The 72,089-nt window shown below is 35.8% G+C and overlaps 6 protein-coding genes across 9 annotated transcripts in view; 3 read left to right on the forward strand and 3 right to left on the reverse strand.

The window, feature by feature from the left end:
* The window catches only part of LOC106881544 (metaxin-1), a 10,161-nt gene extending 5,672 nt beyond the window's left edge, over positions 1 to 4,489 (reverse strand). Inside the window, exons 1-4 of the mRNA XM_014931970.3 lie at positions 4,359 to 4,489; positions 2,009 to 2,078; positions 1,209 to 1,285; positions 493 to 585 (exon numbers count right to left, since the gene is read on the reverse strand). Coding sequence (XP_014787456.1) covers positions 493 to 585; positions 1,209 to 1,285; positions 2,009 to 2,078; positions 4,359 to 4,439 — 321 coding nt within the window. The 5' untranslated portion in view covers positions 4,440 to 4,489. The remainder of the gene's footprint in view (positions 1 to 492; positions 586 to 1,208; positions 1,286 to 2,008; positions 2,079 to 4,358) is intronic.
* Positions 4,490 to 7,430: 2,941 nt separating this feature from the next.
* Positions 7,431 to 21,284, forward strand: LOC106881539 (uncharacterized). The gene is made up of 10 exons (XM_014931963.3): positions 7,431 to 7,591; positions 9,281 to 9,422; positions 11,485 to 11,598; positions 12,840 to 12,894; positions 14,752 to 14,872; positions 15,613 to 15,701; positions 15,931 to 16,122; positions 16,862 to 16,954; positions 18,632 to 18,704; positions 20,324 to 21,284. Exons 1-10 carry the CDS (start codon positions 7,526 to 7,528, stop codon positions 20,924 to 20,926), a joined length of 1,548 nt encoding a protein of 515 aa, XP_014787449.1. The 5' UTR covers positions 7,431 to 7,525; the 3' UTR covers positions 20,927 to 21,284.
* Positions 21,285 to 23,929: 2,645 nt separating this feature from the next.
* LOC149131101 (UPF0729 protein C18orf32 homolog) lies at positions 23,930 to 27,501 on the reverse strand. Its single transcript, XM_089341715.1, has 2 exons — positions 27,213 to 27,501; positions 23,930 to 24,168 (listed from the first exon to the last, which is right to left on the reverse strand). The coding sequence occupies exons 1-2, from the start codon at positions 27,369 to 27,371 to the stop codon at positions 24,106 to 24,108; spliced, it is 222 nt and encodes a 73-aa protein (XP_089197841.1). The 5' UTR covers positions 27,372 to 27,501; the 3' UTR covers positions 23,930 to 24,105.
* A 1,458-nt stretch (positions 27,502 to 28,959) lies between these two features.
* LOC106881543 (dnaJ homolog subfamily C member 16) lies at positions 28,960 to 34,565 on the forward strand. Its single transcript, XM_014931968.3, has one exon. The coding sequence runs from the start codon at positions 29,270 to 29,272 to the stop codon at positions 31,559 to 31,561; it is 2,292 nt and encodes a 763-aa protein (XP_014787454.1). The 5' UTR covers positions 28,960 to 29,269; the 3' UTR covers positions 31,562 to 34,565.
* Positions 34,566 to 42,757: 8,192 nt separating this feature from the next.
* On the reverse strand, positions 42,758 to 59,244 carry LOC106881542 (26S proteasome non-ATPase regulatory subunit 13). Its single transcript, XM_089341713.1, has 13 exons — positions 59,088 to 59,244; positions 56,949 to 57,027; positions 54,926 to 54,960; positions 54,153 to 54,208; positions 53,002 to 53,045; positions 51,244 to 51,330; positions 50,453 to 50,624; positions 49,719 to 49,798; positions 48,081 to 48,206; positions 47,052 to 47,114; positions 46,057 to 46,137; positions 44,364 to 44,480; positions 42,758 to 42,927 (listed from the first exon to the last, which is right to left on the reverse strand). The coding sequence occupies exons 1-13, from the start codon at positions 59,186 to 59,188 to the stop codon at positions 42,832 to 42,834; spliced, it is 1,137 nt and encodes a 378-aa protein (XP_089197839.1). The 5' UTR covers positions 59,189 to 59,244; the 3' UTR covers positions 42,758 to 42,831.
* A 2,471-nt stretch (positions 59,245 to 61,715) lies between these two features.
* LOC106881540 (transcription elongation factor SPT5) overlaps positions 61,716 to 72,089 on the forward strand; it is a 47,080-nt gene continuing 36,706 nt past the window's right edge. For 2 of the 4 annotated variants that reach the window (XM_014931964.2, XM_014931966.3), the window contains exons 1-3: positions 61,716 to 61,764; positions 70,774 to 70,858; positions 71,010 to 71,201. In XM_014931964.2, coding sequence (XP_014787450.1) covers positions 70,793 to 70,858; positions 71,010 to 71,201 — 258 coding nt within the window. In that variant the 5' untranslated portion in view covers positions 61,716 to 61,764; positions 70,774 to 70,792. The remainder of the gene's footprint in view (positions 61,765 to 70,773; positions 70,859 to 71,009; positions 71,202 to 72,089) is intronic. The other 2 variants (XM_014931965.3, XM_089341712.1) reach the window with 1 other exon arrangement.

Below are 72,089 nucleotides of genomic sequence, written 5' to 3' on the forward strand. Positions count from 1 at the left end.
ATCATCACACAACAAAAATTGATGCTGATGCATTGGAAACTATAATGAATTCAATAATCACATATACTCTCACACACACCTAGCCTATTTGGTAGTGCCACTCCTTCAGGTCATTAATCTCCTAACTCATTGTATACAACACCAAAGAAAGAAAGAAAGAAAGACGGGAGGGCGGAAGGAAGGAAGAAAGGAAAGAAAGAAAGAGAGAGGGTACATGAAATACAACTAAATAACAATTTAACTGCCCAACTATGAGTACCCAGCCAGAATGATTGATCTTTTACTGTGGAGAAAAAATTGTCTCTTATAGTAAAAAGAAGTAAAAACACCCTATCTGTCCAGTGTTGCCTTCTGTCAGATTCCCACATGTGTTTCTAGCTCTTTAGCTTTTATCAATGGGAAATACTTGAAGGGAGGGTTCACCATAGAAAATCTAACAGACAATAAAAACAAAGCTGGCTCCTTGAAATAATGAGAAAGAAATTAACTTACAACAGCAGGTAAAAGTTTTTCTTCAAGTAGTGAGCAGAATGCTATAGTATCTGCGCACTGGGTATTGGACAGTCGGTTATCACAGCCCCAATGCTACAAATAAAGCAAATACATGAATATGTTTAATGTTTCTTTGACACTGGGATAAGGTGCTCTTCCACATTTAATAAGATACAGAATGAGAAGGTGGGGGGAACATTTATACAGGTGAAATATTTCCAAGAAAGTAAAATGAGAACACGTCCAATTGAATGCCATCATTAAAGTTAAATGGAATGAGGTAGGGTGGAGATTGGTTTGGTAGATGTATATATAGTAGCTAACAGGTGTATATAGTAGGTTGCAGTTAATGGTTGGTCAGGGTTACAGTATAAAGCATTCCAGCCATGGCCTTCCTTTTTTTTTTCTTAGATATGAAAGACTGCATTATCCAGTGTAGCTTTTCTCTTTAAGGACAATGAGGTGTAATTTGAAGGAGATTTGACTGATATTTCTTGGAAGTAGGCTGACCATATAGGGGCTCCCTTATTACCTAAGGATGGTGAAGATGGCATCATAAGAAAGCAACAAAGACACAAGCAAACTAAATTAAGACAAACATTTCAAATAAAAGTAAAAACCAAGACGCTTTAGATTTGTTCAACTAATGGCAGCATAACATCAAAATTTATCCTAATTACAATTAAATCTATTAAATAAATTAAGAAAGTACTTACCTTTTCTCGAAGATAATTAATTATATTTTCTGTTGAACTTTGAATTTCTGTTCCGTGTCGAAGTAAGGGAAGCTCTCCTACATAAAGAAGAAAGTTTATAAGATACTGCAGCTAATGTTGTGTTTTGTGCTAATTTGGTGGACACTGGCAAAATGTTTAGCATTCTTGCCATTTTTTTTTTAGTTAATCTGGAGGAAAGAGCACAGCCCTTGGCCTCCACAAGGTCTTCTGAGATAAATGACATGAATGCTGTTGATGTTTCACTGAACCTTTTGCAAGTCCATGACACCAGACAAACTTATGGAAGTAGGCAATTCCAAAGCTTCATACCAACACTTGGCATGAAACTATTGGCCTTTGAGTCATATATATATATTTACTTTGTATTATATTATACTTATTTATTGTGCTTTTAATTATTAATTTTTCTATATGTGACAGTGGATTTTCATCAATGAGTTCATGAACTTTGGTTCTTTTCCCTAAAACTATATATTTATATATATATATGTGTTTGTGTGTGTATGGGTCAGTCCATAAATAATGCAGTTTTTTCAATGGCATGAACTAAAAGCTGGAGGGGAATGGGGTAAACTACCTGCATCAACTTGCTATAAAAGCAGGTAGTAGTTTTACCTTGTCCTTATTCTTAGTGCAAGTTTTGAAGAGCGTAGTTCGATTTAAACAGTTATTTTTTCAAAGCTATAATGGAAGTGACAAAGCTATAATGGAAGTGTTGAAAAGTATTACATGTATTTGCTTGTGGCATACATATTTTATTTGTGCTATCACATCCTTACCTGATGGAGATCGGAATGGATTCCCAGTTTTCTGTATACATACTGGAACCTCAGAAAATTTACAATATGTCTGTAAGTAAAAATAAATGTGTACATAGAGCAAAACATGAAAATATAGATCTTCAATGAGTAAACATTTTAGTAGATTTTTATTTACTGGGGGTGCCAAATTGTATGATACAAAGATCTGTGATCAAAATCCTTAACCTATTTCCAATCAGAATTATTTCCTGCTTTATTTCATTGTATTACATAGAATGGTGGAATGCTAGACATAATAGCTTGTAATATGGTTACAAGCTAATGGACGGTAAGCTGATAGAGTCATTAACATGGTGGGCAAAATGCTTAGTGGCATTTCATCTGTCTTTACATTCTGAGTTCAAATTCCACTGTGGCTGATTTTGCCTTTCATCCTTTTGGGGGTCAATAAAATAAGTACCATTTTTATTCTTTAACTTTTACTCATTTCAGTCATTTGACTGTGGCCATGCTGGGGCATTACCTTGAAGAAGTTTAGTCAAATGAATCGATCCCAGTACTGTTTTATTTTAAAGCCTGGTACTTATTCTATCGGTTCCTATTGTCAAACCACTACATTACGGGGGTATAAATACACCACACACACACACATATATATACACACACACACACACACACACACACACACACAGGATAGGCTTCTTTCAGTTTCCATCAACAAAGTTTTGGTCAGCTATAGTAGAAGACACTTGCCCAAAGTGTCATGTAGTGAAACTGAACCTGGATCCATATGGTTGGGAAACAAACTTTTTACCACACAACCATGCCTACACCTATTTAACTTTGCTCTGGAATTTTCTAGAGACATTTCAAAGTTGTCTTTAAACTCGCATCACATATAGTGTGAATCTTCATATAGACTAACATCATGGGGTGGATTCTTGCCACCTGATATGTCAATGAGGAAATCTGCAATTGGTTTTTGGAAGAGCTCAGATGCTGTGTTAACTCCCCAAAGAGCAGCCTTTTGTACTGGGTCAACCCTGTGCTTGTGTGATAAGTGTTGAATTGACATGATTCTTCCAACTCAAGCTGAGGATATGCTTTCCAAAGATCCAACTTACTAAAAGTGTAGATGAGTTGGGGGTCTTGGTATTTGGCACAAGATGTTTCTCCTTCTGGATGATTCCTTCCACAAATCAATGCAAACTCTTCTTTGGTTTTCCTTGGAGACTACCCCCACCCCCACAGAATTCATAACCTTTTTTAAAAAGCATTTAACTATTCTAAGCAAGAAATATGTTTCAACAACATTACGTACATGGAACAGTATGTACTGATAAGGAAAGGGGTTAGTCGATCCAAAGGGATGAAAGGCAAAGTTGACCTAGGCGGTACTTGAACTCAGAACATAAAGAGCCGAAAGAAATACTGCAATGCATATTTTCCAACGTTCTAATGATTCTGCCAGCTCGCCACCTTCAGTCTACTTATAATAATATAAGCAGGTGAAACGACGCAGGAACCGTTTCCGGTACACTTGTTTACAAAAATAATACCGACGCTGTACTACACATGTACGGTTAAGTGGTATTTATGTCATGCGTAGGTGCAAAACAGATGTTCTCGGATACCCAAATACCGAGGCCCGGATTTAATTTCTTCACTTATTACAATCAGTTATTAATGAAGATTAGCAAAATCCAAGTTTCCCATAATTTTAGCAACTGAAACAAAAATTTTCGAAATAGAAAATAATACACTAAACTGTGGGATACGCCAAAATCCTTAGCGAACGAGGCACGACAAAGGGTACTTTTATTGTAATCAAAGGTGATGCGATGGAATCCACCTTCAGTGTTATATTTTATCGACCTTAGAGGGAAGTCAGATCGGTTCCCTATTCGTAAAGCAACAAAACAGAAAAAGTTTTCTGGACTTCTTTAGTAAAATCTTTTACTATATACGTTATATCGATCCGAAAATTGTCCTGTGGTGCAGAGAAATAAGAATTAACCAAACGAAATGATCAGTTAATGTCAGTCGATACGGTAAGCTCCCGGCAAACCGAGTGCGTCAGGTAACCTTCGAGCTACATTTACTTGAGTCATTTCAATTTGCTTGTGACCTTAAGACAAGTATGAACGTCACAAAATCTCCTTCATCATTCCCTTATAAACCTTCTGTCTTGTGCATCTCTAGGAAATTCCGCCGTTCCATCGATTCTCAGATACTCCGAGCACTGTTCTTTGACTGACATACATATAACGTTATGCCCTTGCCCTTTCATAAATTAATACAACGAAGTCACAACGTTAGAATTAGTACAAATGACGAAAGAGAAATTAGCAGACAATAAGTGTATTACCAGTACAGCGAGACATTTCGGTTCAACAGTTGGTAATCCCCAATCTCCGTGCCAAATATCTAATTCTATACACTCTGCCATATTTAGGTTGTTTCATTTAAATCCCCGTTGTTCGGCCACGTGACACCAACAAGCTCTTTCTATTTCTCTCTCTCTTTGTCTCACTCTCTCACTTAATCAATCTCTCTCTTCCTCTCTCACAGGACATTCAGAACAAAAAGCGCTCTGAGAACGGGCGGACTTTCCATCAGAATTTTTTTAATATTGATTTATAGATATATTTTATGCATTCATAAAAAATAAATCTGTTGTAAAATATTATTGGTTGCAGCGTATAAAATCTATTTTATCGTTTTCGGGAAAATAATTACAACTGTGCTAGCGATGGCACCCCCGGCCTTACTATAATACATGTATACCTACCCACCTACGTAACTTCCTTTATTTTTTACTTGTTTCAGGCGTTAGACTGTGGCCATGCTGGAGCACTGTCTTTAAAGATTTTAGTCGAACAAATCTACCCCAGTACTTATTTTTTTTAAAAGACCGGTACTTATTCTATCGGATCCTTAGATAATATTTACCCCACGGCCAGAAATGTTTTCACAGAATATTGGAAATGAATGGTACTGCTTATATGACTGGCACTCATTTTATCACATGATGTCATGACAAAGAAGCACAAACATATACACACATGTATAAATTTCTCTAGAATCTCTGTTTTGCTAGATTACAACTATGAAGGGATCATAACAGTAATAGGCACAGCCACTTTTTTAAGACCAAATCATTACAAAAAAGAAGAAATAGTTGGATGCAAAGCAATCAAAAATAAATACATAAATTGTCCTGAACATGAATCAACAGTGACCATTAAAATCATTACAACCATAGACACAGGCATGGCTGCATGGTAAGAAGCTTGCTTCTCAACCACATGGTTCTGGGTTCAGTCCTACTGCATGGTACCTTGGGAAAGTGTCTTCCACTATAACCTTGGGCCAACCAAGGACTTGTGAGTGGATTTGGTAGATGGAAAGGGAAAAGAAATCCATCGTGTGTGTGACTGTATGTCTGCCTGTCTGTCCCCCACCACTGCTTGGTATGTTTATGTCCTAGTAACTTAGTGGTTTTGCAAAAGACACTGATAGAATAAGTACTAGGCTTTAAAAAAATAATGAAAAAGTACTGGGGCTGATTTATTCAACAAAAAATTCTTCAAGGCAGTGCCCCAGCATGGCCACAGTCTAATGACTGAAACAAGTAAAAGAAGAAGATAGAAGGTCACTTACAGACAAATATGGTTTGGTACCAGTATATACCATGCTTCTGCCAATGGTCTTAGGTATCTAAGTAATCACAAACACAGATCATGCTTTCAACTCTCCCACTTTTGAGTCACCAAAGCTTTCAAGCTGTAAGAGCAGGAAGAAGAGAGACTGCATAAGTACTGGGCTGGTATGGTATTTATTGACCTCAAAGGATATGTAGCAAATGAGTGTGTTGCTCCTTGGTCTGGCTGACACAAAGAGAGAGAGAGAGATAGGAAATGCTCTCTGTTATATAGGCTATGGTCAGTAATGTAAATCAAACCCTAAACAAAGGACTGACCTTTCTTGATCAGCACAGGTCCTTGGGGATCAAGTGTTTCCTTCTCAATCATCTGGTGTGGAGAGGATTTCCCACTCATTTTGACAAGCAACAAGCGGATGGATTTGGTTTCAAATCTTGGCCCTGCCTGAGATTTGAAACTAAATCTACCTGCTCGATCCCCAAGGACCTGTGCTGGTCAAGGAAAGGGTTTGACCTACAGATGAAAGACAAACATGGTAGAATTTGAATTCAGAATGCAGACAGGTAGCACAAATATTCCTTTCTACTATAGGCACAAAACCTGAAATTTTCAGCGAGTGAGTGCATAAGTCAGTTACATCAACCCCAGTACTTATTTTATTGATCCTGAATGGATGAAAAAGCAAAGTCAACCTCAGCAAAATTTGAACACAGAACATAAAGATGGACAAAATGCTGCTAAGTATTTTACCCAACATGCTAACAATTCAGCCAGCTCACCACATTGCATTAGCACAAATATTAATTTAAAATTTTGGCACAAGGCCAACCCCAGTGTTTTAACTGGTACTTATTTTATTGACCCCCAACCCCAAAAAGATGAAAGGCAAGGTCAACCATGGCAGAATTTGAACTTGGAAGGCAAAGACGGACCAAATGCCACCTAGCATTTTGCCTGGCATGCTAATGATTCTGCCAGCTTGCTGCCTTGACTAGCACAAATAGTGCAACACAGTTCAACACTCTATGACCCTGCCAAGTACGTATGAAAGATAAAATAAAAAAAGTTACTTATAAGAGGAAATAGTTGTTTCATTGATATAAGCTGGTAATTTTGCTGAAAAAACGAAAGTAATCCTTTTGTTGAGTAGTCCACTCTGTTGGGTGGTTAGTGTTAGGAAAGGCATCCATTTGTAAAAAACATGCCAAAACAGACACTGAAATCTGGTGCAGACTTCTGCCTAGCCAGCTCCTGTCAAACCGTCCAACCCATGCCAGCATGGAACGCGGACGTTAAATTATGATGCTGATGAATGATACTTATGATATACTAAATATCTGATACAACTTATGAAGTAAATTGCAATAACCAACAGGGTTTAGGAGTTTCTGAAACATCTCTTAGAGAACCTTGATGTTGTTGTTTAGTCTAAGAACGACCCTTATTGAGCATACCTATAATCTATAACATATCAGCAGTGACAGATCCGTCTTTTTAGGATTATATATCCTAATGTATCCTATTTTTAAGTTGGTAGGTTATTTCAAGGATATTTGGCTATTATTTTTAGCAGTTTGAGCGGCCACTAGAGGCTCCCTATATGTCACAGGTATCACTCAGTATCTTTGTAATAGCTAAAGACACCATGATTGATTCGAGAATTATTATTCAATGTGTACAGTGTTTAAGGATTCTAGTTAGTAAAATTGGGAATTAAACTTTAAAAGTAACTTAAAAAGCAGCTGAGATCATTTACGTAGGAGGGACGTTTTTTTAGTGAGCACCGGCAACAACCTGAACTTCACTATTTCATAACGTTCCTCATGAAAATTTTCCAATTACTTGGTATATTTAATAGACTCCACTAAAAATGGGTAAACTGAATGCAACATTACTTCGTTATTTAACTCAGGAAGATTTCCGGGTTATCACTTCTGTGAGTATATGGTTATTTTTAGTGATCAACTATTTTTGTAACGATCGAGACTTCAGCTCACACGTGTGTGTATCTAATAATAATATTTTTATACTTTGATAGTGTATACTTTCTTTCACATTAAACAGTGTATTTTATTCTATTTTATTTTGACAGTATCTTCCTTGCTTTGTGTTGAAAACTAATTCTACGTTTTAGAGGTTTTAAAAGTGAAATCTTCATTTCTTATATTTATTTCCTCAATAAAAATAACTGTCGTATTGACCCAGTAATGATCTTAACACCAACAACGTATTTTAAATTTTCTATTTATGAAAATATATTTTGAAGGAACTAAGAAAAACTGTTGAAATTTGTCTGTTAAATGTGAAAGTAGATTTTGAGAACTATGTTAGATGGGTGTGTATAATTGTAAAGTTATATGAATCTACATCCATATGTTAATATATAGGGAAGTAAGAGAACAGTTCGTCTTTTTCCAAAGATATTGGTTCGGATGGTTTTTGTGGATGGGGAGAGGAGAGTACTGCAAATGTAAACAAATACTGGTCGAGTTTATTTATTCTTTCATTTCCTAACACATCACTCTGCTGATAGTGTTTAGGTGCCACAGGCATGGAGGTCTTGAGATATGTGCACACTTGACAGTTTCCATCCCTTACCCTAAAGCTATGGTTATGTATATAGAAACCCGAGTGCATTGATCGGGAGAGGCTTATGGCTTATGTTGCTGTTAAGTCGGCCCTAGACACGAGGAAGCTTCCTAGTGATTGGTCAACCTGCTAGAAATAGCAGTATATTTTTCCCTAAATCACGATTTATGAAGGAAATACATAATGGACAATGTAGACCAAAAAGCAGAGTTTGGAATAACTGTCTTTCGATGCTCCATACCCCAAGAGAAAAAAAAAAGAGATACAGAAAGTATATGTGTGTGTGTAGGCGGGGAAGGGGTGTAAAAATAATTGAAATTTTGGGATTTTTTTTTTTTTTGTCACAGTCGTTATTTGTGTTGTATGAAACGCAGGAATACTACGTGAGTAACTTAGCCAGAAGGCCAACAACCAAAAATCGTGCTGGTGTTTTGTATAAGTTTGGTCTGAGGAATAAATTGTCTTAAAGTCCTCCATTATAACCTGGAGGACTATGATAAATAGGAGGGGACTGATAATCAAACCCTAATGACCTCCTACTTGCACGTTAAATTCATTGCCATACACATTGTTAATTCTCACTTTGCTGATAGCATTCCTGTATTTGGCTTGAATGACTCTCACTAGCCATTCATCTAGCTTCTGCAGCAACCATCAGATGAAGAATTGAGGTACCCTGTCAAAGGCTTTCTCCAGGTTGAGGAACGCTAAGTACAGTGGTGAGTCTGTTTACTGAAGACAATATGACAAAAAGGGTGACTTAACAGATAGACTGATGAGAGAAAAAAAGCCCAGGGTGGATAGGTGTGAAGAAGAAGAATATGTTGCTAGATTAGGGTGAAAGAGATGGATAGAAATAAAAGTGGACAGTGGTAAGAAGAATTGGTGAATGTCAATGGTAAATTGTCTGGTGACTGGCAGTACTGAAAGGGCAATGGTAGAATTTGCAGAATGTAAATAGATCCAATGAAATTCTTTATATAGACAATTTAATGACCATACCCACATAATCTTTAATTTTTATTTTCTTGTCAAGGTTGAAATGGGAATGAAGAACCATGAACTAGTTCCTGCTCCTCTTATTGCCTCTATTGCTAACCTCCCTCATGGTGGCTGCTTCAAAATTTTGCGAGAGCTCTGCAAGCATCGTTTGATTTGTTACGAGCGAAGTAAAGGATGTAAGACTGCTTAAAATCTCTTTTTTTTTTTATGTTGTTTTTGTATAGCCCCAGGTCAGCCTCGTCAAGCAAATTTATGATCAAAGGCTTCCAGCTTGGAACATCCTGTAGTGATATTTATGACTAGGTCATCAAATGCAAGAGAGATATGAAGTTAGTAGATCTGGACATCCTGGGACTGGAGGAGGTCACAAATGATTGCCCATGTTGGAGACAAATATTACCCAAGGGGAAGAGAAACTGGAACTTGCCACCAAAGAAAGAAAAGATAAGTCAGTGGTGCCGGTGGAGCACTTTGTCAGATACAGTCATTGCATGCAGGATTGCCGTTCCTGTGTGGGCCTGTGCAGACACTGCGCCATCATCAGCATCTGATACAAATTCTCTAATCACAGATTCATGGTCTTTGAAGACCAACGGATGCCTATCTGTTGTCCAATATGTCTTTATTTTTAACACAGTAAGGTGTGGTTTGTAGGAGATTTGGCTGCTATTTCTATTACGTTGAGGGCTATGTTGAATTTGAAGTTCCTTCTTTGACCCAGCCTTTCCTGTTGGTTTTTTGATGCAGTAAGGATAATGAGTTGCTCAGTGGGTTGAATCATGAAGAATCTCATCTGTGGAATTATGACAGAAAGTTTGTGATTCCAGGATGTCCAGTAACTAATTCTGGATTCTACTTTTAGTAAGATATTGAAGAGCAGTAAACATCCTCGAGTTTACTTACCTGGCAGAATTGAAAAAATTAATAAAGACAAACTTATTTGTGGAGCACCAAACTAACTGGAAGTTGATGTGAAGTTTGTTAGTCTACAAAGCCAATTCAGATTTCTGTCATAGGATAGAAAATGAGTTTAAATATTTTTAGAGTCAATATTTCTATGTTAAAAAATTCAGCCAACTGGCAGAAACGTTACCATGCCTGGCAAAATGCTTAGTGGCATTTCATCCATCTTCTGAGTTCAAATTCTGCTGAGGTCAACTTTGCCTTTCATCCTTTTGGGGTCAATAAAATAAGTACCAGTTGAGCACTGGGGTAGATGTAATCGACCCCCCCCCCCCAACTCCTGAACTTGCTGGCCTTATGCCAGAATTTAAAACCTATATTTCTGTGTCGAAAGAAGGTTGTGAGCTGGCAGAATCATTACCATGCTGGGCAAAATGCTTAATGACATTTTGTCTGTCTTTATGTTCTGAGTTCAAATTCTGCTGAGGTCAACTTTGCCTTTCATTCTTTTGGGGTTGATCAAATAAGTACTAGTTAAACACTGGGGTTGATGCAATCGACTTACCTTCTACTCTGAAATTGTTGACCTTGTGCCAAAATTTGAAGCCTATATTTCTATGTTAAAGTTTTCTACAAGTAAACATATTCCTTAAGTATGCTTGATCTATGATTGTGTAACTTCTGATGATGGCATTTTCTTTGTGTCTGAAGGTCATGAAAAAGAGCAGCATGCCTTCAAATGGCTATGTAAACTGATCTTTGAGGCTGTAGGACTTGTCCTTTTGATTGCACTTAGTATCTTTAAAGTGAGAGTCACTTTGCTCAATCCATTCTCACTCTTTAGACTTTTAGGTCTGACTACAGTGGCTTAGTGAGCTAAGACAGCTGTAGGTTTTACACTGGAGTGGCTTTCTCCTAGGTGAATTGCCTTACAGGGCTGGGGAGCTCTATCTACTCTGGAGTTGCTAGGAGGGTGTCAAAGATGACACTGGACTACTTAGGGACTCCATTCTTTGATTTGCTGAAATGGTTACTTCCCTTGCCTTTTCCTTTTCCAAAGCACTCTAAGGTAGGAACCTTGACTGGTGCTGCTACTCCGGGTCAGAGTAGACCTAGGAACAATAGGCGCTAAGAGGTAGTTCCTCATTTTTCAAAACCCTGGAACTCCCAATCCAGGACCCCACTACTAAATGTAGTTTAGTCATACCCAGGACAGCAATATGTTTGAACATATAAAATGATTTGTTACAGAGGTGCCAAGTCTTTCCTTGTAGCTAACTCTACGCATCCTAGTTTATTTATAGTTTTAATTATCATGTACCTGTTTTCTTTCAGATGATGGCTATCGTTTAACTAACAGTGGATATGATTATCTAGCTCTGAGGGTTTTTACAAATCGAGGTGTGATATCTTCTATTGGGAATCAAATTGGTGTTGGTAAAGAATCTGGTAAGTTTCAAACAAAACTTTGGCTTAATCTAATTTGTCTTAATTGTCTCCCTTTACTGATGAAGTGTTAGCAGAAAAACTGCCCTCTATGCAGTTTTCTGCTAGCATATGTATTGCGCATATTGATATTATATATACATATAGATATGATACATAAGTTATAAAGTAAATTGACAATTTGCACATGAATTGGAGAAAGACTCTGTTATAGTTTCTTCAAAATGATATGATTTTTTTTAAAACGTGGGGGGAAAAAACAAAAAACTGGACACAGTCCTACACTTCGTTAATTATATTATAGATAGATCGGTTTTGTTTTTTTCATTTTATTACACTTTTTTACGGAGAGGTACTTGCATAGCAAGTGACTTGATGTGAGATCGTGTGCTGAAACAAAAACAATTGTAGTGTAGAAGATTTTGTAAGCCATTCAAGAACACACAAAAGCCATTAGTTTCACTTCAACATTTAAATTTCATTTGTGTCAAAATATTTTCGTTGCTTTGAAACTGCAACCTGTTCACTGACAGAATTTGGTGAAGTTTTGCCAGTGAACAGATCTCAAAGCAACGAAAATATTTTGACACATCAGTGAACAGGTCACAATTTCAAAGTGACGAAAATATTTTGTGTGTTCTTGAATGGCTTATAGATACCTTCTGAATGCGAAGAAAAACTATTTGTTTACATATGGAATTCAAACAGAAGTTGACATTTAAAACAGAAGCAAATCTTGTAATATTAAGCATTATAATTTATGTTTACTATACAAATAAACTTTATAGCTTAAGAATTTTTTAATATTCATTTATAATTTCTTCAAAGTAATATGACTTTTTTTAATAACATGGAAAAAAAAATAATAAACTGGACACAGTTCCACACTTCTTCAATCATAATATCATATAGATGGCTCACAATGAGTGAATTGTTTTTCCTTACAATTGCTAGCTGGTGTATATGTGTGTGTGTGTGTGTGGGGGGGTTTAGCTGATTTCAGCTTTTATCCAATTTATATTTTCCCTGTGAAATGTTTCCAGAAGAATCCAGAAAGTATGGTGGTTGGGGTAGTGGATGGCACCCTAGTTTCTCTGGAAGTTTTCATACTTAATAAATTTATTCATCTTCAGTTTCACAAAAGCACATTTGTAAAAGATACTCTTTCTTGAATAGGACAAACACCACTCAATTCTATGGAATGTTATAATACTTATATATTTTCTGTTAAATTTTCTTTGCAGATGTCTATATTGTTGCTACAGAATCTGGAGTACAGTATGTCTTAAAATTACAAAGGTACAAGAAATTTATTATATGATATTTTTTTTTGTCAATCCTTTTGTTTTATTTCTTTTGAAATACACTGCCCTTGTTTCAATTAATTTTCAAAACAATAAAGAATTTAGTAAAATAACTTTGTCATTATTAAGCTGGTGTAAGGCAGAAAACTGGTAGAATCGTTAGCATGCCAGGTAAAATGTTTAGTGGCATTTCATCTGTCTTTATGTTCTGAGGTCAACTTTGCCTTTCATCCTTTCGAAGTCGATAAAATAAGTAACAGTCAAATACTGGGGTTGATGTAATCCACATACCCGCTTCCCTGAACTTGCTGGGCATGTGCCAAAATTTGAAACCATTATTAAGCTGGTGTTTGGAACATAAATTAACATGAAATTTTGGTGAAAGGTTTTAATTTAAATCACATTTAAAACAGCAATTTGTATAATAGAACCAGTTGCAGTTTCAGAGAGGTTGGTTTAAAAAGAGTTAACCTATCTGTGGTACAGATTGTGTGGGTTGATACTTTCTGTGCCAACAACAAACTCTTGACCTCACACTTCCAGTTGATTTATATGTGACCTGTGATCATTTAGTGCTATTTTCTAGATTATGGTGGTACATAATAAAGAGATTGGTGGGTCCAATGAGAATAGCATAATTCATAATGGAGCTAGCGTATTGTGTGTACACTATTGTTATTGTTTCTTTGTTGACCATTTAACATCTGCTTTCCATTCCTGTTCAAAGAGCTATTACCTTTCTTGGTTGCAATGGGCCTCTCCCTCTGAGTGAAGGGCAGATTGTATAAAGCTTGTATACAAAAGGGCTATGATACATAGTAGCGAAATGTGGCTGTGACCGCAGAGGACAAGCAAAAGCTTGAAAGAAATGAGCCAGCATGCTTCACTAGATATGCAATGTCAGTATGCATGTACAACAAAATGTGTGTTGAGAGAAAAATTAAGTATAAGACATATCAGATGTAGTAACTCTGTGTGCATTACCTAACACCAACTGTTTGACAGTATTTGCTGAGTGTATTTTATTATGGCACCATCCTTAAGCAGATGTGTGTGTGTGTGGCAAGGAGGAGGATGTCTCATCTTCAGAAAGATTTAATAGGGTAATCTGTTTTTGTACCCCACTCTCTCTCTCTCTCACTCCATGTATCTCCTCTACAACAAGACAGCTGTTTCTGTCCCTCTGTCACACTCTAACCTCTCATCATCCAGCACAAGGCCGCTACCTCTAATACTCCCCAACTCTAAAAGGATCTTTGTCTTGCAAGTTATTTGGTGAACTTACCAATTCTGGTACCACATAAAAAGCATCCAGTCCACATTGTAAAGTATTTGGCATTTGGAAAAGCATCCAGCTGTAAAAAAGCATGTCGAAACATATCTTGCCTGTGTTGGTGCCACATAAAAAGCACTCAATCTACTCTCTGGGGTGTTTGGTGTTAGGAAAGGTATCCAGCCATAAGAACCAATCCGAAACAGAGTGAAACCTGATGCAGTCTTCTGCCTAGCCAGCTCCTGTCAAACCATCCAACCCATGCCAACATGGAAAGCAGATGTTAAATGATGACGGTGATGACGATGATGACAATGTAGAGGAGGAGGAGGAGGACCAGCATGGAATTTGATTTAGTTTGTAACTTAGTGCAACTAACCCAGTTTGAGCCAACATTTTCAGTTAATAGGATTGGTTGGAGGAAGACAACAAATTAACAGATTTGGAATCAACTGTGTGAGCTGAAAAAATAATTTCCTAATGGCCATTTGATGATTATAATGTGTTATATTTTGTTCTCACAACTCCAACAAAATAATGTGATGTATTGGATGATTTGTGTCCTTTTTCTTTCTACAGACTGGGCAGAACATCTTTCCGTCAGCTGAAGATTAAACGTGATTACCATAAACACCGTAAAAGTGCTTCGTGGCTTTATCTTTCTCGGATTGCTGCCATGAAAGAGTTTGCTTACATGAAGGTGAGTGTCTGAATTGGTGGATTTCACTGGCTTCTAAGGCTAACTTTCATCAGGATTTTTCTGACATTGTCGGGGGAAGAAAATTAATGAAAATAGGAAATATAAAAATCTGTTTTTAATACCAAATATTAGCCATTTTCTTATAACTGTGTGCACTGGATGGTGAAGGATCTGAACAAGTTATGAGACTGATCAAAGCCATACTAGCATGAAAAGATGGATGTAGAATAAAGATCACATCAGACATACAAACAGGAATCAAAAGGATTCTTATCTAACCGGTGTCCATGTTTTTATTTATTATATATATCATTATCATTTAACAGTCACTTTCTATGCTGTTCAGAGAGCTATTACCTTTCTTGGTAACAAAGGGACTCTCTCCCAGAGTGAAAGACAGATTTGCCAACCTCACTACTGTTGCTGGTACCACGTAAAAAGTACCCATTACATTTTGTGAAGTGGTTGGTGTTAGGAAGGATGCCCAGCTGTAGAAACCATGCCAAAGAAGACTGTTGAGCTTGGCATCCTTTGAATTTTCATCTCCTGTCAAACTTCAAACCATGCCAGCATAGAAGATGGACATTAAATGATGATGATGATGATTATATATTATACATACTCACACAATGCATGCACACACACACACACACACACACACATGTACAGAAAAATATTCTTTGAACAATGTTGGCCAAATAAATGAAATTTACCATGTTTGTCTTTGTGTTCTATTTCAGGCCCTTCACAATCGTGGATTTCCAGTTCCTAAACCCATCGATTTCAACAGGCATGCAGTTATAATGGAACTCATTGATGCATATCCACTGTTAGTATGGTTTATTATCCTATCACTTCTGCTGTACATATTTTGATCTGATTGTTTATTTTTAAAAATGACTTTGTCAGGTAGGTATGAGAAGCCAGATCTGGCTGGTTTGAACATAAAACAAGGACAATATTTGGGCCGGATATGGCCGGTGTTTAAATGCTAAAGGGTTAAATAATTGATCTCTATGTGACTGCTGAAGTAAAAAGTGTGTTTTAATTTTGTTCAGGTGCCAAGTTCACGATGTTGGTGACGCAGGAGAAATCTACAACCAGGTGATGCAGATGATAGTAGATTTGGCCAACTGTGGTGTAATTCATGGAGACTTTAACGAATTTAATTTGATGATAAATGATGAAAGTAAAGTGACTATGATTGATTTCCCTCAAATGATATCAGTCTCTCACCACAATGCTGAATGGTAGGTTATAGTGTTATTTTTTTATGTCTAAATTCTTGTTTCACTGACTTGAATTTGAATTTAAATATTCATTGTCTTATAAATCATCATCATCATCATTTAAAGTCTGTTTTCCATGTTGGCATGGATTGGGTGGTTAGACCGGTGCTGGTAAGGCCAGGAGCCTCACCTGACTCCATTGTCTGTTATGGCATGGTTTCTACAGTTGGATGCCCTTCCAAACTCCAACGATGTTATTGTTGATAGTGGTGGTCTAATTGGTCTGCGATAATTAATAATTATTGCAAAAACATGAAAATGAACACAACAGAATCAGTAACCTATGAAGTGTGTGTGTGTGTGTGTGTACATATGTATGTTTGTGTTATTTTATATGTTTTTTTTATATTGTTTTGTATGTCGATGTCAAATTTGATTTTAGCAGAGTGATGGTGTGATTTGACAGAAAATTTGGCTGCTTTTTCTTACAGATCAAGCAGCCATATAAAGACTTTATTGTTGGTCTCTGTATTTGTTTGTACATGTGTGTACTTCTGTTTGTTTGTGTATTAGTAAAATTGATATTAGATTGTTATAATTGTCTGTGTGAATGCATGTGCTATATCCTGTTTATATATGTGTATATATATCCATAGTAGAAATATAGTATTTATAATAAAGTTGAAGCTTTGAGGAAAACGTGTGTGTCGTTTCTGTTTTAATGAAATAATGTAAAACTTTGTTACATCTTCTATTTTAGGTACTTTAACAGAGATGTGCAATGTATAAAAGAATTCTTCCTCAGAAAATATCATTATGAAAGTGAAATATTCCCCACATTTGCTGATATAAGGTAAGGGTATCAGGAAATCTGTCTTAAAATGTTATTTTTTAATGTTTTCATGACTGTCAGGGCTCCATACAAGGTTATTTAAACTGGCTGTAATTGGCCCAAATATTCAATCAGTTTTATATTCAAACTGGCAAGATTTAACCTTTCACATCTACCCTTCAATATCATTCTAAAAATATACAATCTCATCATTGAAATCTTGAAGCTATAAGATAATGCATGACTAATTCAAAACACTGAATAAATAAGCATCATATTTAACCGAATAATCTGAATGCTAAAGGGTTAAAAGAGAAAATATATCTTATTTTTAGGACAGCAAGCCATAAAAGAGAATGTTTTCTGAAGCAGGATTAGGGGTGTGTTCAATGACTTGTTTGAAAGTTAGGGGTAGGATTAGGGTTAGTTGTGTTATGAATTTATGGGCCACTAACTTCTGATTCAGTGGCTCAGACACTCAAGCTTTGTGTGAACATAATTTGTACATCACTGTCCTTGGATGCCAACTGACATTAATCTGGGGGAAAACAACAACAACAATAACAATGGTGAATCATTGTGATTTTAATAAGATAAACTTTCACACACATGAGAAGGGGTTTTTGTGTATTTTGCTACAGATTTCTGTCTTAGTCTTCTTATAGCTTGCTTAACTCTTCATTTAGAAATACAAGTGGATTTTCTGTGTGTATTGTTTATTTGATGGACTGAAGAAAGCAAAACAAGTGTCTTGTCTCATGTGTAGGAGTAAATGATAGAAGGAAAAGAAGTAACTTTTATGTGAACTAAGTTTTAAAACTAACAAAATTCTAGCATCAATCTGGTTTCAAGTGTTTAATGAGAGCTATTACAGCTGATCAAATCGATTAGTAGATTTCTAACCATAAGGTCAGTATTTCTTCTATTGCCAAGGTAATATTTGTCAACCAAGTCCATACCATTGTTAACAGATTCCCATACTGCTGTGTATAGCTGGAGAGTTTTGTAACTGACAGATGATGTCACCTCATGAGCAGGTGCTGAAAAGTTCCTCACATTAGGGTATCACGAAAGGCCTGGTTGGAGGCTCAACCTTTGGAATTCTTTTACAGAGCTTAGAAAAACTGAAGGGCCACTGTAATAAGTGTGTGAATCTGAGAGGGGAATATGTTGAATAAAATCATAATTAACTGTTCATGGCTTTAAGAGTATTGTGAAAGGCTTGGTTCGGGGACCAATCTTTGAAGGTCTTTTACAAAACTTAGAAAAACTGAAGGCATGGATTGGATGGTTTGACAAGAGCCTGCACCAAACTTCTGTATCTGTTTTGGCAGGGTTATCATGGCTGGATGCCCTTCCTAACACCAACCACCCAGCAGAAGTAGTTGGTGTTAGGAAGGTGTGTGAATCTAAGAGGGGAACATGCTGGATAAAATCATAATTAACTGATCCTCCTATATTTTCTTTTACCAAAAGCCAGGAACTTTTCAGCACCCCTCGTATAATGGCTGATTTCCATCCAGTTTAAAGTGGGATGATCCTTGGTAGGTTGACTTTATGTGTTAGTCTGTTTACTGATGCCCCAGCAACTTAATAGGTTACAGTACCTATAATAATCTGTTGATAACTATTTCAAAATATTCTTGTGTTTTTCTGAAGTAGACAAAATAGTCCAACACTGTCTTCAATTCTTTGCAGCCGAACTGACTCAATGGATGTTGAAATTGCTGCCAGTGGTTTTACTAAAGATATTGCAGAGCCATTTGATGAGGTAACATTTTCAATCTTCACATCATTTCCACAACTATCTAAGCCAGTGGTTCCCCAACTTTTTCTGGCTGGCACCCAGACCACATTCCTAACGTTGCCTTGCCCCCTTCACCACCACAAACATAGACCATTTTCTGCAGCAAATTTAAAAGAAATGAATTTCACAAATTAAGCTTAACCTAATTAACCCATTATTTTGTTTGCTTTTACATCCACCCCATTATCACCCCACTTTTCTTCAATGCCCCCTCTAAATCTTTCCATCACCCATTGGGAACCACTGAGCTAAGTATTGGACCACTGTCAGAAAGGTTTAATGGTTTTCATTTTGCCACTATCGTGTAAGGTGTCTTGAGCAAGGTACTCAACTTTGTCCAAGTCTGTCAAAATAGTTTTACATGGCCAGATACATCTCAGAGATCAGCACTTTCTACAAAGCACTTTATGGAGCTATTGGCATCCATCCGCATTACATGATCAAACCAGCACAGTCTTCTCTCTTGCACACAACATCTAATTCCTGCAGTGTGCAAGAGAGAAGACTACACTGGTTTATATTTATATAGTATGGTTGTTGCCAGTACCACCTGACTGGTTCCCATGCCGGTGGCACGTAAAAAGCACCATTCGAGCGTGGTGATGCCAGTGTCACCTGACTGGCTCCCGTGCTGGTGGCACATAAAAAGCACCCACTACACTCTCAGAGTGGTTGGCGTTAGGGAGGGCATCCAGCTGTGGAAACCTTCCCAGATCAGAATGGAGCCTGGTGCAGCCTTCTGGCTTGCCAGTCCTCAGTCAAATCGTCCAACCCATGCCAGCATGGAAAGTGGACGTTAAGCGATGATGATGATGAGGATGATGAACACTGTTTGTTTATGAATTTACAAATTTATTACTATGCCAATCAATCACTTGACAAGTTTTTTATTAACCTCCCAAAGGACCTCATATGATGTCTGGCTGATTCAGCCAAAGGTGGTTGCATGAGAACTGCTGGCCAACCCCATCTACAGAAAGCAGCCTAGCTAGTCTCTTTTTCTATTTGTTGTCCAGCTGACAAATAAATAACTTATCAGAACTCTACATTGTTCTGAAATTAATCTGTGACATGTAAAAGGCACCCTGTACACACTATGGAGTGGTTGGCTTTAGGAAGGCCATCCAACAGTAGAAACATTACCAAAACAGACTGGTGCCTGGTGCAATTCTCTGGCTTACCAGTTCCAGTCAAGCCGTCTAATCCCTGCCAGCATGGAATAGAGATGCTAAATGCTGATGATGAGGAGGATGAGGATTATTATTATTATTATTTTTTTTTTTTTACTTCTAATCTGCATGTTTGCAGGGGCAATAGCGAAATATCTCCATGCAAAACAACATAAATATAATCAATTTAAATGTTTGTGTTGTATCATCATTATTGTCGTTATTTATGTTTTGCATAAAATAATTCTTTTTCTTAATTTCTGACTCATGGCAAATTATTATCTTTCTGAAATGGTTAATTATTTTTTGAGGATCATTTTAGCCGAAACTTGCCTCAGTTTTGCATGATTTATTATGTTCTTGCCAAGCACATGTGTAAAGGATCCTGATATATATATGTGTTTTTTTTTCTAGGCCTTGAAAGATATTGGTGTTTTGAAAGATTTTGATGAAACTAAAGAAGATGATGAAGAAGACGAATCTGAAAGTGAAAGTGTTGAAGAACAAAGTAAGAATAATCCAAAAGAGAAACAACAGACAAATTCCAAATCTAAATCTATCGAAGCTTGGCTAAAAGATTGTGATGTCATCCAAGAAGTTGATGATGATATTTATTATTGTGCAGCAGATTTTGTTGAAGGAAACCAATCTCCTAACACTGCAGAATCTACAGATAAAAAAGATGGTGAAAATACTCTGAGTAATTCTGTCAAAGAAGCCGAAGAAACACAATCGAAAGATGTTAAGTCAGATGAAAAATGTGAAGAAGCAACAAGTTGTCCGTTAGACAAAGAGGAGCAACTAATTGAGAGTCAAAGCATGAGAGCTACAAGTATAACAAGTTCCACATTTGACCCCAGATTTGTGAAAGAGAAAATCAAAAGAGAGGTTCACAAGAAAATAGCCAGGCAAGTTACTAGCAATATCAGAAAGACTGGAGAGAACTATTACATTAATAAGAAAAGACAAGACATGAAATATGACATCAAGGATTCTATGGATGGGCTCTGGTCTTAGGATTTCATTAACATGAATTCTGTTTCTTTAGTAGGTATCTGACTTGAAGAACTTGCCATTTTACTAAATGAATAACACCATTCAGAAATTGTGCCATTTTGGGAACTAGGTTGATTCTGAAATCAAAACACCAAATCTCAAAATGGTAGCTGAAGATATATTATGTAATTGTCTTGTTCCTCAGTTGGTTGACTGTCACGCTAAGAACTATACACTGGAAGATTGCAGAAACTATATTAGTTCTTTGTCCACCGTAGAGAACTTTCTGCTCGTCCTACAGAAACTAACTGGCTTCAAAGAGATCAAACTTGTATTTTTGATATCCTTCAAGAAATTCAATTAAACATACGGTATTGTTTTTGTTTTGTTGTAAATAGTTTAAGTTATATTGGCTTTATCATCACCATCATTTTTCACCTGCTTGGACAAGTCTCACCTCCTGGCTAGTTTGTTGTTGTTTATGTCATGGTTTTTATTACTGGATGTCCTTCATATCATTAATCACTTTACAGCTTGGATGAACTGGCAGGACATGCCTGCCTCTAAAGAGGGGAGTGGGGCACTGGATGGTACTGTCCCTTCACTATTGAGTGGTGCACTCTCAGAATTAGAAAATGCTATTTACAAAAATCTTCCTACAATACAAATTAGTGCCCACCCCCAGGCACCAAAGTCTGGCCATGGGCATGTTGGTGACTTATGTGTCTCTGTTTGGTTTTACTACATTGGTCTACCAAATGATATCAAGATAGACAGACTAATTAGGTTCTTTTTATTCTTGTCATGTCTGTCAATTAACACAATGAATAAATTATGGGAGAAATGCAACCAGATTATGAGGACTAAACATTACTTAGTTTTAAGTTGCCACTTCTCTTATCTTTTACTTGTTTCAATCATCAGACTATGGCCATGCTGGGGTACCACCTTGAAAAATTTTTAGTCTACTGAATCAGCCCCAGTACTTATTCTATTGGTCTCTTCTGCTGAACTGCCAAGTTACAAGGACATAAACACACCAACAAGTGGTGGTGAGAGACAAACACAGACACGAAAACACACACACCCACATATATAATGATGATGATGGTGCTTCTTTCAGTTTCCATCCATCAAGTCCACTCACAAGGCTTTGGATGGCCTGAGGCTATAGTAGAAAACAGTTGTTCAAGGTGCCATGCAGTGGGACTGAAACCAGAACCATGTGATTGGGAAGCAGCCATTCCTGCATTCTATACTTGTGTAACAACTTCTTAACATTAATTTAAATGTTCTAATTGTTGATTAAAGAGTTGTCATATTTTTAACATTTTTCTACAAACTATACTTTCTGGTACTTTACATAAATTTATTAACATTTCCTTGCTCTCTCTCTCTCTCTCTTCACCATAACATGCAATATATTAGTTGTGATTCTTCTTGTCTTATAATTTATCTCACTCTCTATGTTTGGTATTTTGTGAGCAATCTATCAAAAGTACTTTTAATCTTGTAGTATCCAGATTGCTGTCAAATGTAATGCTTATTTACTCGCATCGGTTTGAATTAATTATACATTAAGTCATAGCCTCAATATTTTAGTGATGTGATTTGTTATTTTTAGAATAACATTGTAAGGTAGGTGTGAAATGCCAGATCTGGCTGGTTTGAGCATAAACAGAACAATATTTGGGCCAGATACGGTTCGTTTAAATGGTAAAGGCCTAAGTCTAACCATCTCAGCTTCATGTACCAAACTGTCATAGTTGTATTACCGTGATATAGAGTGAAAGTGGCTCACTTGAAAGAAAGAGGTGCTGAGTGATCTTTCTAACAGCACAGCTGCTTCTAAGAGCAAGAATGAGGGGAAATCAACCCAGTACATGACAGGTACTTTATTGGTCTCAGGAGAATGTAATGGTGAAGTTGACCATGGCAGGATCTGAACTCAAAATCAAAGAATTGGAACTGCTACCACAAAGGTATTTGCTCATCACTAATCATTTTGTCAGTAAACCACATCAGGAGTCACTCATTCGGAACAATTTAGTGCAATTACTGCACAGTCTCATCTCTAGTGTCACCGAGTTCTTTTCATCATTTGTCTTCTCAAAACTCAATTTAACAACCATTTCAGATTTTGTTATACTCCTTTCATCACATCAATTTCCCACATAGTAAATATGGTAGTCTTCAGGTTTCATTTATTTTACGTCCATATGTGGGTATATGAAAATATCTTATGAAGTGACAACCATGCCCTGCATAGTTATGGGCTACCCTTTGGCAAGGCATAGCACCCATTAAGCCACCCTGCCAGGAATATAGCGAAGTCATGGGACTGCAGCTTGGCAGATTGTGAAAAGGTAGTGGAAGAACTCAAATGAGCCAACAGTGCTTCTTACATTGATGCTGAGCAGAAGAATCCTCGATCAACAGTCAGGATCACCAAGCTCTATTAAGAGAGTAACTGGAACACATCCATAAGGGTGGCATCCATGGTTATGTAATCAGCTAATGAAAGATTCACTGTGACTCAAGTTCCCAATTCACATGTCACCAGCATAGGAGTCTTTCATGTGTCACCAGTATAGGTGCTTTTCACATGTCACCAGCTAGGGTGCCTTTCACATGTCACTAGCATGGATGCTTTTCACATGTCACCAACATGGGTGCCTATCACATGTCACCAGGTTGGGTGCCTTTCACATGTCACCAGCATTGGTGCCTTTCACATGTTACCAGCATGGGTGCCTTTCACATGTTACCAGCACTGGCCATGATTGTGATTTCACTTAGCTTGTCATGCCTTCTTAAGCAAATTTCCAAAAGTCACAGTCATTTGTCGTTGCCTCTGTGAAACTCACATCCAAAGATCATATTTCATTACCTCATCCCACATCTTCCTGGGCCTACTTCTACAGGTTCACAATATTTTTTTACACAGCTTACTGCAACTAAAATATGCAATGTCAACTATTAAACAACTGAGTGTTCAGTTTTACAGTAAAAAAGACTGACATATTAAAATTAATAATCATTTTTTTTATTGAAAGTTTATTTCTAAAAAATAAAATGTCATTTCTTTTCAACAAAATCTTATTGAATAAACTAATAAATCACTTCATCCCTTTTGCAAATGATTTACCAAAATTCAGAGAAGTCAGATGAAAACAAAATGAATTTCATGAATTTTGAGGTCAATCGTCCTTCTTATTGGGAACCGATTGTGGAGTTGGTTCGGCAGCAGAAACCGGTGCATCCTGCAATAAAAGAAATAGGATTTTTAAAAAAAACTTTAAATAATTGTTTCACTTGATTTAAATACATCAGTTTAATGTTCATACTTTAAAAGTCATCATCATCAACATCCGTTTTCCATGCTGGCAAGGGTTGGATGGTTTGACTGGGGACTGGCAAGCTAGGAGGCTGCACCAAGTTCCTATCTGATCTGGCAATGTTTCTACAGCTAGATATCCTTCCTAATGCCAAGCACTCCAAGAGTGTAGTGGGTGTTTTTTACATGCCACCGGTATGGGAGCCAGTCAGGCGGTACTGGCAACAGCCACGTTTGGATGGTGCTTTTTATGTGCTACTGGCACAGGAGCCAGTTGGGGGTGCTTTTTATGTGCTACCAGCACAGGAGTCACTAATAACATTCTGGACAATTCCTTAATAAGATATTAGTTTCAAATTCTGACACAAGGCTAGTAATTTCACGGTAGTGGGGTAGTTGATTACATCAACCCCAGTACTCAACTGATACTTATTTCATCGACCCCAAAAGGATGAAATGCAAAGTCGATGTCAGCAGAATTTGAACTCAAAACATAAAAACAGATGAAATGCCACTAAGCATTTTATCAGGCACAAAATACAAGGGGAAGGAAACAGGCAAGGAAAACGGGGTTCCCTTTTTTCCTAAGCTTTTTATTTTTTTTAGTATTGAAGTGTTTCGTAAAATGGGAAAAACTATTCAGAAAGACATTTCTCTACAAATTACCATAAAAAGGTTTTTTGTTTTTTTTTTAACACTTTGCTCTTCCACCAATTCTGTACCATTTCCCATCCCCCAAAATTTGCGATAGTTATTCCAAAACTTCGGTGTTCTTTAGTCTTATTAGGTCAACCCTGATCGAGCAAAGGCATTCTATACGTGACCCTCACCCCATATTTGGAATCTTTTGCAAAAGGCAGGACGGTGTGGCTTAAGGGAAATTCAGCTTCTATTTCTAACAGACCAATTGAGCACATGGGGCCCCACGCTCCGTCCCAGGCCTCATTATCTCGCATCCTTTAATTTATATGATATACTGGAAAAAAAAAAACAAATGGTAGATTTCTTTTTAGAAAATATCGGGGAGGTGGTAACGAACTCCGGGTAAATTATATAACATCCAAAGAAATACAGGAAGGGAAATTTTCAGTTCCCAAAATATGACTTCTATTACATAATAGAAGTCATATTTTGGGGACTGTCATCTCTCTCTTCATTCCTTAAAGACGGTTGACATAAACTTTACTGTCAAACAGACTCGAGTCATTATAAATGAAAATTAGAGAAAATAAATTTAACTACTTGCTATAAGCTTTCCTTCATTAATATATTTTTACACGTTTTTCATTAAATTTTTTAAAAAATTATCTTTTGATTTGACACACCTGTTAGACATTGCCAACTTAGTTTATTGCTACCAGGGGTAGATCTCTTGATCTGGTCATTGATTTATTTAAGAACAACCTGTTGATATTCATCATTCAACTGGGACGTTAGTTTATTACATAAATATATTTAACGGTCAATGTCTGTTTTCTTTCTTCGCGCATGTTTGCGTTTCTTCGGTTTTAGATTTGTTTTTTAATGTGGGTTTTGTATTATATATGTAATCTCAGTTGGTAAATAGTGCATGTTAAGGAATATTCTAGTAGGTGTTAAAAACAAAAGAAAACTTTTTTTTCTTATCTATACGCATCTATTATATATTTATTCATCCTGATATTGATAATACTGCTAGCATTTACTTTTTTATTAATCATTTCACAAGAAAAACAGGACATCAACCAAAGTAATCATTATTATTTCGATTACTTCTGAAGTGATTGACCTAATTTGAATGTGACTAATGATAATAGTTACCTTAATTGGAATCAACTCATCCGTGACACCAAATATTTAGTGTTAGATAATGATACACACGCACACATAAATACAAACTTATCTTGTTCAGTAACGTGGTCAGGGTTGGTATCAATTGAGTAATTCATGTTATCACCAACTCTGTTATCAGACCGTATGGAATCCTTAGCAATAATGTTACAAACACACACAGACTGATGTTAGTAATAAATCGTAAATGCGTATCCTCTCTGCATTAAATGGCGACAGCAGTGACTCAGGAAAAAACACCTTTCGGTATTACTCAACCCATCCCCGTCGCGAATAAAAAATTACAATTAAAAACTTATGTAAAAATAAATGAGGGTGGGAAAATAACAAGATTCCCGCTAGTTTCACTTTTCCCTAACCCTTCTAGAAGTCCTTTGATTTAAAAATATTTTTTCGATGTTAATCGATTATCAATCACAAGAAACCTTCTATTGTAAACGAGTCAATGAGGAAGACCAATAAATGATCGTTCGGTTTGTTAGAGATAGCAGTCAGTCTCCCTCAAATAATAAGCTTGCATCTTAAAAAAAAAAAAAATGTATAATGTAGTTTGGAAGCACACTAAACCCAGAACAAAAAATGAGACGGGTGGAAATGTCTAGCTGTTTTTGACCGTAGGTCTGCTCAAACAGGGTTCTCTCGGAGTTAAATACGGAAATGTCGAACAGCTAATATTTCTTCAGAATGTCAACTCCCGATTTGATGTCATTGAGGGAAGTTAAAAGCGAGAACATCTTCACTGGTTGGAGGGAATACTGTTGGATGTTAACATGGGAAATTGGTAAAATCCCTGTCAAAACGGAAAACATTCAACTTCTGTGTGCATCCTGATCTGAAACTTTGCCGAACAGAAAATAAAAATAAAATGGATCATTTGATGGTTTATACGGCCATCGGCTGGTGGTTCACTTCACAAACAGGTTCTAGTTTACATCCTACTATACGAGGTGAATTGGTGCATTCAAACAGCAAATACCGAAATATACCATCACAATTTGCACAGTCACTGTTGTCATTTCGGAATATCAGGAATGTAAACTAGTGGTTAATCTACGATGATAGTGATCACACAATTCAGTTTATAAAATAAACAAATAAATTCACGATAGTTTAAAATGCTGAGAAGAGCAACAGACTTACATTTGGAGGTGGTGTGCTAGTTTTTGTGGAATTAGTAGTGTCAGCTGCAGAACTGATGGGTTTCTTCCATGGATCCCAGAATTTTAGAATGAACGGTCGAAGGAATCTGTGGAATATCCATAGGAAAAATGGTATTACAATACAAGGTATACACACCATGCTTAGAGGTGGATATAAATTGTTAGTTTTGTATTTTCTTCAGTTTTAAATACAAAAATTGTTTGTACTTCGTTTTTGTTTTGTCAACAAATATCCTCGACAATTACCTCCCTTTATATCACGTGACCTGATTGATCAGCTGACTGAGGTCGATCATTCATCAGTCAACGACGAACAGTCTCATGTTATGACACTAATCAAACTTTTTTTTTATTATTAAAGACGGCGATTTGGCAGAATCGGTAGCATGTCAGGACAAAATATTTAGCGGCATTCTGTTCGTTTTTATATTCTGAATTCAAATTCCGCCGAGATCGATTTGCCTTTTTGTCCTTTCGGGGTCGATGTCATAAGTACCAGTTGAGCACTGGAGGATCGATGTAATCAACTTACCCCATCTCCCCAAATTGCTGGCCTTGTACCTACAGTGGAAAGAATTATTAAAAGTGGCGAGCTAGTAGAATCGATAGCGCGTCAGAAAAAAATGATTAGTGGTATTACGTTCTGTGTTCAAATCCCTCCGAGGCCAATTCTGTCTTTCGTCTTTTCGGGACCAATAAAATAAAATACCAGTCAAATTTTGGGATCAACATAATCGACTAACACCTTCCATCACCACAAAAACATGTGTTAGCTTTGGACCAAGATTTGAAGCAATTATTAAAAAGGATAATAATAATAAAGTGTGTGTGTTATAATGATGAAGTCAAGCCAAATAAGAATATTTTGAAAGCATTTATTATGCATGTTTCAGAATTGGAAATACATCCCATTAGGCAATATCTTCCTCAGTTAATACATTTCAAAATATTTTGAAATGTTTTAACTTTAAATTACTAAGAAGATGAATACAAATTATAAACATCAGATATTATAAATCAGGATGTTGTTGCTTGGCTCTTGAGTATTGGTCATTGAGCTAACCTATAATTAAAGGCATTCTAACAGTATCCAACTCGTCTTTTATTCAGTGTTTGTAGGCCTACATTATTTTATGTGTCCTTCATGTTTTAAGATGACACAGGTGATTTAGCTGCTATTTCTAATAGGATGAATTACCAACTCTTTGTCTGAGACAGAGAGAAATCTGTTTGAAAAAAAAAAAAAAAATAATAATGATGATTTCTTTTCTTTCTCTCTCACAAAAACTGGAACCGTTTTCTCTCCACAACTGACAATCTAATCCAAACTCATGAAACTGTCTTTTAACAAAAAGAGACATTGGTTAAAGTAATTCTAGAAGCAAAACAAAATGTTATTTGTTTGTAATTTTGTTTATTTTTTTCCATTGATATTATGTAGAATTAAAACAGAAAAACTGAATTTTAATAAATAAACTACTTAGAAAACATTTATTTGTAAATTTCTAAAACGAAGAGGCTTTAAACTTATATCCATCATCAGAAAAAGATGGAAATCAATCATAATCCCCCTCCTCTTCCTCCTTAATTCTGACGCTTTATCTTATAAACCCTTGTTATGTTTTTACCAATAATTTCAGTATCTGACTACATTTCAAGTCAACTTGGTCTCATCAGTTGGAGTCAGAATGAAACAAGATACTGTTTGCTATGTCACCGTTACTTCCGGTTTCCATTGATTACTTCTTTTTTTCAGCTGAAAATTCTTGGATTTATAAGTAAATAGGCCATTTACTATATTCTACATTGTGTATCGCTGGACTGAACCAGACATAAACCAAAACACCAATCGTTTATAATAAGTGGGGATCAGTCTTTTTGTGAAATAACCCAGTACCAGTGGAATATCTTGTGGTTTGTCATCATCGTTTTAGCAGGTATTTATCTCGATACGTAAAGCTCGTCGATATTTCTCTTTCATGGCACGGGAGGTTAGGCTCTAGACCTAATTTTTATCCCATTCCATACAATACACAAATGAACACAAACCGTATGTTCATTTTCCTCGTCAGCTATTTTGTTACTTTGAATATTTGTATCGTTCGTAGCACAGAGGACTTGTATGATGTCCTAGGTGTGAGCAGGTTCGCCTCCTCACAGGAAATTAAAAAAGCCTATAAAAACTTAGCCAAAATATGGCATCCTGATAAAAATAATGATCCTGATGCCACAGACAAATTTATGAAAATTAATGAAGCTTATGAAACTTTGGCTGACAATGATAAACGCTCTATGTATGACAGACATGGTTATAGCGCTGCACATGAGCCACCTCCGGGGAGCCAAAGAGGGGCAGGCTTCGGCGAATTCCCCTCGTTTTTTAGGCACGGACCCTTCGGCTCATTTAATTTCAACTTTGGAAACGGTGAATCTATCCTTGATAAATATACTATTTCTTTAAGATTTTACGAAAACCACGTTCTTCCCAACAGTTATTTAACTCCCTATTTTTTATATGCGTATACAGACTTTTGTTTTGCCTGCATGCACTATGAATCTTTGATTGAAAAAATAATCAAGGAACTTGAAGAAGTTGGTATTGGTGTAGCAACCGTTCACGTGGCTTCTAGTCGACCCCTTGCAAGTAGGCTTCGGCTTCACGAAGTGCCCCAAATCATGGGCGTCATTAACGGTCATGTTCACTATTTGAAAAAACAAATATCACTGCAGATTCTCAGGGATTTTATCCGCAACCTTTTCCCAACCAATACCATTCAACGTTTAAATGACAAAAATATCAAAGACTTTTTGCTCGGCTGGCCCGACAATCGTGTCCGAGCACTGTTTTTTTCTGCAAAAGACAAAATTCCAGGTAGGTTTCTTGTACCTGCATTCAGATTTCAAGAGAAAATAGCATCTGGTTTCATCAACATGAAGGAGGCGTCGGTTGTGGCCAATAGCTTACAGAAATATAATATTAACAATGCTAAAGACACACTTATCATTGTAGGGGAGAATATCAACAGTACCCTGGGAGTTGTATCCATGCCTTCATTATCCAAAAATAACGTCGTGGAATTCATGAATAGATTTCAGTTTCTGACTTTACCACGATTATCTTCTGAACTATTTTTTGATGAACTCTGCCCTATTGAGAGCAAAGTTAAACAGAGGAAGCTGTGTGTTGTTCTTTTGACTTTGAAAACTGAAGAACATGACACTCATCGAACGTTATTTCGAAATTATGTTCAGCAGGCACCATCCTTTCAGAATCGAGTGACATTTTCATACATATTCAAAGATGTTCAGTATCGGTTTGTTGATGCTTTGTTAGAAGGTAGTCACTCAGGTGAGACTGATGACAGGTTGAAGATAGCTGTTTTATGGCGAATGAACAAAAACCATATAAATTATGAATGGATTGAACCTGGCTGGTCAAAAGAACTTCATGAAAACCAAGTGGTTTGTCAAAATATGGAAAAGCATTTGCAAGAATTACTTGTTAGTTCTAATCAACTTCATTATACTGCCACATATACTTCATTTTATAATGAACATTCTTCTGGAATGTTTATGAACATTTTAACAAAACTATCTAATGGTTGCTATGATTTCTACGAATATATTTCAGCAGGTGTAAGTAACTTTGATGGTGTTATGTGGCTTACCATTTGGTTAGCTATTTTAACTATTGGAGTATTATTCCAAAGAAAGCTTTTAATTAAAGAGATGAAAAATCGACAGTCAGAGAGGAGAAGGCAACGTGAATCCACAACTACTGCAGAAAGATCAATATATGAAAATTCGAAAATACGTCTGCATGAACTTTGCAACCAGACCTTCAGTAAGTTGATACTAAATGAGGATTCTTGCTTAACAATTACATTATTAGTTAACAAAGAAAGCAAAGATAAATTATTGGCCAAATTCTTGAAAATTGTTAAACCATATTCACTGTCAACAAGATCAAAATTTGCATTTCTTCGATTAGATCATTATTTGAATTGGTATCAACGATTATTGAGAGACAGCAATGTTTTCTGTGGGCAGCTCTCTGAAACTGATTGCACTGGAACAGTAATTGCTTTTAATGCTTATCGGAAGTACTATTACATTTTCCATTCAAAGACTGCCTCTAAACAGGCAAAAAATGCAAACATTGGTAAGAAATGTTCCATATTTGATTCTGATTCAGATGAAGCTGGTGAAACTGAAAATGTTTTCGATGAACTTCTGATAGGTTTGGAAAACTGGTTAGATAAAGTTATTGATGGAATAGTGGAAAGGATTTTTATTCAGAATTGGCCACTAATGGAAAATTCTCTATGAGTTGTTAAACCTTGTCCTTTTTTCTTGTCGTATGTATTGTTTGTGTCTAGAGTTTTTGCTCCTGGTAATCTGTTGAGGCGGTCTGTTTGTGGCAACTGCTGTAGAAGATATCAATAATAGTCTGTTGACAATAAAGCCAGTTTTTCAACAGATCTTTCTCTCTTTCTCTGCAACAAGAACAGGCAACAATTGATTGACAAACTGGGGACTAATATTTATTTCTAGTTTACTACCAACTACATGAATCAATAAGCAGGAGCCAGGACAATTTATTTAATTCCATTTTGCTGTTTTGAAATACTAATTTTCTGCTATCCTCTGAACTCTACTGAGACTAAACATTATCAACAATGTTACCATCTCCTCTCTCTCTCTAAACATTTCATGGGTGAAAAATGAAAAATTCTTTGGAAAGCAACTTGAACACAGTAATTTGGAATAGCTAAGCTGTTTTATTTTGTGCAATAAAAGTTTGCAAAAATATAACATCAATTAAATAAAGAGAAAAAAAACAGAAAGAAAACAAAACAATAAAGCTAAAATCCTCTTTTCCTCTACATTTCTTCCTTCTGAATGATTGAAGCTGGTCATCAAACTGATGTTAGCTTGTGATTGAGAGAAGCTGTTTCATTTTCAAGTTGTATTGATCCATCCAATCACCACTTGCTGTCCTCTTTGTAAAACTCTTTAATTTTCCTCTCTTTTGCAAGCAAATCTTTTATATTCACAGCACACTATTGCTACAAATAAACTGACATCACCCTTGACAAACATTTTTTTCTATGAAACAAAATCTTTTCAGTGCAAAGACGAATAGGATTTTTTTTTAAAACTCAATTATTTAAAATAATTTTATTCTTTGAACAACTACAGACTTCTATCACCGACTTCATTAACTCTTGCTTCTGCACTCATTAACCAATGAAAATTATTGCAACACTAGTTTAGTGATTTACATATGCTATTTACTTTTCACATGGGAGGTAGCTGCTATGCAGTTGCTTGTCCTGCTGAAAATTGCAGCTAAATCTTCTGCATATCATCACATTACACTCTAGTGTCTTAGAAAAGCACACATTGGATAATGCACTCTTAGGTGCACTGTGCCAAGATAAAGAGGGGGCTGGTCATGGCTGGAGCGCCTTTGTTTGCTCAGAGCTGACCTGGGACTAAAGCAACAACTATTTGAGTGAAAGACTTTACAGCAGCCTGAGATTTGTGCAAGTTGAAATAAATAGAAAACTGAAATCTAATTTTGTAATACAGCCTTACAAGGGGGGGGGGGCGTAGGAATAAAAACAACTTTGAATTTAGTATTAGGAAGAACACTAATTATATTAATATACTGGAGTAATTTATTAAAAAAAATATTGATTAATGTTTGCAAAGGAAGTGGATGGCCATATTGTCATGGATGGGATTGGAAATGGTAGGTGAAGGCAAAAAGTAGACCTGAATAAATGTTAGCTCTACTGATGAAACTTATTTTCTTGTTAAAGTAACACCTAACTAACAGGGAGAATATTTATGCTGTCCATCGAGTTCAGCTGAATCTTGTTTATTGATTTAATCAGGGCAGGTTCTGTCACTAGATTCTTGTGTATCACTTGCAGAACTAGAAAGTTGTTCTATAGTCTCTCCACCAAATCAGTGTAGATATCACAGTAGTATAACAGTAATAGTAGTAGTAATAGGCTTTGAGTGACAATCACGAGTAGCAGAAGTAGATTAGTAGTTGGGAGGGGTGGTTGAGGCAGAGGTAAGTTAACTGAGGAAGTGGTAGATTGGGGTTAGTATTGATGGTTAATCCATAAACTGCTGGGATTTTGCTGTATGTAACACGAACTGCTGAGCCTATTTTGGGTAAAGGTCAACATCGATCTATCACTCGAAAAAAATAAAAAAATACTCAGTGTTTCTTAACACCTGTGATTTGGCTACACTGTTTCTGGGGTGAAAGGGTATCGTGTGCATACATTATACGTCATCAAAATTAGGTCAGATCATGCCCTACTTCTGTGGCCTGTCGCGTTGGCCACTGAGGTGGCCTATCGCAGTTTATGGGTTAATAAAAGGCGGTAAGCTAGCAGAATCGTGAACATGCCGGGCAAAATGCTTAATAGCATTTCGTTCATCATTATGTTCTGAGTTTAGAATTCCACTGAGGTCGACTTTGCCTTTCATCTCTTTAGGGGTCAATAAAATAAGTTCGAGTTGAACACTGGGGTCAATTTAATTGATTTATCCCTTTCCCCAAACCTGCTAGCCTTGTGCCGAAATTTGAAACCAATACTTATGGTTATCTAGGGAAAAATTAACTATAGTTGGTTGGAGAGGCGAAAGAAATCTAATATTTTGAGGTTCGGCTAATACATAAATTTCTTGAGGTAGATGCTGGACAGGACAATTTTAAATTGTTTAATGCAATTAGAAAAATGAAGTTAGTTGTGTGTAATGGCTCAGTTAGAAGATGGTTAGAAAAAGTTACTGTAAATACAATCTTATAAAGTTTATAAATGAGTAAAGCAAAAATGGAACAAGCTAGATGAATGCATTTTTGCACAGTTGTGTCCTGTAAATGCATTTTTGCACAGCTAAGTATCCAGTTGCAACTTTGACAAATTGATGTAAAAAAGCAATGTTGGTGATGTTTGTTAATTTTGATGTTATTTATTTTTGTTTATATTTTATGTCATACATTTGTGAAAATAAGCATTGATGGTTGTAACTTATTTTATATCTCTTTTTTAAACCATATTCATGTCTTTCTCCTATTTTTTTTTTTTTTCACAAACATTGTGTTAAAACATTGTCATATGGATTCCTTTTGTAGACGGATTTTTTATTTTATTTTATTTTTCACTTGTGTGTTTTTATTTTTAAAATATCTAAAAAACCCTCCCCCAAAAAACAATTTTAATAACTTGAATGGTGATAAATAATCCAACATAAATGTTATATAAATCACAGAATATATTTAATAATTAAATATTAAACCAAATCATTTCAAGTATTTTAGTTTAATTTTATAATTATTTCATTGGTATATGACTTTTTTGCTTTGCATCCATTATGTCAAGCCTATTTTTCCACCTCGTTAATTACTAACTTATTTCATTTCCACTAATTACTCATCATTATGTATAATGACATGGCATTACATCTCTGCAAATATGTCAGAACATTGGATAAAACACCCTCAGCGATTTGTTCTCGTTCTTTCATGCATGTTCTCATTCTCTCACCCTTTCAAGGCCAACTTAGTACCGGCATTGTTTTTTCTCTTTTAGAAAAAAAATTGTGAGTAACGGTCTCTCCTGATTGTTGTCAGATATACAGGGGAATAGATTGCCCTAAGTTTAGATGTACAAGTCTTGTATGTCAGAATGATGCCTCCCCTTCCACTGCATGATTCTGTCAGGAGTCAAGCATCTGAGCTATCTCTGCCATATCGTAAACCTCTATTCAACCATAGTTTTTTCTCACTGCAACACATTGCTAAACTCCTTAGGAACAAAACTCGGGTTAAAAACTCACACTCCTAACATATTTCAAGTGTTTCATGAAAAACCCATTATTTGGCAGAAAGAAATTGTATCAGAAAGAAGAGGCATTGTTTAGCATTCAAATTTCTAAAGACATAGAGCAAATACCCTTAGAGCAACATTCTAAGGATTCTGTCTAACCCTAACTCTTTTCTGAAATAACATCATGAGTTCCTTCACCCCATTAAATCCACTGACTACTCTTGATTGTCCCCAATGATATTGGATAGACATATGAGACAGACACCTTAAACAGCACCCAAATGAAGACCATTCAACTGATTGCCAAAGACTCTTTCACCAATATGCTCTACCTATTGACTCATGTATGTACCATTCCTTCTCTTTTCTCCTCCTCCTCTTCTTTGTCTTCTTTTTCATCATCGCCTCCTCCACTTCACTCTCCTTCCATCATCCTCATTCTGCACTGTATCCCAGATTCCATATTATTAAACACCCTCTTTCATCTCCCACTTTTTCTGCCGACCGTACCCCTCACAGGATGTTCAAACTGAATATCACCTACATTGGTCTCACTAATATGGAGTGGAAGGACTCCAAAGTGTATCAATATTGTCATTCCTTCACTGACCAATAAAAAAAAAGACATCCATCTCAACATTAACTCCTCATCTACAACCATTGACCCAGATTCCATTGTCAAATATCCTTGTTTACTCTTGTACTACATTCCCAAATATCTGAATCAAAGCACCATTGCTGACAAAATTACAAATGGTTGTCACGTTTATCTTTAACTTGTTTCAGCCATTAGACTATGGCCATGCTGGTGCATCGCCTTGAAGAAGTTTTAGTCAAATGAATAAACCTAAGTACTTTCTTTTTTTCTTTAGACCTGGTACTTATTTTATCAGTGTCTTTTGCCAAACTGCTAAGTTATAGGGATGTAAACATAACACCGTTTGCCTATCAGTGGTGGGGGACAAACAAACACGCACACACATACACATATATGACAGGCTTCTTTCAGTTTCTATCTACCACATCCACTCACAAGGCTTTGGTCAACCACACTGTGGGACTGAACCTGGAACCATGTGGTTGGGAAGTAAGCTTCTTACCATACAGCCATGCCTGTACCTGCATCTTTTTACCACTTGAAAATGCTGACTTTGCTTTGCACCTTCTTTCTCTCAGTTATTTCAGTGTGCTGGTTATGTTTAATTCTGTTTAGCATTCAAATTTCTCTGTCAAATGTAATCCTTGTTTATTGCCATTATTTCAAGTCAATCATGAATTATCTCGTAGCTTTGCAGTTTTGGTGATGTGATTCTTTATTTTTTAGAATGACATTGTAGGATACTTGTAAGAGGACAGATCTGGCCAGTTTTAACTTAGTAGCAGGTAAGATATTTGAGCAAAATATGGTCAGTTTAAACACTAATGGGTTAAGTCTTTTTTAGTTGTGAAAGGGTGAAGACGCATAGCTTAGTGGTTAGAGTGTTCAGCTCGCAATCATAAGGTCATAAGTTCAATTCCCAGCACAGTATTGTGTCCTTGAGCAAGACACTTTATTTCACGTTGCTCCATTCCACTCAGCTGGCAAAAATGAGTTGTAGCTGTAATTCAAAGCACCATCCTTTTTATATTCTGTGTCACACTGAATCTCTATGAGAACTACGTGAAGAGTACACATGTCTGTGGAGTGCTAAACCACCTACGTGTTAATTTCACAAGTAGGCTGTTCCATTGATCAGACCGACTGGAACACTCCTCATTGTAACCAACAGAATGTCAGTTAATTGTGAAAGGATTTGAATCAACTCATTAAGGTGTGAAACCATGATAGAGTCTGATCAGACACTGCAATACTGGTTCATCACCTTTTTTGTGTCATCATGTGGCCCCCAAGGCCGCAAGCTGGCAGAATTGTTAGCACACCTGACAAAAAGCCTAAATAGTATTTTGTTTGCCGCTATGTTCTCAGTTCAAATTCCGCTGAGGTCGACTTTGCCTTTCATCTTTTCAGTGTCAATAAATTAAGTACCAGTTATGCACTGGGGTCAATGTAATCGACTATCCTACTTTGCCAAAAATTTTCAAGGCCTTGTGCCTAGAGTAGAAATAATTATCATGTGGCCTCGTTCCCCATTGCTGGACCAATTTACCCTCATTATTATTGGTGTATGTCACATGGTGATTAAGTGACTTATTTCTGCAGAAGCTCTCTCTTTCCCTCTCTCTTAATTTAAGTTGCTTAAAGGTTAAATATTATACAGCAATAAATAAATAAATCACTCTCTAGATTATCATAAAGACGTCTGGGTTTCTTAGTTGCCATAAATCTTCCTGATCAAAATTGCTCCAGGTGTGACAATTTTATTATTTTTCTGCACTCATTCTCTATGAATCCATTATTCAGTGTATCTTTCCTTTTCTTTATTAAAAATGATGGGGTATAATCTTGCTGATATTTCTAGTAGGTTGAGCAAGTACATTGAGGCAACATCAGAGAAAAATAGGGAACTGAAACTAGATCTAAAGATTAAGCTTCAATGTTATGTTCTATCTATCTATCTATGTTTGTCTGTCTCTCTACTTAGATCAGTTTATCACAGCATGGGGTATACACCCCATTGGTGGGACCTAGAAAAATTGTGGTCAGGTGTGATGCTGTAATCGCCAGGCACAAGGTTCTCATTAAAGTCATTCAATTTTTATTTTCTTAGTCAATAATGTACTTATTTTGTACCCAATACTTAATAAAAGAATTACTGGGTAGATTCTTTTGTATTAAATAATTGTGATAAAATATTAAAAATAAAGTTGTTTTTTTTTTCCAACCACTGGTGGGGGCATACATTTTTCTGGAATGTTATTGTAGGCCCTGGGAGAAAACAGGTTGGGAAACACTGATCTAGATAGACGTGTGTGCCATTATGTTTAAATGATAGAATTGTCTGGTTATGCAAAGTGCAAAAAATGTCTAGAAAGGTTAGAATTACAAGCCCTGAGTTCCATTGACTCCCCTATTATCAGCAAATGAAAGCAAATCCTGTTGTGTTTCTGTTGCTAGCAAATAATGTAATCTTCACAGCTAATCAGCTACAGTTTGGCTTCAATTTAGTTAATTAGCAAACAAAAACCAAATCTGCCATTGTTGATGCATGTAAAACATTTTTTATAATCCTTTCTACTCTAGGCACAAGACCTGAATGTTTGAGGGCAGAAGGTTTATAGTCAGTTACATTGACTCCAGTGTGTAACTGGTACTTCATTGAACCCCAAAAGAATGAAAGACAAAGTTGACCTCAGCAGAATTTGAACACAGACGAAATGCCACCCTGTTTGGTATGCTAACGGCTCTGCCAGCCTTCTGCCTTTAAAGCATTTACAATAATTAGTAAACCATGGATTTATTTAGAACAATGTTTTAAATCTCAAAACATACTGGATTATTGATTTTATCTCCATGTCGTATATCCTGATCAATTGGTCTGACTAAATCCTTCCACTTCCAAAACATAACATTGGATAGAATTCAACCTTTTAGCATTCAGATTACTTTGTCAAATGTAATGCTTATTTATTCACATTGTTTTCAATTCATCGTGTATTATCTTGTAGTTATGAGACTTTGATGATGTGATTATTTATTGCAAGACTGGTGTGAAAGGCTGGATCTGACCAGTTTGAACATAAAAGAGGTAGAATATATGGACTAGATATGGCCAGTTTAAATGCTAAATGGTTAATTCTAGAATGCTTCAGCTCTTGAAATTTTATTACTGAATGACAACCTTCTTTCAGTACAAGCATATTGACAAATGATCAGAAGACTGAATTTTAAATATGTAGAAATATTATGTAGAAAGGAGTTCTTTGGCTACTATCTTGATAATAATGTTCGTCTGTCATCAATGATGACCAGGACATAACATGGAAGATGGGTCACAGTGCATCTAGTTGTGGCCTATGCATGCTCGAAAAATTCTGCCACAGGTCAGATACTGGTGCTCTGCTGGGAATGAAGGCAAGGACAGCTTGTGTTTCTTTGTGCTCCTGTGATCCTTTTCTGTTTGTAGGAGACGGCACCTCTGCTCGTGCAGTTACGCCAGGCAGGGCAGTCCTATACCTGCATTTCCCAGGTGTCAGAGTTGATCTGAAAGCACTTCAGTGAGGCTTTGAGTGTATCTTTGAAGGTCCCAGACACAGAGGTCCTCTCAAGCTCATCTGCCAAGCATTTCCACTCTGCTGAGGAGTGTGCAGGTCAGGTGGACAGGCCACCTTCTTTGAATGCCCGACACACGACTACCCAAAAAGGGTACTGTCCTATTTATATTAAGAACATGCTTTAAAAAAGGAGTGATAGTGAAGCCTAACATGTGAAGCAACTGTGTGAGCTCTAGTTGAGTACTATTTATGTTTAAGAACATATCGAAGTTGATTTGAGCATGGGACAAAGCCAGCTCTTTCAGTTCGTTGTGATGGGGAAATCTAATTAGGAGTTGCAGACTGATTCAGTCAGTTATAACTCTGAACTAATAATTCAGTTAATTACCTAATAAATCTTAAATATTTCTCCTGCTAAGAACTATTAATTAAGGTCCACTGAGTCGGTTTAAGGTTACTTTGTAGAGCAGTAACATCCCAAGAGTATATTGGGCAAGCCATTCACCTCTGTCTGAATTTGTATCACTTGAGCCAAAGAAGAAGTCAAGGGATTTCAAACTCCAAGAAAAAAAGGCTGTTACATGCTGAAGAAAAAACCCAACAGGCCAACGACGAGGATGTGATATGGAGAAGGGAATGGCTTATAATTAGAAGCAGTCGTACTTTACAGCAAAGTGGATAAGGTAATCAAACCTATTTTTATTGAGAGTCAAATTTGCAAACCAACGTTAAATATAGTTTTTATTGTCTTTATAATAAAGTCTTTTTGATACCATTCAACGTTTTGTAGTGACATGAAATCACAGCAAAGTTGTTCATTTTATTTTTGAGAGGAGTTCAACCAAGCCCACCCATTCAAAATACATTGTCACTGCCACAAGTTTTGATTAATCCTATCCTTCATGTTTAATGTACATTTCTAGCCTGTTAACCACATCTTACCTTCATTGGTAGTAAATCTTGTACTTCAATAACTTTACAGTTTTTGTCGGTTCTTCAAATAAAAACACAAAATAATATTTTTTTTTCAACACCTGTGCTATCATCAAGTGCAATAGAAAATTTTCTCAAGACCTTTCACAGTTGGAAGTTGTTTCCTGCTATGAAATGCTTACTAAGTCATTGACGTGGCTTGCAGCAGTACTTGCTGACAGGCTCATGTGTTAAAAAAGATTTCTTTTTCTCAGCGCAAAGGATTGTCAATCTATGATAAAAATGCCTTCAGTGAATGATCAGAATAATTTTCCAATGATTTCACTTAGTAAAACTATGAGGGGGTGAGGAAAAGTTCCTGGCTTTGAGTAAAAGAAAATACAGGATGATCAGTTAATTATGATTTTATTCAACATATTCCCCTCTCAGATTCACACACTTGTTGCAGTGGTTCTTTATTTTTCTAAGCCCTGTAAAAGAACTTGTCAGGTTGGGTCTCCAACAAGGACTTTCGTGATACCCTTAAAGCCAGGACTTTTCAGCATCCCATTGTTGCTCTTACAATCATTTCATTTGTTTTATACTTAAAAAAAAAAAAAAAAAATTTGTTGCTTTAACAGGGCCAACTTAAGTTGCTTAACTTTTACCTCTCATATTTTTCCATTGCAAATTTCATTGTGTGTAGTTTCCTAATATCCCCCAACATTATACTCTTTACGTACTGCAACCGTATGCAGTGATATTAACCCTTGTATTTTGTCACCTCTGTTACAAAATACAAATGTTCCCATCCTTAATTTTCCATTTACTTTGACAATGGCATTTATAATGATTACAGTAAAAATTATTAAAAGACTGTCATATGTATTTATAAAATGTAAAGTCAGATACATCAAGCTGTAGACTTGTTATCATAATGCACTCTTTTTGATATTCAAGTCAAACATTTTAGGAAAACTTATAATTAAATAACTTTAAAATTTTTTGAAAACTTTATTAGAAAAATGTATACTAATTACATATTATTCTTTCTACTATAGGCACAACACTTGAAACTTTTGGCGAGGAAGCCAGTTGATTGCATCAACTCCAGTGTTCAACTGGTATTTTATTTTGTCAACCCCAAAAGGATGAAATGAAGGGCAAAGTCAGCCTCGGCAATATTTGAACTCAGAACATAAAACCAGAGGAAAATGCTACTTAAGCATTTTGTCTGGCATGCTAACAATTCTGCCAGCTGACTGCCTCTATTAATCATTTAATAATATACATGAATATAATTCTGTAAGTTCTGTTTTTTCGTATTCAACTTATTAGGGTAAAAATTTGGAAAAACAATTTTTTTTTCAACATAACTCAGGCATGGTCCCACGAATTTTTCAAAGGGAGGGCACAAGATCAGAAGGGAATACAATTCCAGGAGAAAAGGGCATAATAACGTTATCTAAAAGGGCACACTTCTTTTCTTGAGGTGGGCACATGCCCCTGTAACTGAAGCAATTTTTTTGTTACTGACTCTAGACAGCTTGCTTACCAACTACATGGTTCCAGGTTCAGTCCCACTGTGTGGCACCTTGGGCAAGTGTCTTCTAATATAGCCTCGGGCCGACCAAAGCCTTGTGAGTGGATTTGGTAGACGGAAAGAAGCCCGTTGTATATATGTATATGTGTGTGTGTGTCTGTGTTTGTCCCCCCTAAAAGAGTATGATACCAGTAACAATTTGTGAACTTTCTGTGTATCTAAATATAGAATGGCCTTTTATACCTTTGGTGTGTGTGAAAAATTTAAACAGGTTCTGAATTCAGTTGCAATGACAATAGACCGTTACATTCAAACAACAGGATAAAATCTCTAAATGACTGTAGGTCACATAAAATTAGAGTGTAGCCTACGTGTTGGAGATCACTGTTCTATGTAATTGTTTGAACTCCTAAAAATAGCAGCCAAATCTCCTTCAAATTACATGTATGTTAAAAAAATGGAGGGACAAATTAGATAATTTAGTATGGAAAAATGAAATACAGGATGATTACTTCTGAAACATCTTTGAACATAGGTTTGCTTGTTCAACACAGAGGTAAATAAATGGGACAAATGTCTAGACATTAAAGTGGTTATTTAATAATGTCCAGTAATAACCATCACACAATTTTGACATGGAGAAACCAGTCATGTGCATGTCCACCGTGCTGTTGTTGTTGTTGGCACTCCGTCGCTTGCGACGTCGAGGGTTCCAATTGATCCGATCAATGGAACAGCCTGCTCGTGAAATTAACGTGCAAGTGGCTGAGCACTCCACAGACACGTGTACCCTTAACGTAGTTCTCGGAACCATGTGGTTGGTAAACAAGCTACCTACCACACAGCCTCTCCTAATATATGTGAATTTATATAGCAGATTCCTTAGTATATCATAGGTTTCTGCAGTCGATAGGTATATATATATATATATATATATTTTTTTTTACATTTTAATTATTTCTGTGGGAGGTTTTGGAACATAATAACACCTATGATAGTCGAGGGATTACTGTAATACTTTTCATCTCTGATACAAAGCAAAGAAAAAGCCGAAAGCAAGTATAATGTATAAATGAGATGTTTTTATTTCTATGAGTTCAATAATAGCAAGATAATGACAGAAGTAATAGGATGGCTCAGGTAAGGATGTCATGAGCTCGATCTTCCAAAAGTATTTCCATTTGGTTGACATCATCACTCCACTGACTCAGGCGTTTCTGCATGGTTGATATCTAACAAAAAGACAACTCATTAAAATTAGCAGCTAATTCAATTCACAACAGAAGTATCTCTACATCATCATCATTGTCGTCGTTTAACGTCCGCTTTCCATGCTAGCATGGGTTGGACGATTTGATTGAGGACTGGTGAAACCAGATGGCTACACCAGGCTCCAATCTGATTTGGCAGAGTTTCTACAGCTGGATGCCCTTCCTAACGCCAACCACTCAGAGAGTGTAGTGGGTGCTTTTACGTGTCACCCGCACGAAGGCCAGTCAGGCAGTACTGGCAACGGCCACGCTCAAAATGGTGTATTTTATGTGCCACCCGCACAAGAGCCAGTCCAGGGGCACTGGCAACGATCTCACTCGAAAATCCTAAAAGAAGCAAAGTCTCTCATCAACAATGATTAATTAATTATATGAACATGGGACATAATTAGCAGGAAGTTGGCAAATCGAAAGAATCAGCCCAACCATAGGATACATTGTAGTGACTGAATTTACTCCAGGTTGTCACAGGCAGCTGCAGAGGCAACAACCATCAGTAACCACCAAAATTCTGATAAAAACATACTGGATTTTGAGTTAGAATTTCTGTCTCTGCACAATTAGTAGATAATGGTTAACCCGATGCTGGATTCAACTGTCCTATGTTAGTCTCTGTTAACTCATCTATGCTGGGAACGGTTCAGGTTTGGCTGCCAATGACCTGACAAAAGATTGTGAAGTTAAGGTTTTGAGCTATCGATCAAATAATTCAAGAGTTTTGAAAATAGGTGTTGTGATGTGTACTAAGCAAAGATCCAGCAGAACCGAGACAAATGAAGAGAGTAGAAAATCATACTAAGTCTTCATTGTCTCATATCATTTGTGATTGACTAAATAGTTAATAGTAATGTACTAGGATGTGAAGGTGCATGGCTCAGTGGTTAGAGCATCAGGCTTACAATCATGAGGTTGTGAGTTTGATTCCTGGACAGGGCTGTGTGTTGTTCTTGAGCAAGACACTTTATTTCATGTTGATTCAGTTCACTCAGCTGTAGAAATGAGTTGCGACATCACTGATGCCAAGCTCTATTGGCCTTCTTGGATAACATCAGTGGCATGGAAAGAGGAAACTGGTATGCATGGACAACTGCTGAGCTTCCACAAATAACCTTGCCTGGACTTGTGCCTCAGAGGTGAACTTCTTAGGTGCAATCCCATGGACAACTGCTGAGCTTCCACAAATAACCTCGCCTGGACTTGTGCCTCAGAGGTGAACTTCTTAGGTGCAATCCCATGGCCATTCTTGACCAAAGTGAGTATTTACCCTTTTATTTAAGATCATTTCATTTACTTACAACTTTGCAGAACTACAATACCTGGGGTTCAATTAAACAGTAAAACTAAATAAATAAGATTTAAAGAGAAATAAAAATATCTCTTAGGAGGCTGATATTTACCTGAGTCAAATCCAACACCCTTGGTTGCACCCAGGTCATGTAAACTTTTTCATCCACTTGATCTATATGCCCACAAACTAACCCCAAACTCAGGGCCTTCATCACAAGAGGTTCAACCTAAAATGATAGAAGAAATTACATAATCTGTTTCAACATTTTAATGAAGGCAAACAAAAGAATCCAGCTCAAGTATTAACCACCCACTCCCTCGACAACCAGATTCACTTCCATTTTTTAAAGAAGGCTTTAACTCTTTAGCATTCAGATTATTATGTCAAATATATATTTATTCATGTTGTTGTTAATTCATCATGCATTATCTTGTAGCTTCAAGATTTTGTTGGTGTGATTGTTTTATTCTTAGAATTACATTATAGAGTAGGTGTGAAAAGTTGGATGTTGCTAGTTTGAATGCTAAAGGGTTAAATCTGAACATTAAAATGTAGAATACTGGATGCCAGGTAGGAAAAGATCTGTTGAAAATATGATAAAGGCACAGCATATAAAAACTACCGATAGACATATACAAAAACTACATATGTAAAAGTAGACAAGCTTCTTTGGCATCTTCTAAGTCATACATAAATCTAAAATTTATTTTGGATTTTAGTGAAAGTATAGTAACTCAAGGAGAACTGCTGACAACAGTTCTCACTCCATCCAAAAGACAGATTATATTAAACATGTGTAACAAGTATGATGTCACATAAGATAATTTGAATATGTGGAGAGAGAGAAAGAGAGAGAGATATGTGAAATGTGAGACAATGATTGTTGTTGTGACAGTGGAAGGTCACAGAGAGACCAAAACAGACAGGAAGAAGTGGTGAGATCAGATCTCAGGGAAGGGTTAATGCAGCACAGAGGTTAACAGTGATTTACTATACTGCACACTTATTCAACCAATAACAGCATCGAAAAAGAAATGATAACAATAATGAAGATGATGAGGATTGACTTACACAAAATGTTGGATTAGAAATATAATAATATAGGCTTTTCATGATTCTATCATCATCCTTTAATGTCCATTTTCCATGATGACATGAGTGGGACAGTTTGACCAGAGATGGCAAGCAGAAGAGCAGCACCAAGTTCCAGTCTGATTTGGCTTGATGTCATTCCCAATGGCAAGCACTTTTACAGAGTGTGCTGGATGCTTTTAATGTGGCACCAGCACAAATGCATTCCTGTGATACTGGCATGATTGCTTTTTACATGGCACCAGCACTGGTGCATCGGCTGGGTCTATAATAGTGGGAAATAGGAAAGAGGTAAATTCTGAATAGGCAGGACAGATGAATGGATACAGGTAATGTTATGGAGTTTGATCCTACTGTGCAGTATCTTGTGCAAATGTCTTCTATTACAGCCTTATGAGTAAAACAGGGTACAAAGGAACTGAGTGGAAGTCTAGGGACCATTCCCATTCTTGTTGGGTGGACTTTATCCAGTTTGGTTTAAAACCACCACCTGGGCCTTGGAAAAGTTTTGTGGAGTGGAGTCTGTTACAAGCATTCAACCCAAGTGTCCAGTCTGAGGACAACTTACTCCCTTTTTCCCCACTGGCCAAAGGAAGCCCTACAAAGGGTTGATGAGTGCAGCTCCATTTTCTATGGTTGTGTCATTGAAAAGGTTAAAATACAGCAAAAGGAAAATAAAGGTAGGTGAGACAAAGAAGAAACAGCCATACTTCATATAAAGGTATATCAGCTTCTCTGGCAATGTCAGCAAAAGAGAGTTGACGACTAGTTGCTGGTCTGCTGAAAGTCATCTGTAAAAGTCAAGAAATTAGTTAATTATTTGTGATTATGAACAGTCACAACAAGGGCTTCTAAATAGTTTTTGCAAACAGAACAATATGTGTAGGTAACTTATGCATAATCCTTCTCTTACAAACTAGGACTTATTAACCCTGTAAGTTGGCTGAAATAAAGAGTTTAAATGCCTTGTCTGATGATACATATTAGTCTCTGCAACAACAGCAACTTGAAAAGCAGGAAATCTTGTTGTGTTACTTATATTAAATTTATCATTCTTAATGGCCCTGGGGTATAATAGAAGATGCTTGTCCAACTATCTTGTTAATTTACCTTTCCAACCTTGGAAGGCTCCTTCAACATTAATTGACTGTTGTGAGACTAAATTTATATTGTATAAATAATGTGTGTGTGTGAGTGAGAGAGAGAGAGAGAGAGAGGATGCAAAATAAATTTCAGCTATGAGATACAAAAACAAATGAAGCTGCATCTGCAACAATTTATGCAGGACCAGTGAACCCAGATAACTAACATGGCTAAAAATATTCTTCGGAAGAAAATATTTTTAAAAAACCCCCCAAAAAACTCTAAATGAATTTTGCAAAATAATTAACTAGAAATACTGTAATGATATAAAACACTTGATGTATTTTGTTAATTTCTTTGTGCTACATATCAAGTTGGTTTAATAAGAAAATACATTTATTTTCAGCAGATAATTTTTTCATCAGTTTACAAAAAGATTAAAAGGATTGCAAAGAACTTTTCTTCACAGAAATAAACAGACAACATTATCCAAATTCAGAGAAAAGTTAGGAAAACCCCAAAATGTTACAATGAAGATCATCTAAACGTTATGATTGTACAAGTATCATCATGGACATAGAAGAGAATTTTGAAATAAAGAACTGACAGAAATGATAGTTACCTCCATGAGACAAAGCAGACGGATCTTTTGTTTAAGAGCAACTTCTTCCGCCACAAGTTCTGGCTGAAAAAATCAAGTAAGTTAATATAGAACATTTGGTGAAATATGAAGATGCTAGACAAGGTAGCAAATATTGATTTAAAATCTTGGCACAAGGCCAGCAAGTTCAAAGGAAGGGACTAGTCAATTACATTAACTCCAGTACTCAACTGGAACTTATTTTATCAACCCCCAAAGGGATGATAGGCAAAGTTGACCGTGTCAGAATTTGAACTCAGAACGTAAAGACAGATGGAATGCTGCTAAGCATTTTGCCCTGCATGCTAACAGTTCTGCCAGTTTGTTGCCTTACAAAGACACCAATTTTAAAAGAAAAGAAAGGCATTTCTAAACAAAGAAAGCTACACTTCAAAGTGAAACCATCCAGCCATAGAAATCAGGCTGGGGTCTGGTGCAGCCTCTCAGCTTACTAGCCCTGGTCAAACCGTCCGACTCATGCCAGTATGGACAACGGTTGTTAAATGATGATGATGATGATGATATTAAAAAAGAATCTGAATCTTAATAAACAGAAAAAATCTAACTATTCTCAAATATATCAGCCTTGTTTTTTTTCCCTAGCATAAAAATGGTGTGCTGAGATTGACCTGGTCATCTTAGAGGGGTTAAAATCCATTAGGTAGACTTCTATAACCCTTATAACATACAAACTGACCATATCAGGCCCAAATATTCCACATGTTTTATGTTCAAACTGGCCCAGCTACTGTTCCTCACGTCTACCCTACAATATCATTCTAAAAACAAACCATCACATCACTGAAATTGCATAGCTACAGGATAATAAATGATCGAATTCAAAACAGTGTGAATAAATAAGCATAACATTTGAAAGAGTGATCTGAATGCTAAAGGGTAAATGAGATTCATTCACAAGCTGACTTTCATTATACTTTAGACACTGTTAGGTTTACTGAAAGACAAAGTCATTGAAATGAAGGCATCACATGAAAAGAAAAATCTACTTACCACTGCAGCCCAATGTGTCTTTAGGCTATCAAATTTAGCAAGGTTGCCACTATTAAAAGCGTATAACAGTTGTACTAGCCATTCTCTATTGGTACCAGTGAGGCTGTTTACAATGGGGTGAGCCAACTAGGAGAAAAATAAAAATAAAGAGAATTTTTCATGGATCTAAGGCAGAAGACAAACAGAAAAATATAACTTTGTAATAGTGATCGAAGAGGAGAAGAAAGGAGATTCTGTGACCTTCATAGATTTACCAAAGACATTATCTTCTTTGGGAGAGAAAATGTCTCTAATTTCATTGCAGACTGGGTTGGCTTGAAGTTTGGCTTTATTCAAAATTATTTGCCAAAATGAAATAACAGAGTCTGAGAAAATCTAAAATCATTTCTGTTGCCAGAGGATTCAGAATATCAAGGCTTGTTGCAGTCAAGACACTTCTGATGATGTAGCAGTTGCTGCTGCTACTACTACTACTACTACTACCACCACTGTGAAAACAATTGTTGACTATTACTCAAATTTCCATCAGTTTTTAGGTTCCTTATTATTATTATTATGGCCTAGTAGTTAGGGTGTTGCACTCAAGATTGCAAGATTGTGGTTTCAATACCTAGACTGGGTGGTGCATTGTGTTTTTGAGCAAAACACTTCATTTCAGGTTGCTCTGTCATCACTTCAACACCTGATGTGTGGTACACAATGCACCTATTCAGGCAACGTCGATTTGATGGGAAGAGGGAGCTAATGAGAGGCACATACGTTTGATCAATGTAAACAAATCATTTGTGTAGATCATTTGGCAAAAGCTGAACATTCATACATTGTCTTCAATAGGAGAGTCCATCATCATCATTTAACCTCTGCTTTCCATGCTGGCATGGGTTGGACGGTTTGACTGAGGACATCATTATTATTATTACTGCAAGAAACTGACAGAATCATTAGCCCACTGGGCAAACTGCTTAACAGCTTTTCTTCTGGCTTTACGTTCTGAATTCAAATTCCACCAAGGTCAACTTTGCCTTTCATCCTTTCAGAGTTAATAAATTAAGTACCAGTCAAATACTGGGGTTGATGCAATTGATTAACACCACCTCACACCAAAATTCTGGGTCTTGTGTCGAGGGTAGAAAGTATTATTTTCTCCACTTGAAGATATTTTATTCTTTCTTGTACCTCTCTCTCACTGGCTAACCATGTACCTCCTCTATAGCAAGACATCTGTTTCTGCCCCTCTGTCTCTTTGTCACCCTCTAACCTTCCATCCCCTGACACACTCATAATTCCTTGTTTTGCAAGTTACTTGGTAGCTCTGCCAGTACTGGTGCCATGTAGAAAGCATCCAGTCCAAACTGTAAAGTGGTTGGCATTTCTAAGGGCATCTAGCTGTAAAAATCATGCCAAAATTAACCTTACCTGTGCTAGTGCCACATAAAAATCACTGAGTCCACTTTGCAGAGTGGTTGGCATTAGGAAGGGCATCAAGTTGTAAAAACTCTGCTGAAACAGACACAGTAGCCTAGGGTAGTTTTTCTACCTGGCCAGCTCCTGTCAACTGTCCTACCCAATAATGCAAGGACGATGGATGTTAAGCAATGATGATGATGATGATGAAAGGTAGGGGGAAAATTAACTTACCAATTCTCCAAAATTATAAACACCATCTCCAAGGAGGGCAGAAATACCCAGCTGGTATGCCCTTTGTTGCTTTTCATCAACTGAAATGTGAAATCATTCATAATTAGTCTAAACATGACATCACACACAAATGTGTCAACTTTGGAATAGATTTACCTTGGAATTTTAAGGTTTTTCCATTCCAAGGGTTGATTTTGTATGCATTATAGAACGTTGGAGCAGAATTTGAGATATCAAAAATGAAGAGAACCATTACACAGTTCAAACCTTTTTGAGATTTTTAATTGATCCTTTTGCAAAAAAAAAAAAAGTCTTGTACCTCATCAAAAAATATAATTAATTACTGAAAGTTAAATAATCAAATATAGAAATCCCTGCTGCCAGAAGAATCATAAGTTGAGAAGTGTCAACAGTTAGAATATCTTGAATGATTTTGGACTGGACCAAACTACAGCTGCGCCATGGAAATAACAAAATAAATGAAGGCAATAAGGAACTTCTATATGGATGCTAAACCCGCTAGAAATAGCAGCCAAATATTTCTCAAATCACATCCTAATGTTTTATTAGAGTTACAGTGAACAATGTCCTGGGAGTCATAATTGCAGATGGTATGGTCGTGGTTGGAATGGCCTTTGATCATAGTTCTACATGCTCTATCAGTGTTGACCGGGAGTTAAACAGTAACAACAGAAATAAAATTACTTAAAAATTTCATTAACAAGAATACTAACCAGGAATATCTTCCATGTCAATGCAGCCCAAAAAGCGTAAAGCATCTTTGTAATATGGCGCATGGCTGTGAATCATGTGCAAATAAGAGCTTGATAAGTTATAGAAACGTCCATGGACTGAGGTAACTCCATCTAATCCTTCTAGCAGTTCTCGAGCTTCTTCTATGATTTTCTGAGGAAGAACAAAGAGGACAGCAAGATCAAAACCGAGAATAAAACATCAAAATTTCAGAAATTTAATCCATCCAAAAATAGAATAACAAATAAAAGAAGACATGGGACGAAGTATTAAAGGTTGATCTCAAAACACTGAGCCTTATGAGGGAAATGACAGAGGACTAAGATATGTGGTACACTGTTGTACTCAAGAAGACCTACCTACCACAATAGAATTGAGATCCTGAAAGTAAGGTGCCATGTAAAAGGCATTGGTGTAGGTGCTGGTACCATGTAAAAAGCACTGGTGATGGTCCCATATAAAAGGCACCCAGTAGACTCTGTAAAGTGGTTGGTGTTAGGAAGGGCATCTAGCCATAGAAACCAAGCCAAAACAGACAATGGAACATGGTGCCAGTTCCTGTCAAGCCCTCCAACCCATGTCAACATGAAAAACAGACATTAAATGTTAATGATGATGAAGTTGCTCTAGTTTTTAAAAACATATAGAATTATACATGGTAGAGTGATAACTGAATTCAGACAATAACAGGGAAAATAGTTGCAACGCGAAATTTTAAAATGTGATGTTAAACTATTCAACAAAAAAAAAAAATCTCTTATCATAAACTCACCTTTGTATCTTCAAGTTTATCACTTTTTAATTTTAAAGTGGCAATGGTGGTTAGCACTAAGATTTTTGCTTCTTCATTACTTTTAATCTGAATGAGAAGGAAGGAGTGTAATGTGAAAAATCAGGGTTAACACTAAAATATGCACAGACACACACAGACCTACACATACACTTCTCAGCAACTTGGTTGCAGACATCTCAACATCCTTCGCAAACTAAGAAAGGGTGATGAGCCAGTAACAGACCCTCTGTGTGATCATTAGACCTGTTAGAAATAACAATGAAATCTCTCTCAAAACACACCTTCCCATCTTTACTAAACAACATACTTCTGAGTGAAATAATCTCTCAATGTCATTTAGCAGCTGACTACAAATATTGAGGTGGGTGAGTTTTGTCAGAAAAAAGCTAGAAAGGGAAACAATCTAAAATAATTCAGTAAGTTTTTTTTTTTTTTAAATCCCTTTTTTCCTTATTATGGATGAAAGGTTTGAATACATTCTTGGAGCAGGTGGTTTACAACTGTGAGAGATCCTATATTCTTGCTAGATATATTAAAGAAAAAATACCAGTCGGGTATTAGAAATAACCTTTGACTTCATGGTCTATTATTAATAAGAAACCTAACAATTACTCAGTCACACACAATAGAAACAGTTTGAAAACTTCATTGTCAGATTTAACAAATTTAAAATTTAAAAAGGACATTACTGTTAGAAAATTAAGCCAAATCTTAATTCATATTATAGCATTATAGCTTAAATTCTATTTGAGCTTTAGACTCTTTCTATTTCAACCAATTTCTGATGACATTTCCCTAACCAATGTCTACATATCTATAAGTACTATCTGAGCAAGACATAAAAAGCTAATGGATCTAGTTCAAAACGGGGGCACCAGTATTTTCTTAACGAAACACTTTGAAACTTGGGACACTGGTAGAATGTGTCATATAAAACATCTTTTTCTCTTAGTTTTCTTAACAAAAAAACGTACATTGCAAGTTATTCCATGTTAAAGTTGTTGTATTTCTGTAATTTCAACCAATGACTGACGTCCATTCAGTCGAATATAGTAAGTGCTGACTACGTAAGCAAACGATTCTGGCGGTAATAAAATTATTATTTCCTTGTCAAAAAATGGCTGAAGCATATTGGCAGTAGGGTTAGGGTTAGGGAGTAGCTAATAAACTTTTCATAAAGTTCAGGCAGATGTTAACGAAATAAACACGCGTGAAAGAAAATGAAAAAAAGCAAATGTTGTACACATACAGTTCAGGCAGATGTTAACGAAATTATAAATGGAGATTAAATACGCTTTACACCGCTTAAACTGCCAAAGGAGTAAGTGTAAACAGCTGAATACTTGTCAGTGATTGGTTGAAATTATCGAAAAAAGACAATTTTTTACATGAAATAACTCCGAATACAAAATTTTTTTTCTGTTCTACAACACAAAATAGATAAGTATACAAAGTTTGAAAGTCTTTCGGTACCAAAAACACTACATAAAACATAAATGAAAACTGGTGCCCCCGTTTTGAACTAGATCCAAGCTAATTTCTAAAATTTAGTTGTTGGCTCACACACACTAAAACTGTCTCTCAGTTTCCTTTGTTCATATCCCAAAGATTATTGGAAGCATTAATTATTGAACTTCTGATTTCTCACTTCCAGTGTTTTATTACCATATTACATCATATTTACAAAATAAACATTAGCAAACTCACTCATTAAAAACAACAAAAATAAAAAAATACCTTTTCTTTAATCTTCTCAAGGAATTCAACAGCTTGGTTTGCATCTACAATAAAGAAGAGAGAAGACATTGATAAATGCTAGTTTAACCCTTCAAGTGATTAAGCTTTAAATAATCCTTTCTACTACAGGCATAAGGCCTGAAACTTTAGGGGAGGGGGCTAGTCAATTACATTGACCCCAGTGCATAACTGGTACTTATCAACTCTGAAAGGATGAAAGGCAAAGTTGACCTCAGGGGAATTTTAAGTCAGGACACAAAGATGGACGAAATACTGTTAAGCATTTTTCCCCGGTGTGCTAACGATTCTGCCAGCTCTCCGCCTTATTAACTTTTAAATTTACATCTATGCATACTATGAGACATCAGAGAAGGTATGTTTACAATTGAATGCTTGTCCTACTATTTCACTTTTAACCCTTCAGCATTCAGATATCTCCTGTCAAATGTAGTGCTAATTCATTAATATTGTTTTGAATTAATCATAAATTATCTCATAGCTTTGAAATTTCGATGTTTTTATATATATTTTAGAATGACATTATAAAGTATGTGTAAGAGGCCAAATCCAGCTGGTTTGAACATATAACAGGTAGAATATTTTGACCAGATGTGGGTGGTTTAAATGCTAAAGGGTTAAGGAAATATCTAATCTGATATCTAATTTGAACCAGAACAAACTGAGGTAAACAGAGAAACGGGTTATATTAAGAAAACACAAAACAAGGTATAGAGCAAAGTTTAAGAATCTTCATCCATTACTTTATGTGTTTTTCAATGTTGTCATGGGTTGGATGGATTTCACTTCTTGTTCCAATCTATTATCTGATACACCAACAGAGAAAAAAAGTTAACTCTGTTACTGTTAATGTAATATTTTTCTGTGAATTCAATTCTTTTTTAACTGGTGCCATTTCTATTACAAACCATTTCACAGTATGGATTCCACAATTTAATGTTCTACTTGCCCAAAAATCATAATCTCTTAGCCACTAATTAATATTTGAATGGTTGCTTACAATGTTTGAATTAGAAATACCTATTAAAAAAGGGAAAAAATCATAAAAGATGTTAGAACCTATATCTAAAAGGTATAAAACCTGCATCCTATGTTGGTATGGTTGTTGGAGGAAACAGAAACCATTGACTTACCACTTATCTGTTTTACCACCTGGATTACGAGCTCAACCAAAGCCAGAGAATTGATCCTAGAAAAACAACATTGAACACAGGAATATATCAAATTGTGTCAAAACGTGTGAGAAATACGGGACAAAACAAGAAAATTTGCAGCTAAGATAAACAAGGATGATATATAGGTGAGACAACTATAACAGGAGATAGGTAAAGTGATGGCATGTAAGTGGCAGATGAAGAAGACAGAAACAGAGACACAGAATGGGACAATTGGATAGTGAAGTATGATAAGAGAGACAGTTAAAAACCTATCAGTTACATATGGTGATAGAACTGTATAGAGATAGTATCAAACACTTGATCAAATTTTATGTGTTTGTCCTTCCTCTTGTATATCAGATAATGTTATCTAAAGTCAGTAGAAGGTGATTTGAGGGAGATTTGGCAGCAATTTCTAACAAGGTGGTTGATCAAATAGAACTGCCCTCAATGGCTTACATGCTTAACAATCCTCTCCCCGTCACCAAAAAACTGCCTTATGTCATTGTTCTTTGAATACTGTTAGAGATTTCAATCTCCAAGAAGACATTCATCTTCATCATCACTTAACATCCGTTTTTCATGCTGGCATGGGTTGGACAGTTTGACAGGATCCGGTGAGCTGTGTCCACAGCAACCAGATTTAATAGAACTTTGCTGAAGCCTAATGAAGACATCACAGCATCAGCTGCTTATGAAATAAATAAAAAAATTGACAAAAACAAAAAAAAAACCCCCAAAAAACTCACCTATGCTCAAAATCTGATATAAAGTTTTCATATAACTGCAATAGAAAATCAAATATCATTTATAACACTGAATATTAAACATGTAACATAACTGAGGTGTGGGTGTATATAACAGATATAAGTGAGGTGTGGATATATATGACAGATTTAATTAGTGTGGGTCTATATAACAGAGGTGTGAGTGTGTATAAAAGATATAACTGAGTAGTGGGTGTATATAGATATAACTGAGGTGTGGGTGTATATAAAAGATATAACTGAGGTGTGGGTGTATATAACAGATATAAGTGAGGTGTGGATATATATGACAGATTTAATTAGTGTGGGTCTATATAACAGAGGTGTGAGTGTGTATAAAAGATATAACTGAGTAGTGGGTGTATATAGATATAACTGAGGTGTGGGTGTATATAAAAAATATAACTGAGGTGTGGGTGTATATAACAGATATAAGTGAGGTGTGGATATATATGACAGATTTAATTAGTGTGGGTCTATATAACAGAGGTGTGAGTGTGTATAAAAGATATAACTGAGTAGTGGGTGTATATAGATATAACTGAGGTGTGGGGGTATATAAAAGATATAACTGAGGAGTGGGTGTATATAACAGATATAACTGAAGTGTGGGTATATATAACAGATAACTGAGGAGTGGATATTAATTTAATCAGTGTATGTCTATGTAACAGAGGTGTGGGTGTATATAACACCTATATTTTCTGCATTAGTCACAGGTTTACCAATGCCTTGTGGGTGGAAATTGGTAAATGGAAATCATATAGAAACTTGTAATGTATAAGTATGTGCTTAGATTGGGAATAGTTTCTCTTTCAAACATGTCTTAAAGACATATTTGGCTTTGATGTTTGTTTTTATTAATGATTTGACATATCTCTTTAATGGTCCTTTAGGTTTAGTTTTGCAATATGTTCCTAAATCCATTAATGTTTCAAAATTGTTTCAGTTCAATCCTCAAAATGAAATGATGCTGGAATGGAGTGTTTTCAAAAACTTTGTATTGGATCACCAGACGGTAATAAGTAGGTATTGCTTTCTTTTAATTTTTTAGCAACAAATTAAAAAAATTATTCAACTGTTAAAATATAGCAATTCTCATAATAAAGTACATGAAGTAGTTGTCATATATGTACAATTGTTAAGCTTTCCACCAGCTCAACTATGGAACAAAACTGAAGATATAATGAAAATGGTTAACCATAATAACTACAAGATTTAACTGAAATATAGTTCTTAAATTTGATATTAGAAAGAAAAATATATAACAAACATTCCCAGGATCCTCTTATCCAATGTAACATGTGGAAACAGGTCATTCTACAATGATCTTCTTGTGAGGATGGAGTTGAGATAACTTTGGCACATTAATGGAATGTTCTTCCAAAAATTCTTTTAAGAGCAAGAATAGAAATAATTTATTAAACAGACTAGGTGCAGGCATGGCTGTGTGGTAAAAAGCTTGCTTCCCAACCACATGGCTCTGGGTTCAGTCCCACTGCGTGACACCATGGGCAGGTGTCTTCAGCTATAGCTTCAGGCCAACCAAAGAAGTTCATTGTATGTACATGTGTGTGTGAGTGTGCGTGTGCATTTGCTTTGCATCACTGCTTGACGACAGCCTGTGTTGTTGTGTATACATCTCCATAAGTTAGCAGTTCAGCAAAAGAGACTGACAGAATATATATATATATATATATATATATATATAAAATGTAGTGGAGTCAATTCATTTGCTTAAAAATTCTTCAAGGCAGTGCCCCAGCATGGCCAGTCTAATGACTGAAGTAAAAGATAAAAGACAAAATGATCATCTATACCAAGTCCATAACTTGTAGGGGAGTTGATGTAATTTTCCATAATTAGCTTATTTGAGGAGAAATCATTCAATAATATTACTTCCATATGGAAAAGCACATGAAGCCATACAACTTATAATATTTAATCTGTACAACAGGTAGAATCAAAAAGTGTTATATATATTAATACAAATAAAGTTTCTTACTTTGATTAAACCATCTCCAGTGCTAAATATAGGGTCTTTTACAAAGTCCTGCAGCTTCAAAGTGAGTTGATGCCATAATCTGAAAAAAACCCCCATATGTTATTATTTAATATAAACAGACATTTATATATAAATATGTATTGATATAGAAGCATTGAATATCAAATTTATCCTCCTTACATGGTATAATGTCAGTCTTAGAAGAATATGGTTGACTGAACTGGAAACATTTTTTTGTTACTGTAACTTATTGATGACAGAAGGATTAGAGGTAACTGATTCTACCAGGATTCAAACACAAAACAGTGAGACACCGAATTAATCTCTGATGTTATTCCACTTGTCAAGATGTGTTTGAGTGTTATGCTTTCACCAACCTTAACTACTTGCTTTACAGTAGTAACCTACAAGGTAATTAATTACAATACTTCCATTGAAAACATGACTTGTAATAGAGGAAGAGAGGTAACAAGAATTCTCATTTCATATCACCTTCATCCGATAGCAAGTTGTTGTGAGCGTTGTTGGTGGATGTTGTTTGTTAACCAAACAAAACCTATGATTAAAAGCCTTTCAGTCACAATCGCCTCATTATCTACCAAGGCACAATGCACCTTAAGAGGACATTATCCAACGTCTCCTCCTTTTCTCAATGTGTGTGATATGAGGGAAGGTTTGGCTTCTGTTTCTAGTGGGCTGAACCACCACGTAGACATTCCCTTGTAATCTAATTTGAAGATTTTGTGAAAAGAGTGAAAGAGAACCAGTTTACCTACTCTTGCAGACTAGCACACATTTCGAAGTCAAATTTTGCAAGAGAGCTAACAAACTGCCAATATAGACAGCAAATCACAAAGAAACTATATTACACTGATGAATCTTCGAAGAAAAAGTAAAACGTGTTCTTGTACTGGTTTCAATCATTAGACTGTGGTTAGGTTGGGGCACTGACTTCAGTGGATCTTAGCCATCTTATCAATCAATTATTTTTTTTTTCAGCCTGATGTTTATTTTATTTAATGGTTATTTTGTACACCTTTTTTTTGGGGGGGGGGGGTAAAGGGATGTAAATAAACTGTAGCGTTGGCAGACGATCCCTGTTCACACCGGTATTCACAGATCGTGATGGAAAAATATTAGTCATATACTAGTGTTATTTTCAGGTTCTGAAAATACTTTGGATGTTTAATGCTGTAACTAATTATCACGCAGACGGCATCCGATGTAAATTTAATCAGTACTTAGCAGCGACAACAGTAAACAAAAGCAGCATTAGACCAAAGTCTACAACCAGGTTTCAATTCTCATTAAACCCATTTCACGCCAATTTTAAGGCGTGGAACCATTTAAAAATACATTTATATACATTTCACAAATACCTGGTAACTAGAAACTTTTCCTTAGTTTAGAGAAAATAATTGTTTTACATTTCAAAGAAAGGGAAATTGTAGATATTTAAAAAGTTCTGCGGCTTGAGTGTGATGTCAACTAGCATTTTATTTTCTTCTTATAAATACACTACTCATCTGCTTTGTTTTAAAATGTAAACATCAATTTATTAGGGTAATAAAAATAAAAATGTAATTTAATATTTATTTTATTTTGCTCGAAGAAAGCTTTTGATGAGTGGCGCTCACGTCTGGGTCTAAATTTTATTTATTATAAGAATAAAATTAATGTTGCTGTAGTTATTAATAATACCACTGATGCTCCTGAGAAAAGCTAGGATGTCCTAATTTCTTAATAGAATAAGCTTTTTACTTCTTGATATCAGTTCTACTACCAGGTAAACGAAAGATTTACAATTATAGAGGCCGAAAGTAAAACAAACCAACATCTTTTATTCCTTAATTGTTACTTCTCCCCTTTTATTCCGGCTCAGATCAAGTACATAGTAATAATTATTACACATACTAAAAAGTACTGAAACAGTTAAACTGAGATATAAGTAGTTTCACAAAATGAAATCTAATAAAACGAATAGCAATCTTAATTATCTATTCAGTGGAAACATTGGAAATAAAACCAATAAAGAAGAGAAAATCCAGAAATTTGTCGAGTCATAAGGGAAACAAAGCGTGATGGGCTGTAAAGAAGAAAGAATAGTTTAAATGAAAGGAAAAGCTAGAAAATATATACTTCTTGTTGTAAAGTTCCTCTAGTTCGGTCCATTTATGTGTTATCTGTCCAGAACTATTTTTTTGCTGATCGTCCAAATAAGCTGCAATATCTTTCGGCATCGCGAACAATTTTGACACAATCTCAACTTAACGCTGTCTCTTTGCACCGTATGTGTACACTACTAACAGGAGAGTTACTTCATAAGGGAAGTCACTCACTGCCACAACACGTGCTCTAAAGTTTCATGAATTGGTGTTATCGAACGATTTATGGTATGTCCGTGTGTATGAAATATATATATATATATATATATATTTATTTGTTTATTTATATAAGGGCATTACTATACAAAAATGCCTCACGCTATGAGGGACTCTAAGGTCAGACTACCATAATAAACACATTTTTACTGGTTTATTATGGGAGTCTGACCTTAGAGTCCCTCATAGCGTGAGGCATTCTTGTATAGTAATGCCCTTATACAAATAAATATATTTTGGGGAATAAATGATGGATTTTTTCCCTTATGAGGTTTTTTTCACGCTAGCTACTTGATAAATTCTTGTAAAAGAATTCATCCTATTGTTGAATTTATATATATATATATTTGATATATATGTATTTATTTTCTCTTAGTTAACAATTAACTCCGACAAAACAAATTGGCTAATAGATATCAGGGTAGCAAAGATCACAAAATGACTGTGGTGTAACTCCCTGTTAATTTGGGGTATTTGAGTAAATATGAAATTTAATAAATGGAGTATTACGCATATGTTAACATGCGTAATATATATATATATATATATATACGTATAGCGATGCAAACAGGAAAAATAGAACACAAAATATGAATATCTATATTTTTATTGATATTTAATAGAAGCAACGTATATATGTACATATATACGAAGGGATGTCGAAAAGTTCCTGGCTGTAAGGGTGTCGCGAAAGGCCTGGTTGGGAGGCCCAAACTTCCGAATTCTTTTACATGGCTTAGAAAAACTGAAGGACCGCTACAATAAATGTGTGAATATGAGAGGTGAATATGTTAAAGAAAATCATGATTACCCAAAGACAAGAACTGTTCAAAAACCCTCTCGTGTGTGTCTATATATATACGCTCGCGCAAAAAGCTGACAGTCACTTCGAAGTTTCGGTAGGTAATCTGACGAAGTCTACTAAACCAAAATTTGGAAATAACAGTCAATTTTTCCTGTCTAAACAAAGTATGACATTGGGCAAGTGTCTTCTACTCTAGCCTTGTGAGTAGATTTTATAGACGAAAACTGAAAGAACCCCGTCGTGTATATACGTTGGGACATACCAGTAAATGGTTCCTACACCATTTTACATGTAGTCACAGACGGCGATTTAACTTTCAGCGGACCTCGTTGATAAGTCACAAAAATGACGAAACATCGATGTCCATCGCTCCTAAATGAGGCCTAGTGCGAGTTATCTTGCTTGTCTAAGACTGACTTCCATGTTTTAACATCAAGCGCATTGATGAGAATATATTCACTTCCGCCTAAAAGCGCAGCCTACCCATGATCATCATCATCTCTTAATGTCTATGTTCCATGGACCTAAACCATGCTCTATTACAACGCAGAGTCATATATGAGGCAGAGGTGACACAATGGACCCTAATGTGCAATCAAACGTGTGGAAGTGAGTGGAATAGAAAGTTCTTTCAGGACCAGATTTAATAGCATGATATCCCGGAGATGCAAAGTCAAAACACTATATGGTTGTTGAAGAAAAGTGTCACAGATTACAACACCAAGTGGGAAATTTTGGAGAAGTACAGGCTTTATTTTAATATTAACAGAAAATGCAGGCCATGCATTAAAACTTCCGTCGTCATAATATTATAGACAGCTATTACGCACAAAATCCCAGCTTCCAAATCCTGCTTTCTGATTGGATAAAAATAATTAAACATTAAACCCCTAAATTTTTTCTGGAACAAGTGAATAACAAAATCATATTCAGAGTGGAGAATTATATCAATATACCAAATTTGAAAATTTTCATTTAATTTCAAAATTTCAAAAACTGTTAGCGATACAGGAAACATCTAAATATGCTAAATATATGATAGTAGTTTGGTTTAGAAAAAGCGCACCAAAGATGAAATTGCTGTTAGGTCTGGTTCCACGCGATGTCTTGAATAGTAAGTTTTTTTTTTTTATGACATTGGTAATATTCTAACGAATCTCGATTGTCTTCCCTTAATACGAAAGTATAGACTTGCATTGTGCATCTTCTCTCTCTCTCTCTCTTTCACTCTATATAAATTTATCATTATTACTGCTGTTCTGGTAATAGTAATAATGGTCAAATTTTAAGATAATTCCACACCAAAACAAAGACATTAAACAATATCTAGAATAATAGTACATTAGTGACGAGCTCCTGCTTCTATAGATGCATATCCGTTTGTTACATAGTTTCGGATTTATATTTAACTTAAATAATTGAATACTGACAAAATAATTCTTAATCTACTTAATTAAAAAAAAAAATATATATATTTTAAAATATTTAATTATTTGTGATCATTGAATATATGATATGCCTATAACTGATTGTTTTTCTCAATATACGAATCTTCCACTGTCCAATGTAGTTCCTTCATTTGAGTGTCTCCATATTCGAACTTGGATCGAATCACTGACTGCATCGCTCGGTAATTAAAACATTTTATTACATTATTTTAATTTTGAAATTATTATTTATGCTTTAATACTAGAATTACCGTGTTGATAATTTAATTTTTGTTATTTTACTGCATTAGTTTTATGAAAGTATTGTCCAATTTCATCCGAAGTTGCTGTCCATCTGTTAGACATTTCAAACTATTTTTCTGCTCCACACAGGATTTCTTTCAGATACATCAATATATATTTGTTTATGCATTTCATAATTAATATTAGAAACTATTTGATATGGTAGAACATTTTGAGATAGGAAGAGTTGATATATAAACGAGTCCACGTGAATACTTTATGTATAGAAATATTGAGACCCAGAAAAAATGATACTACTTACATACTGCACAGTTTGCATTTAGATCTGTTCCTCAATTGTTTTTCTTATTCAGTTTAAATCCCTTCCTGGTTTCATTTTTTACCTTACAGTTGCCTAATGTTGGCATAAATTATATTTACATGGATATGAGACTTAAATCGGTTACAAGAAGCAGTTAAATTCCAAAATATTAAGTTTCATAGTCCAACTCAATTTGTAATGGAAATATGTCTTTTAATTACAAAATTAAATTATAAAACTGCCTTAGTTTTTTTTTATTTGATATCACTTCAATTGTAATATTCAAATATATAAACTGCATTTATAATTATTGTATGTCACGTTTTTTTTTTGTTTTTAGTTTATTTTAGCTGTTATACGGCTAAAGTATTACAGGATACTATATGTTACCCAGGTTTCCTGAAGTGACTTCTTTGTATCACAAATCAACTAATTTTTCTTTAATAAGACTGTGAATCCCTCATTTTATCATTATATATACACACACACACACACATATATATATATAATCAACCGCGCATACTCAACGTATGTCTTTTGCTTGTTCGCCGGCTCTTTGCGACAAAGCATCTGAAGGTCGGTTCCCTCATTGCATCGAGTGTTAAAACACTTGAAACTCATAGATACGGTGCGTGTATACACGCACACACTTTCTAATAAACGACACTAGTCTCTTTTATTCCTGCTAGGTTTTTTTTTTGACTGTCTTTTGATAGTAATTATTCTCTTCACTTGTGATTTGTCTCTGCCATATATATAATGTATGTATGTCGCTGCAGTGTGATATTTAATTAACGGTATTATTCTGGAATTAAAGTTTTGATAGATGAAGACGCGGTTCTGTGGTGAAAGAAGCTCGCTTTGCAAACGTTTAATTTCGGCTTTAGTCCCACATTGCGGCACATTGGGAAAATGTCTTCTAATATAGCCCCGGGCCCGACCGATGCTTTGTGAGTGAATTTAGTAGACGGAAACTGTGTGGAAGATCGTCCATCATACACACACATCTTCGTGCTTGACAACCAGTGTTTGTCCTGTAACCTAGCAGGTTTGCTAAAGAAACCAGTAGAATCAGTGTCAGACTTACGAATAAGTACTGGGGTAGATCTGAACCCGTCAAGGAATGGGATTCTGTGATTTGAAGATCTTATACGCACTAAACACACAGATATCACAAACCTGCTGGCCTACCTACACACATACATATGAACATGTACACTGTGTGTGTAATATGGATGATTATAGCGTGTAAAAATTATGGTAGCAGGCAGTCGTGTAGGACATACAGCATTCATATTTTTAACTTTGTCTTTTCTTGGTTAGAGGAGGAAAAGCAAGACCACTGAGATTGGCCTGATCATTTATACTTCCTGCAATATTAAACAACACTTGCAGCTCATTGTTCCTTAGACATCTGTTGAGTGGTCAGTTAAATGCTCTTTTCACTTTTCTCTTGTGCTGTTGGCAATAACGAGGAAAGGCTTCATTTCTGCTGAAAAATGTGTAAAGTCACTGCCAGAAGATTAAGTAAGAGGTTAGCATCTGACCATAACAATATTGGAGATCTTCAGAAGAGCAAAGTTTATTTATGCCAAAACTAACCTCACATTTCAGAAGATTAAGTAAGAGGTTAGCATCTGACCATAACAATATTGGAGATCTTCAGAAGAGCAACGTTTATTTATGCCAAAACTAACCTCACATTTCAGAAGATTAAGTAAGAGGTTAGCATCTGACTATAACAATATTGGAGATCTTCAGAAGAGCAACGTTTATTTATGCCAAAACTAACCTCACATTTCAGAAGATTAAGTAAGAGGTTAGCATCTGACCATAACAATATTGGAGATCTTCAGAAGAGCAATGTTTATTTATGCTAAAACTAACCTCACATTTCAGAAGATTAAGTAAGAGGTTAGCATCTGACCATAACAATATTGGAGATCTTCAGAAGAGCAAAGTTTATTTATGCCAAAACTAACTTCACATTTCAGAAGATTAAGTAAGAGGTTAGCATCTGACCATAACAATATTGGAGATCTTCAGAAGAGCAACGTTTATTTATGCCAAAACTAACTTCACATTTCAGAAGATTAAGTAAGAGGTTAGCATCTGACCATAACAATATTGGAGATCTTCAGAAGAGCAAAGTTTATTTATGCCAAAACTAACCTCACATTTCAGAAGATTAAGTAAGAGGTTAGCATCTGACCATAACAATATTGGAGATCTTCAGAAGAGCAACGTTTATTTATGCCAAAACTAACCTCACATTTCAGAAGATTAAGTAAGAGGTTAGCATCTGACCATAACAATATTGGAGATCTTCAGAAGAGCAAAGTTTATTTATGCCAAAACTAACCTCACATTTCAGAAGATTAAGTAAGAGGTTAGCATCTGACCATAACAATATTGGAGATCTTCAGAAGAGCAACGTTTATTTATGCCAAAACTAACCTCACATTTCAGAAGATTAAGTAAGAGGTTAGCATCTGACCATAACAATATTGGAGATCTTCAGAAGAGCAACGTTTATTTATGCCAAAACTAACCTCACATTTCAGAAGATTAAGTAAGAGGTTAGCATCTGACCATGACAATATTGGAGATCTTCAGAAGAGCAACGTTTATTTATGCCAAAACTAACCTCACATTTCAGAAGATTAAGTAAGAGGTTAGCATCTGACCATAACAATATTGGAGATCTTCAGAAGAGCAAAGTTTATTTATGCCAAAACTAACCTCACATTTCAGAAGATTAAGTAAGAGGTTAGCATCTGACCATAACAATATTGGAGATCTTCAGAAGAGCAACGTTTATTTATGCCAAAACTAACCTCACATTTCAGAAGATTAAGTAAGAGGTTAGCATCTGACCATAACAATACTGGAGATCTTCAGAAGAGCAACGTTTATTTATGCCAAAACTAACCTCACATTTCAGAAGATTAAGTAAGAGGTTAGCATCTGACCATAACAATATTGGAGATCTTCAGAAGAGCAAAGTTTATTTATGCCAAAACTAACCTCACATTTCAGAAGATTAAGTAAGAGGTTAGCATCTGACCATAACAATATTGGAGATCTTCAGAAGAGCAACGTTTATTTATGCCAAAACTAACCTCACATTTCAGAAGATTAAGTAAGAGGTTAGCATCTGACCATAACAATATTGGAGATCTTCAGAAGAGCAAAGTTTATTTATGCCAAAACTAACCTCACATTTCAGAAGATTAAGTAAGAGGTTAGCATCTGACCATAACAATATTGGAGATCTTCAGAAGAGCAACGTTTATTTATGCCAAAACTAACCTCACATTTCAGAAGATTAAGTAAGAGGTTAGCATCTGACCATGACAATATTGGAGATCTTCAGAAGAGCAAAGTTTATTTATGCCAAAACTAACCTCACATTTCAGAAGATTAAGTAAGAGGTTAGCATCTGACCATAACAATATTGGAGATCTTCAGAAGAGCAACGTTTATTTATGCCAAAACTAACCTCACATTTCAGAAGATTAAGTAAGAGGTTAGCATCTGACCATAACAATATTGGAGATCTTCAGAAGAGCAACGTTTATTTATGCCAAAACTAACCTCACATTTCAGAAGATTAAGTAAGAGGTTAGCATCTGACCATAACAATATTGGAGATCTTCAGAAGAGCAACGTTTATTTATGCCAAAACTAACCTCACATTTCAGAAGATTAAGTAAGAGGTTAGCATCTGACCATAACAATATTGGAGATCTTCAGAAGAGCAACGTTTATTTATGCCAAAACTAACCTCACATTTCAGAAGATTAAGTAAGAGGTTAGCATCTGACCATAACAATATTGGAGATCTTCAGAAGAGCAAAGTTTATTTATGCCAAAACTAACCTCACATTTCAGAAGATTAAGTAAGAGGTTAGCATCTGACCATAACAATATTGGAGATCTTCAGAAGAGCAACGTTTATTTATGCCAAAACTAACCTCACATTTCAGAAGATTAAGTAAGAGGTTAGCATCTGACCATAACAATATTGGAGATCTTCAGAAGAGCAACTAACCTCACATTTCAGAAGATTAAGTAAGAGGTTAGCATCTGACCATAACAATATTGGAGATCTTCAGAAGAGCATAGTTTATTTATGCCAAAACTAACCTCACATTTCAGAAGATTAAGTAAGAGGTTAGCATCTGACCATAACAATATTGGAGATCTTCAGAAGAGCAACGTTTATTTATGCCAAAACTAACCTCACATTTCAGAAGATTAAGTAAGAGGTTAGCATCTGACCATAACAATATTGGAGATCTTCAGAAGAGCAACTAACCTCACATTTCAGAAGATTAAGTAAGAGGTTAGCATCTGACCATAACAATATTGGAGATCTTCAGAAGAGCAACGTTTATTTATGCCAAAACTAACCTCACATTTCAGAAGATTAAGTAGGAGGTTAGCATCTGACCATAACAATATTGGAGATCTTCAGAAGAGCAACGTTTATTTATGCCAAAACTAACCTCACATTTCAGAAGATTAAGTAAGAGGGTAGCATCTGACCATAACAATATTGGAGATCTTCAGAAGAGCAAAGTTTATTTATGCCAAAACTAACCTCACATTTCAGAAGATTAAGTAAGAGGTTAGCATCTGACCATAACAATATTGGAGATCTTCAGAAGAGCAACGTTTATTTATGCCAAAACTAACCTCACATTTCAGAAGATTAAGTAAGAGGTTAGCATCTGACCATAACAATATTGGAGATCTTCAGAAGAGCAAAGTTTATTTATGCCAAAACTAACCTCACATTTCAGAAGATTAAGTAAGAGGTTAGCATCTGACCATAACAATATTGGAGATCTTCAGAAGAGCAACGTTTATTTATGCCAAAACTAACCTCACATTTCAGAAGATTAAGTAAGAGGTTAGCATCTGACCATAACAATATTGGAGATCTTCAGAAGAGCAAAGTTTATTTATGCCAAAACTAACCTCACATTTCAGAAGATTAAGTAAGAGGTTAGCATCTGACCATAACAATATTGGAGATCTTCAGAAGAGCAACGTTTATTTATGCCAAAACTAACCTCACATTTCAGAAGATTAAGTAAGAGGTTAGCATCTGACCATAACAATATTGGAGATCTTCAGAAGAGCAAAGTTTATTTATGCCAAAACTAACCTCACATTTCAGAAGATTAAGTAAGAGGTTAGCATCTGACCATAACAATATTGGAGATCTTCAGAAGAGCAACGTTTATTTATGCCAAAACTAACCTCACATTTCAGAAGATTAAGTAAGAGGTTAGCATCTGACCATAACAATATTGGAGATCTTCAGAACAGCAAAGTTTATTTATGCCAAAACTAACCTCACATTTCAGAAGATTAAGTAAGAGGTTAGCATCTGACCATAACAATATTGGAGATCTTCAGAAGAGCAACGTTTATTTATGCCAAAACTAACCTCACATTTCAGAAGATTAAGTAAGAGGTTAGCATCTGACCATAACAATATTGGAGATCTTCAGAAGAGCAACGTTTATTTATGCCAAAACTAACCTCACATTTCAGAAGATTAAGTAAGAGGTTAGCATCTGACCATAACAATATTGGATATCTTCAGAAGAGCAACATTTATTTATACCAAAACTAACCTCACATTTCATTAGTTTCACAACAACAATATGTGGTATAAAGCATGCAAATGTGTTGACTGGTGAGTCCTTCAACATGAAATTTTGACTCTTGGACAAAATATGTGATCAATATGTTGATGTTCATTTCAAAAGAACACCTATGTTTTCTTACATGATATAACATGATGAATTGTCCTTATTTTGTACCAGTCTAGGAACAAGGTGATGTAAATTTAAAACTATTAGATTGTGATGTTCAATAATGTTAAATTATGATGAACTATGTATGAACCTTATAAACAACTTTTTAAGAAGTTGTTTATAAGGTTGGCTTGCTGAACATTCTCTTCTGTCTGGGGTAATACTGGAGAATTGAACTTGTAATCTCCCACTTTGTATGTGACATATCAATCATTCTTCTGGCTAGACACTAGTGGTTCCCAAAGTAGGCAGTATTGCTCCTCTGGGGGCGATGGAAAGTTCCAAGGGGGCATTGAAGAAAAGTGGGGTGATAATGGGGGAGCGATTCATGTAAAAAGTGAGGTAAAAACAACAAAATAGCTGGTTCATTAGATTAAGTTTTATTTGTGAAATACATTTGCTTCAGAAAGAGGTCTATGTGATGGTTAGTTGGGGTGGGGGTACTAGGAATGTGGCCTGGGTGTCAAAAGGGTGGCAGCCTGACAAAGTTTAGGAACCACTGGGCTAGTGGATCCCTTCTGAATTTCGTGTTTCATTGTTGTTGAACTGAATACTGGATATTAGAGTAAATATTTCTAATTAACAAGTAATACATCTGTAATATTGTAACATATTTCTGACATGGAAATAAGTTGTGCTTCTAAATTTCCTCTCTTCAATATTAAAAGTGTAACTAAGATGGTGAGTTGGCAGAATGATTAACATGTCGGGCAGAGTACTTGGTGGCATTTCCTTCATCTTCACATTCTGAATTCAAATTCCACTGAAGTCAACTTTGCCTTTCATCTTTCCAGGGTTGATAAAATAAGTACCAGTTGAGCACTGGGGTCAATTTAATTGACATGACTCTTACACTGAAACTGTTAACCTTGTGCCAAAATCTGAAATCAATATTAGCAATATAATTGATTGCTTATTACAGTTCAAAAGAATATCTTATTGCATTGGAAAGCATGACTGTGTGATTATAAACTTTACAACTACATGGTTCCAATGCTATGTGGTGCCTTGGGCAAGTATTTTCTATAGCCTTAGGTGGTTGACCAGTGCTTTGTAAATGAAGCTTGGTTGATGGAAACAGTGAGGAAGCCCATTATGTGTATAACAAGAGCTATTTGATTATAGTAGAAGACATTTCTGCAAATACTGTAAGTTCTATTTATTAAAAACATTAACACTTTATTCACTGAAATGCTCAAAGTGTGCCGTTGTTTCCACCAAATGGGCTTTGTATGCTTCGAGGTGTAAATGTGTACATTGTACAGACTGTTTGTATCCCTCGTAAACTAAATATCTTGCTTGGGAGTTGGACATGTGAAGACTTTTCGGATTAAGTGCCTTTCAGGAATGATATCTGTCTGTGGAATACTGCCTGAAGAAATCTCATCCAACCCATGCTACCATTAAAAAAATGGATGTAAAACCAAACGATCACATATGAACAGCTTGTGAATAAACCAGGAATAATTTGTGTTGGAAGATGTTTGCTTGCCTGCGTTAATCTATTCACAAAACATTCCTTGAAATTCTATCCAGCATCCAATTATGAAGTGAAGAAGCTCATTTTACATGTTCTGGAACAGTCACGGGCAAACTAGCCTGTAGAGCAGTAGTTCTGAACCAGGGTCTATATGGCCCTTGGGGGCCAATATAAGATTTTGTTGTTAAAATTTATGTGCAATAAATTAGCTTTATTTCTACAGCACACAAAATATTTATACAATTGTCAGTAATATTTAACTCTTTAGCATTCAGATTATCCTGTCAAATGTAATGCCTATTGATTCACATTGTTTTGAATTAATCATGTATTATCTCCTAGCTTCGAGACTTCCATGATGGGATTGTTTATTTTTAGAATGATGCTGTAGGGTAAGTCTGAGAGGCTAGATCTAGCCAGTTTGTACATAAACGAGGTAGGATATATGGGCTGGATATAGCCAGTTTAAATGCTGAAGTGTTAAGTATAAAAATACAGTCAGATTATTTTTTATTTACAGCAAATGGCTATGGGGGTCTATGTGAGTTAAATAGGAATCAAAGAGGCCTGTAGACAAAAAATGGTTGAGAACCACCGCTGAAGAACTTTCTGAATGGCATACCTAAGAAAAAATTACCTTGGATTTGTTTTAGTTGTGTAGCCTGTCTGATGATAAGCCACATCTTGTGCAGTCTGCTTCTTGTAAAAGGTTACTTATGCCAGTTCTAGAATGTAGAAAGAAATTCTAAGCTATGAAGATCTAAAATATTTCTCATGTAAACTGCTGCAGAGATTCAGCAAAAGATGTTTTACTTTCTACAAAGTTTTTTTTTTAACCACATGGTTCCGAGTTCAGTCCCACTGTGTGGCACCTTGGGCAAGTATCTTCTACTATAGCCTTGGGCCGACTAAAGTCTTGTGAGTGGATTTGGTAGACAGAAGCTGAAAGAAGCCCGTCGTTTATATGTGTGTGTGTGTGTGTGTGTGTGTGTATATATATATATATGTATATATACATATATATGTATGTGTGTTTGTGTGCCTGTGTTTGTCCCCCCACCATCACTTGACAACCGATGCTGGCGTGTTTACATCCCTGTAACTTAGCAGTTCGGCAAAAAGAGACAGATAGAATAAGTACTAGGCTTACAAAGAATAAGTCCTGGGGTTGATTTGCTCAACTAAAGGCGGTGCTCCAGCATGGCCGCAGTCAAATGACTGAAACAAGTAAAGAGTATATCAATTTTTTTTGATGTAAAATATTTTGAAGATTAGAATGTTTCATTATATGTTTGGATTTAATCTTATTGCAACCACTGTTTCTCTTTTACAGGGATTGCATTTTATTGACTATGTCTGATAGCGATGAAAGCAACTTATCTGATGCTCAGAGCGAGCAAAGCGCTGCAGAAGATGAGGTAAATTATCTCTAAATGCTTCCAAAAATACTTGTCACCTGTCCGTTTTTTTTTTATGGTTTTTATCTCTAATTTCAAAATATATTATTTACGTAAAAAAGTTTTCCTCTCTTCCAAACCAAACCAAACCGAATAAATATTATTTCTTAAGCAGACAAATGAAACTGCAGAAGCTGCGTCAGAAGGAGAAGATGGAGAAATAGAGGAACCTGATGAAGTAGAGGAAGGAGAAGAAGCTGAAGAAGCTGAGGAAGCTGGGAGTGATGAAGAGGATGATGAAGCAGATGAAGGGGAAGATGCTTTAATTAAAGATGCTGAAGATTTAGCTGATGAAGATGAAGATGTTTGTATATTTGATGATTAATACTTTATTATGATTATTATTATTATTATTATTATTATTATTATCATCATTATTATCTAAGGTGGTGAGCTGATAGAATTGTTAGCACACTGGACGAAATACTTAGCAGTATTTTGTCTGTCTTTACGTTCTGAGTTCAAATTCTGCCATGGTCAGATTTGCCTTTCATCCTTTCGGGGTCGATAAATTAAATACCAGTGAAACACTGTTGTCAGTTACATCAACTAGTCCCCTCCCACAAAATTTCAGGCCTTGTGCCCGTAGTAGAAAGGATTATTATTATTATTATTATTATTATTATTATTATTATGTCTTTGAAGGTATACAGGAAACTTTATAATTAGTTCTCTTTTAGAAATTTTACAAACCTTGTAGTGTGTAAGTCAGAAAAGCAAAATCATGTATATTCTCTACATGTCCTTCCTTGTTGTTCAATTTCAAATTCAAACTTCTAATCCTGCCAAGTGTTAGCAAAGAAATTATTATCTCCCTTATACTAACTTGTCACCAGGGGACCCTTCTGTTTCTAATTACTCCTAATGTAAACAACAATGAGATCGAAGATGAAAAATGAGTAATAGATGTATAAACACCCATTGCCTCTTGTTGTTTACATTTGGCATATTCAGATACAGAACATCATAACAAATCAGTGCTGGCTACAATTTCTAGGGAAAATCTATACAGATAACCTAAAAGTGGAAGGACATTGGATAATGGGGTCATGGATCCACTATGTCCATGTAAAGGAAATGATGGTCATGGTTGGGATGATTTCAATCATACCTGCAAGAATAATTCATCCTAGAAGAGCATAATGCTCAAATGAGGTGCTACAGGACTGAAATAGATCATCCGTATTGTTTT

Source organism: Octopus bimaculoides, chromosome 25, assembly GCF_046866305.1.
Source record: "Octopus bimaculoides isolate indiv1 chromosome 25, ASM4686630v1, whole genome shotgun sequence".
Lineage (NCBI taxonomy): Eukaryota > Metazoa > Mollusca > Cephalopoda > Octopoda > Octopodidae > Octopus > Octopus bimaculoides.

Bases quoted from the DNA above. Each gene is read 5' to 3' on its own strand.
- LOC106881539 (XM_014931963.3), top strand. From the start codon at position 7,526: ATGGGTAAACTGAATGCAACATTACTTCGTTATTTAACTCAGGAAGAT. The intron at 14,873-15,612 runs GTGAGTGTCTGA...GTTCTATTTCAG, and splicing joins AAGAGTTTGCTTACATGAAG to GCCCTTCACAATCGTGGATT. The intron at 18,705-20,323 runs GTAACATTTTCA...TTTTTTTTCTAG, and splicing joins TTGCAGAGCCATTTGATGAG to GCCTTGAAAGATATTGGTGT.
- LOC149131101 (XM_089341715.1), bottom strand. From the start codon at position 27,371: ATGGTGTGTATACCTTGTATTGTAATACCATTTTTCCTATGGATATTC. The intron at 24,169-27,212 runs GTAAGTCTGTTG...CTTTTATTGCAG, and splicing joins CTAGCACACCACCTCCAAAT to GATGCACCGGTTTCTGCTGC.
- LOC106881543 (XM_014931968.3), top strand. From the start codon at position 29,270: ATGAACACAAACCGTATGTTCATTTTCCTCGTCAGCTATTTTGTTACT.
- LOC106881542 (XM_089341713.1), bottom strand. From the start codon at position 59,188: ATGCCGAAAGATATTGCAGCTTATTTGGACGATCAGCAAAAAAATAGT. The intron at 48,207-49,718 runs GTAAGTTAATTT...TTTTTCTCCTAG, and splicing joins TTTATAATTTTGGAGAATTG to TTGGCTCACCCCATTGTAAA. The intron at 46,138-47,051 runs GTAACTATCATT...TGACTTTTACAG, and splicing joins GTCTGCTTTGTCTCATGGAG to ATGACTTTCAGCAGACCAGC.